The sequence below is a fragment of the Pelobates fuscus genome, chromosome 1 (genome assembly GCF_036172605.1).
Source record: "Pelobates fuscus isolate aPelFus1 chromosome 1, aPelFus1.pri, whole genome shotgun sequence".
NCBI lineage: Eukaryota > Metazoa > Chordata > Amphibia > Anura > Pelobatidae > Pelobates > Pelobates fuscus.
Genome location: NC_086317.1, coordinates 88,328,787 through 88,400,875, shown reverse-complemented (window position 1 = coordinate 88,400,875; position 72,089 = coordinate 88,328,787). Strand labels below are relative to the sequence as shown.

Below are 72,089 nucleotides of genomic sequence, written 5' to 3'. Positions count from 1 at the left end.
ACCCAGAAGACAGCTGGTAGACAGCCACTAGAGGTGGAGTTAACCCTGCAAGTAATTATTTCAGTTAATCAATAACTGCAATAATTACAATTGGAGTGTTAAACTTACAGGGACAGTGCACCTTGATCACTTCAATGAGCTGAAGTGGTCTGGGTGCCTATATAGTGTCCCTTTAAGGAAAAGTCATAATACTGATACTTATAAGACTATGATGTCAAAAAGGTCTCTGTAGTAAAACTAGTGTATATACCTAAAAAAGGCTCGGTCACCTTCTGTGGTCCCTCGTGGACGCTGCCATTTTCAATCTTCAGGTATTTCATCAAGCAGGGGCCCAATTCAGTGCTGTACTCAAACACTGTTTTTGGATGGAGTAGGTCCCCTTATTAAAGGAATTAAAAATATAGAAATAAAGAATAAACTTTCCTGCGATAAGTTCTGTCTGCAGCTTGAATCTCCTCCGATCAAGATAATCTCGCTTAGTGCAGGAGGAAAAACATTCTGGAGGACAGGCTGAGAGGTGGACTTGGGCAGCATGGAAGGGGGATTGTGCCGCCATTGGTCCTCTGTAACAAGCATGCTATGAGTACTGACACCATAACCACTACAACACATATAATTTAAAATAATCTTATGTCAGACACTCTTGTTTTCTGAACTACAAAAAATCAACAACCATCTCTACAGCGTATCAAGAATCAGCAAGTGCAGGGCAGTCCAACCTTTTGCTGATCAAGTTTTATTGGACTACATTTCCAAGCATTTTCTGTTGCTGAGTGGTAAAGAATTCAACAAATGTACTCCAGCAACAGCTGGGGGGGGGGGGTCAAGGTTCTTAATAAGGTACAGCCAAAGATGGGTACACACTGACCAAAACAAACATAACTCGAAACAAATGCATCGGCCTCAGCACAAGAGATGAATAACAGGGCACAATGCTTTGTGCTTTTTACTTGCAAAGGTGATGCTGCTATAAAAACAGTTGATACATCTTCCTGTACATTATAGTTATGTGAATATCTGCTCTGCTACCTGTATCTTCTCCAGCGATTGATGGACGGAATTTTTTTTGGAGTAAAATAGAAAAATGTGTTGCAAATCAAGTGTCATGGTAATCTCCATTATCACAACTTTAGTAACTTAAGGCCTGTAGACCTGCAGCCAGGGACAAGAGTTCTGGGCTGTTATATTCATTTTGTCCAAGATTCGCATGCAGCATATGTACATATGGCGCACAACGTGAGATGAGTTCTTTCTCCTCACCAGCTTCTGCGAGAGCTTAAAAAGAGTACCTGGAATTACATTACAAGCTACTGACTGCACATGTACTTGGCCATGGTTAAAGCTGTATCCAGATAGTAGGAGAGTGGAGGCATGTGAATAATGTATGCACGCCTCACACATAACATGAATGGAAAACATCTTCCTCTACCAACAGCACACCTCATCTTACATCTTTGTATTCCTAACATGCCCTTACTGCATTTTGCATAGTGTAAGTGCTTTTTTAACGCACTCATGCTATGCAGCTTGGAGACATTTCTCTGATGTCCCCTGATGTAGGACTTCAGGGAACCAAACGCATGCCTTCAGGATACCAACAGCAACAATTCAAATGGTCAAAGAAGGACACTTTCTTTACCTCAGGGCAAGGGGCTGTTCTGGGACATTTTAGGTGACTTATTAATAATCTATGAAACTAAAATGTCATTTACAATAAACAATGCATCATTCAAACACATTCACTCAAGACACATTGCCGTGAGAATTATTGTTCTGTTATACACTCAGACACACCAACAATACGGAGCTACAAGAAAAGCGAGACATTGAGATAGAAAAGAGCAACAGAGTGATTTGAGAAAATTAGGGATCCTAGATAGGAACACTTGGGAATTATGCAATCACTACAGAAAAATTCTAAGCACCATAACATATGCAAGGATCACAGGTTGTTATGGTGCTTATCTAGTGACCCTCTAAATATATGTGTGGAAGGTCTCAATTCAGGGGGGACAGTCTTAGGAAATTGTTCATAATATTGAGAACAGCAGCCTCACTGAGCTTGAACCTGGAGCTCCCAGGTTAGTAGGCAGACATAGCTCACCAGGATTGGCTCACGAAACAGAGCTGAAATAGCTACCATGGAAAAATTATTCAGTTTAGCTATTTTTCCCCAACATGGCTATTTTGGTCTTCATTTTTAAATGTAGTATAATAGCATATTATGAACCAGAATCCACTGTTTAGTGAAGGAACCCTACAGACATACAATGTAAGGGAGAATGTGGAATCAGCTATGCAGAACTCTAAGGATGGGTTTGCCAAACTGTGTGGAAACTGCAGCCTTGGAAGAGATAGTGCTGACGTTGCATCAATTTGAGCATGCCAAGTCACAAGGGGGCTGGGAAGCTGAGCTCAAAAGAGTGATGTCTAATCCTTTTCAAGGCTACAAAAACAAAAATGGAGAGAAATGTCCTTAACCAAAATAAAAAGATCATCTTTAACAGGCATCGTACTGACATCCTTCGCCTTGATATAAAATATGGCATTACCTCAATTTATGATGTAACAATGATGACATGCGTTTAATAAAAGAAATAATGGACTAAAAAAAAAACAACTAAACTAAAAAAAAAAAAAAAAAAAAAGATGAGAATAATGTAATTTGTTGGCTTTGTTATTTAGATCAAAGAAGTGCAAGTTGATGATGAATGCAGCTGGCGTTAATAACTTTGACATAAAACATACCCAAGTAGTGTTCCACATTTTGCAACATAAATGTTTTTGCAGTTTTGTGTATTTAAAAAAAATTATAATTTAAATTAGAGAGATGGAATGTAAACCTGGGGACGGTAACATCATCTCTCTGAAGATAAATAGTAATAAATGAGCATTTAGTGAAAGATGGAATAGAGAGATGCTCTTTGATAAATGCTGGCTTAGATGGAAAAATAAGGAAAAGTAGCTGTGTCTGCTCTGTGTGTATTTCCTGGATTTGTAGTCATTGTGTGGTTTTATTTAAAGCTGCAATCTTATGCAATGTACTAAAAACACATTTCAGCAAAATTAGAAATCAGATTTCAGAATTCTCTTAGAGATTCATGTTTCAGTGCAAATGATTGAAGGTTCAACAACAGCTACAAAAGATAATTGATCTGCTGACAGATAACAGAAGAAAATTATTTATTATGTATTTATACCATTTAGTCAAAGGGAAATCGTGATTTTGTGGGACGGTATTAAATGCCACTTTTGTATATTGATTGTCAGTAGGAAGGGTAAAAGGAGTAAAACATCTCAGATCGCATTACATGGCTTTGTACTGTAGGTGTAATACTAAGTCCTGCCATAGGATCATATGATTTAAGCATCCTAAATTTGCTACAAAACCTAAATATGATGATATTTCTGATAATGTAATCATCATCCATTTAAAGTAACACTACAGTGTCCCTCTGCACCCCCAACCTTGGATGTCTAGTGTCATTTCACAGAGTTAAACTCTGTGAACCAGCAGGAATAATCTCTAGTGGCTGTCTGGTAGACAGCCACTAGAGGCGGTCCTAAGCCTACAATATAAAAATTGCAGTTTTTTTTTAAATCGCAGTATTTTCAGTTGCAGGATCAAAGGGACAGAGACAGTACACTCATCCCACTTCAATTATATTAAGTGGTCTGATTGCCTATAGTGTCCTTTTAAGTATGATTTGATTTGTTAAATCAGTTTCCCCTACAAGAAAGGCCTAATGTGCGCTTGCTGCACATGCTCATTAGGCTACCCTTCGGCGCTAAGGTCAGAGGAGGAGACGGAGCCAGCGCAATGTTTAGATTGCAGGGTTAAGACAACCTCTAGTGGCTGTCTTCCAAACAACCGCTAGCGGCACTTCGTGATGTCTCATGGAGTTTAACTCCATGAAACGACATTGGAAATCCTTATTCTTTGCATGTGGCCATGCAGAATCTTCAAAATCCCCATATGAAAGCATTAATTATGTATTAAGTCCTCCGCTGGTGTAACATCGCTGGAGGAGGAGACCAAGCCAACGCCAAGGTCCCTTGGCGCTGGAATAAAAGAAAGCGAAAAAAGCATGATCAAAGTATGGGCTGGAGGTTCCTTGCTATGAGCTTAAAGCGCCCCTGTAAGGAACTGTATGGGGTATGTCAATAGCTGCGTATAAGGTGCGGGTGTTTTAAAAGCGTAAGCTTGGTCTGTGTCTTTTTGTTTTCCATGTATCATTTTTATTGAAGTTTTGATTTATTTTTTTTACATGGTAAATACAAGGTACTATAGTATTTTATGTTACATGCCACAAATCACCAAACATAAGTACAAAACATAAATACAAAGCATAAGTACCAAACAGTGCCTCCACCTCCATTTTGGCTAGCAGTTGTAAATAGCTTTAATAACATTGGTATATCAACCTGTTCCTGGCAGATAATTAATATAACTCACAAATGGTTGTGGATCCCAATCTTAGCATCCTTGTATGCTCTAGTACTGCCATTTTGCTGCAAGGGCAATTCTGACAGCCAATATGACATGTAAAGCAAACACCTTGTGTTCCAAATTGTGGATGTTGGGAATTATATGTAGTAGAAAGCATTCTGGGCAGGGGGTGGGTGGGTATTTTAGTTTGTATTGTGGAGGAAAGAAAATCCTCAATTAACCCCCAAAATGGCTGCACAACGGGGCACTCCCAGAAGATATGGAATAGTGTACCTCTATGCTCATTACACTTCCAACAAATATCGGAGACCGTCAGATACATACAAGCTAGCTTAGTGGGGGTCAGGTACCACCTCATTAGGACCTTGCAGTATGCTTCCAAATGTGATGGGCCACTCGAGGAGGCATTGGAATGTTGAATAGCTGTATGCCATCTAAGAGGGCAAAAGTCCTCCCCAAATCCACTTCCCAGGTTGACATGTAAGGAAGCTTTTGTGTTTCTCTTGAATTCATCTGACAGTTAGGAAAGGTGTTAGCATTAGGAAAGGTGTTTGAGCTCACGGTGTAAGCCCATACACGTACCGCCTAGGCGGACCCATACACTGTCCGGGCGGCGGTGCGAAGACCGGGACCCAGAATGCCTGATGATAAGTGGGAGTCTTCAGCGTGAGAGTGGATAGGTCAGGGTCTGGTGCAGGGTAACCACACGCCCCCTGGTGTTGAGCACCAGCATTTGTCCAGCCACATACCAGAACCCTGATGCAGCTTATGCGGATCCCATGAACTAGGAAATAAGTAGACCTCCCAGGAGCTGAATAGGGAGGCTCTGCAGCAAGAATGTATCCAGTACAGAAACAAGGGAAGACTAGGAAAGGCACCAAACATGAAAAACAAGACAGAACTATTAGAACCCAGAACCAGAGAAGGATAGGAAGCTAAACCCAGAACATGTACACAATACATAAGGGAACCAATGACATAACATGGGCAGGACTGGACAGGACTGTACATGGACTGGGAACACAAACTAAAACAAGATATGATAGGCAAAACAAGAGGAGAAATAACTAAGTACTATATATGGAAATCATGGGGATTTAGTCACATTATATGATCATACATTGCAGAAGCCTGCCAACAACGCCAATGTACCCCATTTCTGGCAGGTCCTACTCTGCCTAATGCAAGCTAAACCAACCAAAGAAAACACACATAGTACTTACCTGCAAGAAAGTCAAGAGCAGCTGCCTGCAGGGACCACAAACAAAAGGAATGATGGAAAACAAACGGGTGTGGCAACATAAAACAAACATTTAAATGAATCCAAGAGACTGGTTATTCCCAGGACGGAACACAGGAATCCCTCTGTGATAGATTAAACCCTGTTTCCCGGACCTTCGGGGACTAACTGGTGAGGATCTCCTCCTCCTACATTCATATCCTACTATTCTCAAGGGGAACCCACATCTTCTATTCCTGGAGGGTCAGCTGAGCCTGGTGGCCTGGACTCTTTCTGGGGTTCTTAGCAGATCGGCGGACTATCGCAGGCTGCTGGGAACCTCCTAGAAGTCTCTTGGGCCCCAGGGACATTACAATGCAGAGGTCTTGATCTGGGCGTTCTTGGTCTGATTGGTGTTTGGAACAGAACCTCGATCCATTTTGTAGTGGTTTGGACGGTTCAACAGCCGTGTCCCGGTCTGGGGACCCGAAGGATCTTCTTGTGTACCAACCACCCAGTGTAATCCACCTCCAGCTTATAGGATGTGGAGGCCGTTCTCCATTTTCTACGGGACTGGGCATCTAACGATGGACTTTTATGCTTGGTCTGGTGGTTTTCCGTCAGTTAACGGATGTTCAGGCATTCGACGGGATGGCTCTCCCTTAGCCCAATGTTCTAGTTCTCTCGTTGCACTTTCGGATTCTTCATTCATTTTCTATTCCTTTCTCAGCTTTAAAAATGCAAAATATGAAGCTTCCTGTCATGTTGTAAAATTGAAGATTATACTAGCTTTAGTGTTCTAATAATCTTAATTTTAGTAATGACAGGAGGCGAGTATTTTCCCTCCCTGCTTCGCTAGCCCACCCTTTCTGTTCGTTTTCTTTATATGTGTCACTGGTCTAATGTAGGTTTGGCTCTTAATGTTTTGTGTTTACATTGAAGATTGTATTTCCATTGGAATTAAGAAAAGAAAAGAAAAAAAAAACACTAAATCTACCAGCATGTGTATCGTAATTGAGAGAGTTATTAGAATTAGTGCCAAGGTTAAAACTTAACTTTCAATATTCTTTAGTAAGATTGAAAATAAGATAAATTCAAATGAAGCAAGGTGTTCAGTCCTTCTTGTATCTAATACTAGGTAATGTGGCAGCAAGGTAACAGTGAATATTCCCAAAATTAACAGTGAACGAACAAATATACTATTATTTACACACTGTTAAACTAGAGTCAGAGTTAAGGCTATTGCGTGTAGCAAAAAGAAGAAAGGGAGAAAGGAGGTGCTGTCAGACTAACTCCTATTACAGTGAGAGTCTAATGTGCCTTTGTGGGCACCCCTTAAAAAAGCCTGCTCTGACACTAAGCTTCTGCTACATTTTGAAAAATCAGAATAACGAAAAATTGTAAAAAAGACTGAACGTCCAGTCAAAGAATGCCTATTCTCGGAGTAAAAGTTCCGCCGTTGTAAGGTTTGTGAGTACTAACAACTAAGGTATGCAGAGTACCTATGTGTCTAAATCTGTCACACATTCTCTTTTCAGTATGATTCGTCAGTGAAGACATTTAGTTGTTCGTGTGAAATTCTCTGGAAGTTTGCTACTTCGGATTTTGATTAGTCTCTGAAGATATTTTGGTTGTTTAATACACGGGGAAGTCTGCTCGTTTGGATGCTGGATTTAGGGGTTATTGTTATTGCTTTTTATATGTTTGTTTTTGCATGATGTCGCTTTCTGAAAGAGGAAATTATTAAGTCACTATGCCTCATGTACATCCTACTCTCTTGCTATTGATTCTTTTTTGCTATGTGTTTTCTTTGCTGCTGTGGAGCTAGTAAAGAGAGATTTAGCAAAATACTCATCTCCTGTCATAACTAAAATTAAGATTATTAGTACACTAAAGCTAGTATAATCTTCAATTGCCAATTTTCAGCCAATCCAATGCTTTCCTATAGGCAAAGCACTGGATTGGCTGAAATCGGCAAGGAGGTGAGATATGGGCAGGATCAAATGCTGTTTTGGACAATCCGTACCTCCTCATAGAGATGCATTAAATCAATGCATCTCTGTGAGGAAAATTCAGCATCTCCATGCAGGGCGTGGAGACACTGAATGGTAGTGCGGCCTACTCTGCAGCACTGCCCCAGGAAGCACCTGCAGTGGCCATCTCAGGAGTGGCCACTTGGAGGTGTTCCTAGGGAGCAATGTAAACAATGCATTTTCTATGAAAAGGCAGTGTTTACATGAAAATGCCTGAAGGCACTGATTATACTCACCAGCACAACTACATTAAGCTGTAGTTTTCCTCGTGACTATAGTGTCCTTTTAAATTTATATACGACTTTACCTGACCTTAGACTTTAGTTGACATAAGATATAGTTTTATGTTGGATGTTCTAGAACGCAGTAGTTATTTTGGTTTGTTGTAGCAATATGTTAAAAAGCTTTAAAAGTTTGTGATTCAAGAAACCTACAGGGGGAGCTATACAAAGCAACAGTTTTTGAAAGATTTTTCTCTCAAATGACAAAAAAAAACAAAACAGAATTAACACGATACAAACTGTATTATTTAGTGATCAGTATTGTTACGGCTATGGCATTGTTACTGTGACTATTATTAGACCATAGGAGCAGACTGAGGGAGGAAAAGCACCATGTATTTACTCTAATACACCCCTGCATCCACAAGCATACATTACCACTCCACACAAATATACCTCTAGATTCACATACACAGTGACACTCCATGCAAACACATCCCTGCATTCATGGTAATTTGTATGCTTTATTGTTGAAGAACTTGTATGAATATTGTGTTACTAAACCCAAATTAATAAATACATAAAGAGTTATTCAGTAAACTACAAATTAGAGGGCATTGAAATCCAAATTATAAATTGAAAGATAGAATATCCAAGCAACGATAGCGATTGAAGAATGTTTCACAATTACTTATGCATGCCTCAAAAAAAATTATTATTATTAATGCTACGCTTTTAGTCTTCCAGTGCTCCTCCATCGTTTGGGCTATGGATCCACCCCTGTGAGATCGATACATGTAAAATTTCAAAATAACTTTTTTAGTGGTTGGTAGTATGCCTTGATTACAGTATGTCCCATTTTCATATATTAGGCATTATTCTGGGGAGTTGTAGAGTCAAATTTGGGACACGTTATTTCCCCGCCTCCCCCACCCCAATATATTTAATTATTAATTGGAAGGAAAAAAACAGTTATAGAGCAAAAACATCTCATAACAACAAAACTTAAAAACAAAGCATCTTAAACTGGTCATAATAACAACTTCAATCTTAATAAACAAAGGGCTTCAAAGGTATATCACAAAAAGTAGCAGATTAATGCAAATCAGTGCCATAACGGGAGGGAGGGGGAATAAGCAATATAGGATAGAGGGAGAGATGGATAAAAATAATCAGTCTTTTTCCCCTTTTCAAGAAGAAAAAGGACCAATAGGTGCAATACATAAGACATACCAGCCAGGTCCCATATAGATCGGTGAGTGCCCTTCTACCCATCCCAAGGTGCAGTGTTGTTGCTGGGTGGAGTCCTGAAAAACCTTGGGTCTAATTTTGACACCATTTCATTGTTAGCCTTTAGTACCATGTAACACAGAGAGAAAGAAAGTGCCACTTTAATACACCATATCTGGAGTTAATTTTATTACATGACAGGAGGCTTCCTATTTTGCATAACTTTCTTTACTTATGCCTCCAGCAGCACAAGTCAATCAAAAACTTTTAACCAATCCTAGGCCAACATAGCCTGTATATGTCATTGGTGGGCGTGTCTATTCCTCTTTCTTTGCTGCTTCCAGAAGGCACAGGTCAGAGTACTACTTCAGAAATTATTTATTCCATATTGACTTTAATACTGTTAGAAATTCATTTATTTATTCTATTTATTTAATGCTGTCAGGAATATAGTTATTATTTATTTTTTCTGTACTGTTCCCTCTTGCCCTACCTCTCCTCACCCTGCATTGTCTTCCTTTCTACCTGTCATCTTCCTGTGGCGTTTTTACCGCTTGTTTTCGGGTTAAGGAGGACACATAAGGGACATTTCGGGAGGTGGGTGTGGGGTTGGAGGGACAAACCGCTTTATCAGGGCGGCTTTAGTAGCCTGACGGCGGACCGCGATCATATCGCGGACCGCACTAGCGTTTTGGCGCGAACGGCGGCCATCTTGGATCTCGCTCTTGCGAGACCCACGACGGCCATTAGCACTTCCAACGGTCGTTATTCAAACAACCGATCCTCATAGATAGTGGTACTTGTTTTTCTCTCTGCCTATACTGTGTATATATATATATATATATATATTTGGTGTCAGTACACTCAATTTCTTCCTGCTGCATATATATTTTAAAGGCACAGTTCATACACTCCTCTTAAGGGCACAGTGCATACAGGCTCATCCCCTGCTGCACATTTTAAAGGCACAGTTCATGCTGGCTCATCCCCTGCTGAACTTCTTAAAGGCACAGTTCATGCAGGCTCGTCCCCTGCTGCACATCTTAAGGCACTATACAAGCAGGCTCATCCCCTGCTGTACATCTTAAAGGCACAGTACTGTCAGGCTCATCCCCTGCTGTACATCTTAAAGGCACAGTACAGTCAGGCTCATCCCCTACTGTACTTATCAAAGTCACAATACAAGTAGGCTCATCCCCTGCTTTTCCATCTAGAGTCACTAGTGCAAGCAGGCTCATCCCCTGCTATACACAGAAGAGTCACTATACTAGCAGACTCATCCTCTGCTATAATATAAGTGCCAGTGCCAGCAGGCTCATACCCTGCTATAAAATCAAGTGACACAGTGCCAGCAGGTTCTCCCCTGCTAAATACATGAGTGTTGTACGTATGCAAGTGACTCAGTGCTAGCAGGCTCATCCCCTGCTATAAATGAATTGTCTTAGTACAAACAGACTTACCCCTGCTATTAAATCTAAGTGACTCAATACTAGCAGGATCACCCCCTGCTATACCATCATATATGTGACTCTGTACATGACACCCACAATAGTAAGTGAAAGCTGTATCTTACGGCCACACCATAAAACGGCAACGGAAGGGCACCGTATCGGACACCCAAAGACAAAGAGGCAAAACTCCATTGAAGAAGAGCCGCCAGGCAGCGAGGAGAGGACCTTCCCCTCCATACTCTCCATCCTCAGAGGACGACGATTGCAGTCCCCCTCCATCGCTTGACATCATGGACGAATGAAAGGCGGGGGCTTCACGCTCAGAAGACGAGGACTGGCTAGATGTCCAAGGAGACGACAAGGAATACGATCAAGACACATACCTTGATCAAGAACTCCCTCACCACTCACGGGATAAACATGAAGAGGGCACCTTTATAGACCCCCAGGGGACGGCCATGTTCGACCCCCGCACGATCCGACATCCAAGATCGACAGAATGGGGGTTACCGGATCACCTGGCTCAGTTTATCCATTTCTGGCTGAGAAAGCCAATGGACAAAGAAGTCAGGGCAAGGCTTCGGGCAGAATGCCCAAGACCCACTCTACCAGATAAAATGGCAGTAACCCCGGAATTTGATACTACCGTATCCCTGTTCATGTCCCGTGCGGGCCGAGACCCGCGGAAAGGGATAGAGAAAGGCCTTAGGGAATCCCAAGACAAGCTCCTAGACATCCTGGGCCCTCTAGCAAAAATGCTATACCTGGCCGACCTAGCCCTTTCCCAGAGCACCACACTGGACGCCCACACTATACGCGAATGGGCACAACGGGCCATCTGTATGCTGGGCAACACCAATGCAGCAATGTGCGCAGAACGCCGCAGAACTGCATTACTGAAGATGGACCCGAAATTGATGGAGCTGGGTAAGAAAGAGATGGGACCGTTAGCGAACGGTCAGCTATTTGGTGACTCATTCATAACTGAGCTCAAAAAACATGTGAGCATCTTCACCACTCTGAATAAGGCTCAGACCTCCATCAAGCAAGTATTTCGTAACACCACACCACGCAGGGAAGTTTTTGCCAGGGCTGGTCGCCAAAGGGGCCGAGCCACCAGCCGATTCTGGCCTACAGCACCCCAGACACCAGTCATCTCAAGCTTTCTGCCCAACCTCGAGAACCAACTTCCAGCGAGGATCCTTCCGTTCAAGAGGCACCCGCACCCGCGGACGCGGACGGTTCAATGCAGGTGAGCATTCCCAACACACCTTTTCTATATTCACACATGACTGCAGGCAGACTGTCTCCTTTTCCACAGGAATGGGAAAAGATATCTTCGGACAACTGGATCCTCAATACAGTAGCCGGTTACGAGATCAAATTCTCCGACCCCCCGGTACACGACCGACGCCCACCACCAATAAGAGCGTCGGCAATACACACCGAAATCATAGATACGGAGATCCAAACCCTGTTCGACAAGGGGGCGGTGGAAGCCGCCTCAGACGATACGGGTTTCTTCAGCAACATCTTCGTAGTCCAAAAGAAAACAGGAGACTACAGACCGGTCATCAACCTACGGCAACTGAACGTTTTTGTCCCCTACAGACATTTCAAAATGGAAGGAATCCACCTTCTAAGAGACCTATTGTCGCAACACGACTGGTTCACCCGACTAGACCTAAATGACGCCTACCTATCGGTATCAATAGCTCGCGTCAGCCGTCCCTTCCTCCGCTTCACATGGAAACATCTCTCCTACCAATTCACCTGTCTCCCATTCGGCCTCAGCTCAGCACCATGGTGCTTTACGAAACTCATGAAGCCGGTAATGGCTTACCTAAGAGAGAAGGGCATCCGCTGCCTAATATACCTGGACGATATTTTGATATTCTGCGAATCAGCACCCAGGCTTCAATCTTAAACGAGATCCATAGTGCTCTTGCTAGAATATTTGGGTTTCATCATAAACAGAGAAAAATCTTCACTCCAACCGGCCAAGGTGGTTCAATTCCTGGGATTAAAAATAGATTCGAGAACATGTACCCTCCGGTTACCGACTTCAAAGATTGCGACAATACGGAAAGAGATACGCCGGGTACTTCGAAGAGACTCAATACCGCTTCGCCTCCTGGCCAGAATGATAGGCCTTTTGTCATCCTCCATACAAGCGATCTTCCCAGGACCGCTACACTACCGGGCCATGCAACGGGCGAAGGCCCATCACCTGAGACAAGGACAGACATACGACCACTGGATCCCAGTGTCAACAGAAATACGGACAGAACTCCGATGGTAGCTCCTCCACATGGAGGCCTGGAACGGCAGAGCCATATTCGGTCTGAACCCAGACTTCGTCCTGGAGTCGGACGCCAGCCTATGGGGCTGGGGAGCCCACTGCGCACAGGCGTCCACCGGAGGACCATGGTCGGGGGAAGAGAAACTCCTACACATCAACTGCCTGGAGTTGATAGCAGGCTCCTTCGCGATCCAGAGTTTGGCCAAGAACATGTCCAACTGCTGCATACTCTTGCGCATGGACAACTTTTCGGCAGTCCGGTACATAAACCACCTGGGCGGAGCCAGATCACAGGCCTTGACAGAAGCAACGAGGGACATCTATCGATTCTGCCTACCCCGCAACATCACGATCAAGGCAGAATACCTACCGGGAGTCAACAACCTCACAGCGGACTGGTTCTCTCGACATTGGAGAGACAGCAGCGATTGGCGCCCGGACACCACTATCTTTCACAGGATAAGGCAGGTAAGAGGTCCGCTATACATAGACCTCTTCGCATCACGGACGAACACTCAGCTACCGAGGTATTACAGTTGGCTTCCGGACCCTCAAAGCGAAACAGTTGATGCATTCCTCCAACAATGGCCACAAACGGGAGCTTATGCGTTCCCACCGTTTTCAATGTTGGCGAGAGTCCTCCACCACCTACGCAGAGCGAGGACTTCTCTGATCTTGATCACACCATTGTGGAAGAGCCAAGCATGGTTCCCGGACCTTCTAGCTCTGTCTCAAGACCATCCGCTACTCCTACCAGTGTTCCCATTCCTCCTAGTGAACCCGGACGGGGAACCTCATCCGTTGATTACACAAGACCGACTGGAACTGGTGGCCTGGAATCTTTCCGGGGATCCTGGAATGTCTCAGGCCTATCGCAGACGACTAGAAACCTATTATGGGACTCCTGGGCACCTGGCACTAGGCGCAGCTACCTATCCGCATGGAACACGTGGAATCACTGGTGCATGGAAAGGGACCTCGATCCCTTTACAGCACCTATTCCCTGCATTCTAAATCTCCTGTCAAACCTTTTCTCGGAAGGACGAGCATACCGCTCAATTAATATCACCAGATCCGCCATTTCGGCGGCCCACACCCCAATAGACGGTACACCAGTGGGTCAAAATACCCTAATATGCCGTCTACTTCGGGGCATCAGACTAGCCAGACTTCCGGCCCCGAAATATAACACTCTTTGGGATGTAGATGTGGTTATCCGATTCCTGAGGAACTGGCCGGACAACGAGACCCTGTCTCTGAGACAACTATCAGCCAAATTGACTCTCCTTCTATGTTTAGTTTCTTTTCGTAGAGTCGCGGACGTTAGGGCTTTTGACATAAACGGTTTCACTGTAACACCAGAAGGGGTTACCTTCACGGTGCCTCGCAGGACTAAGACGGACTCCACATCCGTATCTTACCCCCTTTTTTCCGACGGTTCCGCGGCTATGCGTTGTGAACACCTTACTTCAGTACGTAGAGGTTACCGAACCGCTCCGTTTTTACCGATCGGGTCAACTACTGGTATCTTACACTAAGCCATACAAACCCGTGACTACCACTACGTTGGCCAGATGGGTTCGATGGCTCTTATCCCTGACAGGGGTAGAACCGAATTTCGGGGGCCACTCGGTACGTGGGGCGGCGGCTTCGCGTGCATATTCGGCGGGAGCTTCACTCACGGACATCTTGCGCTCGGCAGACTGGACTAGAGAAAACACTTTCAGAGTTTTCTACTTTCGACAGACATCTCACGCATCTTTTTCGTTGTTACCGCAGCGTTAAAAATGCAAAATAGGAAGCCTCCTGTCATGTAATAAAATTGTAGATTATGTTAACGTAGTGTACGTATAATCTTAATTTTAATAATGACAGGAGGCGAGTATTTTCACCCCCATAGATCTTGGGATTGTTCCCCCCCCCTAAAATACTCGCCGATTCAAGCATTTAGCCGACAGTTATGACGACCTTACAGACGGATATCTTCATACTGCATGAAATCTCTCATACACAGTATCAGTATAGAAATAACTGTAGCTAACAACTGAATAGAATTGTCAATGTAATAACCACATACCTTAGATATATTAAGTAACTGAATCAGGTCTATAGGTTTGCATGCGGACAATAGTCCTTTTCCACATCCTTTCACCTATTTCCGTTTCTTTCAGCATACGATGATTCGGGAACCGGGCAGCAACACCTCTCAAGCTTCAACCTAAGCTACGTTCGTTCAAAGTTACAGAGTTCCAGTTTAAAGACACACCACAAACTGACGTTACAGGATTTCACACATCAAAGAAAGAGGAATAGACACGCCCACCAATGACTTATAAACAGGCTATGTTGGCCTAGGATTGGTTAAAAGTTTTTGATTGATTGACTTGTGCTGCTGGAGGCATAAGTAAAGAAAGTTATGCAAAATACTCGCCTCCTGTCATTATTAAAATTAAGATTATACGTACACTACGTTAACATAATCTACAATTACACAGCACAGTGTGAAGATATTGCTGTGGGTGAAAAGTTAATAAACTATGTCTCGAGGTTAATACAGCGGGTGCAGAGTGGACAAGTATAGGTTTGTATAATAGTTTAAATTAATTAAAATACTTGGTGTCACGTGGGTTTATGGTTAGACATAGGACACAGTGTAAGGTAGGGTTTTGGAAGGGCTCATAAAATGTACCTTTGGCTGAAGCCCCTGGCCTAGTAATGGTGCAGCCAAGCAGAAAATTGACATATTAGCTCACTGTATAGCTACATAGGAATTCTATGTAAAGTATTACAGGAGCTTAGCATGTACACCATGTGCATTCTTTGGGATTACTTTTACAATTAACGTTTCTGAGTGACCTAAAAATTAATTTACTCTACTTAATCTCTTCTCCCTATCCTGGGAATATTATCTGGATTCATATTTTTCAAATGGTTCTGTATAACCTAGTTATGTACCAAGTACATTTTCTGGGTTTATTTCTGCAATACTTTTTCCCATTCAAAAATACCTGACAATTATTGAAGGATTCAGCCATATTCAATGTTACGCTGGAAGTTCCAAATCACCTTATGACATTGTGAAGACGTATTAATTTGCCTAATGCCATCTTGTGGACTTAGAATTTTACTCAAGTAATTAAGGCTGTATCTGTTTTGATAAACAAGACTGCTGTTTCATGATTGGAAAAACTTAAACAAAGAAAATATATATTTATTTTTGTAATTGGAAATTATAATTTTCTTTATTTTTATTTTTTATGTATGTTATTTTTAAACAAATGTAGCCCTTTTCTTTTATTTTGCCTGCAAATTTTTAACATTTCTCGTATACTAGTAACACCCTAGAATTTTAACACTGCAAGCACTATTCACCACCATTTTCTAGATTTTGTGGGGTAGCTTATTGCTGTAAAGCAGAACACCTGAACTTACAAAACACTGCAGACATTGTAACAAAACATGAGGGCAATAAAGGTGCACAAAATTGCAATATTTTACATTGCAGGTTTAAAGGGACAGGGTAACTGCACCAAGACCACTTTATTGAGATGAAGTGGTCTGGTTGCCTCTAGTGACCCTTTAATGTTGACTGAAAATTCCGGATCCATTGACAATTACTCTATGTTCATGTATGTTCTTGTCTTTAAGTCCCAACACCATCCAGTAGAAGTGCAGAACCTTACAGCTTAAAGGGACTCTCCAGTGCCAGGAAAACCCCTTCAGCGACTTACCTGAACCCAGCGCCAATGTCCCTCGGTGCTGAGTCAGGTTCTGCCTACGCTCCTCCCCTGCCGAAGTCAGCCGGCGGGGAAGACCTAATGCACATGCGCGGCAATGGCCGCTCGCATTAGACCTCCCCATAGGAAAGCATTAATAAATGCTTTCCTATGGGAATTCCGGCGATGCTGGAGGTCCTCATGCATAGTGTGAGGACGTCCAGCGTCATTTAAAAAACTTTCCATGTTCTAAGAAGCCGGAAGTCCCTCTAGTGGCTGTGTGATAGACAGCCCCTAAAGGAGGACTTACCCCTGCGAGGTAATTATTGCAGTTTATAAAAACTGCAATAATTACACTTGCAGGGTTAAGGGTGATGGGAGTTGGCACCCAGACCACTTCAATGGGCAGAAGTGGTCTGGGTGTCTGGAGTGTCCCTTTAATCTGGTACACTGTGTAAATTTCTACAAGCATAATGGTGGTACGTGGGCTTGGAAAAAGCAAACAGGAAACCCATGAGTGATGCTCTTCATAACGCCAGTATCTAAGTCTGAAATATCATTGTGACAGTCGGGCCTTACACCAGTATACGCTCATCAAGATATTTAAGTTAGTACAGGCAGGAGAAATAGAATCAGTCAATAGATTTTGTACACATGGGTGAATCTACATGGCAAGGCCCAAAGGTAAGAGGGAAATGTGTCTCTAAAGCATGCACAAGTCCTACAGTAACAATTCTCTGTGATAGAAGTTCTCAAATCTATCTCATGCAGGTGGAGGAGCAAAGTTATTAGGTATGTGAAGGTAAGCAAAAGCCCTCTTGTGGATTAAATTGGAAATGCAGATGTGATCCAATGAGAACAGAAAAAAAATCAAGTACTATCAGCCCGAGAACTAAAGTTGCAGTTAGATTTCTATGTGCGTTGTGGCAGAATCATTGCACAGAGTCTGCTCTGGAACTACTGGTCACACATTGCAGCTTTACTTGATATTCACAGTCCTCAGTTCATTATGTTTTGACGTTTTGATGTGATAAAACAAAGCTAAAATTGGAGCTACACAACGGGGAGATTTATTATTATTTTTATTTATTTATAAAATGCCAACACAAGTACCAAGTAAAAAGACACATTACATTATAACTGAGGAAATAAAAATTTGACAGACAAATACAGGAGGATTTGAGGGCCCCATTCCCATGGGAACTTACAATCTAGATTTCTTTAGTGTTTTGTTCCAAAAAAAATTGTAAATATGTAGAAGTGGATAAGTCGCCAATAGAATGTGAATGCTGGTTCTATTGGTTTCCATGGTGACTGCTCCACCTTTAAAGGAACACTGTAGCTTTATGAATATAAACATGTATTCCTAACGCTATAGTTTTTAGCTAGCTATAATAATGTGAGGGCTTAACCCCTTAAGGACCAAACTTCTGGAATAAAAGGGAATCATGACATGTCATGTGTCCTTAAGGGTTAAAGAGTGAGATTTACTTAGCTTTCAGCCCTTGCGACACTGGTATGGTAAATCTCTATTCTAACTCTGACTCAATGACCCCCCCAAAAACCTTAATTTTCAGTTAAGCTGTCACTTTTAAGCATACAAATACACGTCTAATAGACTTCAGATTTATGTTTAACCCCATGTTAACTTACATATTATACTAAAAAAGTTCGCTCTTCAGCTAATTTTTTTTTTACTTGAAGGGAGACCCCAGACACACATAAAGTGCAATGTGTAGGTTTAATTAATAAGAACACTGTAAGTACTAAAACAACTTTAGCTTAATTAATTGGTTTTAGTGTTTTGATCATGCCCCTGCAGTCTTGCTGCTCAATTCTCTGTCATTTAGGAATTGAATCACTTTGCTAATGCAGCCCTAGCCACACCTTCCTGTCTGTAACTTCCTGTAAAGAAAGAACTAATGTTTAAACTTCCTTAATCGCACAGTCTGTTGAATGTAGAATTGCATATCTCCTAAACTGTTAATAGGCTGATAGAGCATGCCGGAGCCTCATGTCTGATTAAAGTTCAACTAATAGAGCAGGAGATTTAAACTTCTAAAGTAAACACATTGTGCTGTCAAACCTAATTGAGATGAAACCACAGCCAGGGGAACAGAAACAAACACGATTTAAAGGGTTAATGCAACCACCATACTCACTACAGCCTGTGTAGTCATTATGATAGTAGGAGTATTCTGGCACTGTTCCTCAGTAATGGGGCAAACCATATTACAACAGTCTGCCTAGGTAACAGGGTCTAGCCAGGCACCCAGTATCCTCTCCTGCTGGTTTACGACATCTGGAATCTGCAGAGATGCAGAAGCTGGGTGCCAATCCTACCTACCAATAATTGGCTGAGAGCGTCAGCAGATCGTTCTCAGCCAAAATATGACATTCTGGGCATAGAAATATGTACACAATTCATATTAGCGAGCCCGGGAGCCGGGACTCATGTTTCTGGCTGAGTAATGATACCCCAATGACTGCTGGATGTGGCGTTATACCTCATGAAGAAACGGGTTAAGCTCAGTATGTGCAGAGTTTTGGTTTTTATTTTTGATTCACCTTATTTTTATATTTTTGAAATGCATCAGTTGTTTGTTTGTTTGTTTGTTCAAGCCTTGATAAAGGCCGGTTGTTGGCCAAAACGTTGATATTTTATATGCGATTGTGAATAACAAAATTTCACTTTACAAAACCATTGAGTGCTTTCATCATTTTTGGATACATTATTTGTGCTGGGGGTGCACCCTGTTATTTCAATAGGCTGTGTGGAAGACGGAAGAGTGCCAGAAAACTACAATTTGTGTGTGTGTGTGTATATATATATATATATATATATATAGAGAGAGAGAGAGAGAGAGAGAGAGAGAGAGAGAGAGACTACTTTTTCTTATCGTCCACGTAATCTTTGGAAATCTGTGGCAATGTGCAGAGCTTAAAAAAGTTCCATTTCAGTTGTTAAGCTAATTTATCCACAATACATCTGTCAAAAGAACCCAACAGGTGGGCAAGTTGCAAACATCATGGACAGAGGAAAACAAAATGGCAGCATCCCGATACTGAGATCTGGCACAAGGAATTAATTATAGTAAATATAAATAAAGTAAATCAAAAGTCTGCCAATTCATGCCCTGAAACTACAACCAACTATAACACTCACAACCAGAAGTAACACTCATTAAAGAAAAACACCGAACACTATAATCACTACTGAACTATTGTAGTGGTTATAGTGTCAGGAGTGCCCTGAATGCATCCCAGTGTAATTTGTCAAACTGCAATAGAACTGTTTGACAACCCATCTGGGTCAACCCCAGTCCCTGTTTCAGAATTCTGCTTGTCAGATAACATTGTTAGCGTTTGAGTACTGTCATGTACTGGCTGTGCCTAGGATGGATAGAGCCTCAATCTCATAAAGACAGGATGTGGCAGGAGCACCTAGGTGACCTTTATATGTTGTCAAACCATTCTAAAATGGTTTGGCAAATTACACTTGGATCTAGGCACCATACCCACTACAGCAAGCTTCACTGGTTATAATGCTCGGATTGTTCCTTTAAAACCACTTTAATTGAAGGTCTCATTGTATTGACATGCAACATTGTGTAGTTAATTCTCCAAACAGAGAATTAAGAAATATCAGTAAGGGAATTGCAAATTGCAGACAAAGCTGTTGCATTTCAAAGGGTCTCCAAATCAGATCATTTCCCCTAGACTGTTCTGATTTCAGATTTGCAATTCCTTTGCCAGTTCTCCACACTTCCCAGTTTCAAGGCATAAACCCCAAGTGAGTTGGAAACATTTTCTGCGTTGCCCTCAAATTTGATATTCCCTTGTAAATGAATGATTCTTGATTTAGTGAATAAGAACCCTGTAAAATAAACACACACAAGATCTGGCAACTGTCACTAAATACACAAGCACACACACAGTGCTGAACACAGCTAAAACTATCCACTGCTACAAAGTATTTTGCATCATCATTACACATTAGCGAGCCTTGCATTTTTCCAGGGATACAACTTATATCTCCATGCATGAGATACACTGGCCTGTCTATACACTGTCCCTGCTCCAGCATGTAGTGTGAGTTTGCTGCAGTGGAATGTACTTTCCTTGAGCTGTAACTGTGCTGTGTGGATAATGCTGTTGCACAGGAATAGAGGGCCATAGTGCTGACGTTGAAAGCCCAGCCCTGTGTGAGGTTATGCAGGCAGTGAAGGAGGGGTGATAGAGGAAGGAAGAATGGGAGGGGACCATGGGGAGGAGGCAATCAGGGGCTTGTGGGAGGGAAAGAGAAGGACTTGGAGATGCCTGATTGCTGGAGAGAGACAGTCAATCGTTTCTAGAAAGTCCCTAAGCCAACCGGCTTGCCCTAGTGTAAGAAGCACATCTGCACATTCCCATCCAGAAACGGGGCTCTGTGCTCTGCATCCAGCACAGGGGAGCCCAGACACCTTCAATGGAGGAGCAGCCTGGACAGCAGCAGCAGCATCATCATCTCCACTCTCCGCCGTCTCACAACCATTACTACTGTTATAGCCACAGTAAGCACCCACCAGCCCCAAACCTGCAGCATGGAGCAGAAGCCAGCGCCAAATACCAGCCCAAGCCGCTGAAACATGACCACAAACACGCCCTACAGCACCAGGAAACGCACCCGAAGAAAACAGGTCCGGCTTATGGGGGGGAAGGGATCGACTAGGGGGCCACACAACGCCTGGTGGGGGTCTAGGGTTGGGGGTAGAAAGACATGTCAAGTAAAGGAAGGTTTGTGGCTTGGGTGGAGATCTGTTGTTGTTGGGGGACCTGTACTGGATAGTGGGGTTCACTGATTCCTGTAGAATGTTAGAGTAACAGTGTTTCGTTCTAGTGTTCGATTGTGGGTTGAAGGTGACAATGTTTGACAAGAGACCCGCTATTTTGGTACATGAATAGCTTCGGGGGGCTAGATCTGCGATGTCCATCCAAGTGCTGATGATAGACAGAGCAGGGTACAGGGACACATTTGGGCGGGGGGGGGGGGGGGGGGGACACCCTCCAGCTAGGTGATAGGGCTGGCATTAAAATCTAGTATGTGCCACCCACTATGGTTTCATAAAAAGGAGTCAGGCAGGCTCCATATGTTGCCAGGCTGTCTGAGGCCCTCAAATTGCAGTGATGTGCCTTCTATAGGGCGGGCGTCGGAATGGCAGGGTGTTGTGACCCTCTCTCTGGTGTATTTGGGGTTTCAGGTGTTTGCCAGTTGGGTTTATTCCAATGATTACTAACCATTTGGCACTCTAGCCAATTTTCAGCCCAAGCATCATGGGAAAGGTAACCCAAATAAAGCTGGGATGCCAAAAGATTAGGCACCGTTGTTTTTATTTTGACAGATAACCCCCACCCAGCAGGCCAGCGTTTATAGTGCGTTTATTATAGCTGTCACTATTGGGGTTCATCAACTGGGCACCAATCTCTTGCTTTACATAAGCACATTGCATGTTTAGAGAACCAAACATACATGTGTCTATTAAACGTGCTTTAAACAAGTTGGGCTCAATAAGCAGGAATGGGCCCTTGATATTGTTTTTATGTACATTATAAAGAGGCAGGGTCCCTGATATTGACTGATTTATTATACACTGTAAGGAGAAAGGGGCCCTGATATTTACTGATTTAGAATGCACTATAAGTAGGCAGGGGTCCTGCTATTGACTGGCTAATTATGCACTATAAGGAGGTAGGGGCCCTGATGTGGTCTGATTTTATTATGCACTGTAAGAAGGCAAGGGCCCAGATAGTGACTGATTATGCACTATTAGGAGGCAGGGGGCCTGATACTGACTGCTTTAGAATGCACTATAAGGAGGTAGGGGCCTGATAATGGCTGGCTTGTTATGCACTATAAGGAGACAGGGCCCCTGATATTAATAGGTTGTCTGTGCACCATAAGGAGGAGGCGGCAGCAGCGGCCCGTGTAATCCTTGGTTTCTTCGCCCCTGTCCACGATGCGGGTCTCGTTTTCCCCCGCTAGGCCGCAGTGCTGTGACCTTGTAGTAGCCGGCCGGCTGGCTATCTGTGGCTCCCGGGCCTGGCATTCGTGCTGCCCCGGATAGGTGGGCGGGCGGGGCCGGGCCTTTGCCGGGGGAGGAGCCCCGTCAACCACGGTTCATTCTACCTCGTCCGCTATCCTCCCCTCCCTTCCTCCGTGGCCCTCGGATATCTCAGCCTCGCCACGTACATACATTAATATCATCCACCTCGGTGGGGCCTACTTCTCGGGCCTGGAGCCGGGGACTCCGGTAGGACCGCTCTCGGGTCAAAGGCGAGGCCCCACCAGCTTGCGTAATGCCAACACGGCAGTTTGGAGCAGAGGCAGAGGGATCGCTGGTGTCACGTTCCAACCGGAATCCCTGTATACAATAAATGTCTCACTGTGTTCCTCTATCAGGACACTTGACGTTCTAAATGGAGACTACAGAATAAGCTGTCTCAGATGAATATTCTGGAAGATGTGAGCAGTTCATCTCAATTCTATTCGCATGGCAGGGATGGAATTACATTTTTTTCTCTCTATTTCAAAGACATTTAACTAATGAATGGGTTGGCAAGTACTTGTAGAACTTATGAGAGAGACGAATTTAAAAAGCGGAAAGCGAAGCACTGTAACTACTACAATTGTAGTGGTTTTGGTGTCAGGAGTTCCCTAGTGCTAATCCTAAATAAATAGTCAAACGATCACACTCACACGGTTACTAGGTGCCTGCTGTGTGCTCCTTCTGTACAAGGATCAGTTTGTTTAACCCCTTAAGGACACATGACGTGTGTCATGTCATGATTCCCTTTTATTACAGAAGTTTGGTCCTTAAGGGGTTAAATATCTTACAGATCCTCATTGAAGGAACAACACTAAGCACCAGAACACAACAGCGCGTCCTGGTGCTTTTCCCCCTCCCCCCCATTGTAAGTAGCTAAACTGTTCTAGAATGCCTTCACTTACCTAGGTTCTGCTGGGCACTGTTGCCCGCTTCCACTACTATCCACTGAAAGACAAACTGCCAGGCTTGGCTCGGATAGCAGCTTCTATGTCTGCAACAAAGCTCCTACATAGTCAAACCATTCTACATTACACAGTACTCAGTAGTGGTTGTGGTGTTTGAAATGTTCCTTTTAAAATGTACAGACGCAGTAGCGACAATTGAGAAAATTCTTCTGATCCGTTTGTTTTTTGTCGGCCTAAAATTTACAATGAATATTCAATCCCTGACAATTTACACACTAGTGAATAACCCTGCAAATTGACATTTTGGCAAAAATAACCGCTTCAACATTGACGTCCAACATAGACCCACTCTCAGCCAATTAATTGTCATCCAGGTTGGGCAAAATTGACACTAATAATGCAGAAGTGTTAATTCTGCATTATCGTTGTAGCAAGATTAAAGGTGGTGCCTCAGAGTTGATTTATAAAAAAATGTTTCTTACAAGGACACAATAGGCACCCAGACCACTTCAGCTCATTAAAGTGGTCTGGGTGTAGTAATTATTGCAGTTTTATTGAAGGGTTAACTCCACCACTAGTGGTTGTCTATCAGACGGCCACTAGAGGGACTTCAAGGTTGTTAGGCGCCTTTTGGTCACCTAATTTAACCTGGGCATCCTCGTGCATAGCGTGAGGATGCTCAGCGTCACCAGAAGCCCCATAGAAAAGCATTATACAATTATTTTTCTATTGGGGTAAGTCCTAATGCGAGCATTGATTTCGCCGCACATGCACATTAGGTCTCCCCCGCTGGCAGCAGGAGCAGAGGCAGAGTATGAACCAGTGCAGAGGGACATCAACCCCAATTCCCCTCCCTCCCCCCCTTTTATTTTTATTTTTTTATTGTTTAAACCCCTTCACTACGGGGAGGTGGGCACTATATGGAGCTACAGTGCCAGGAAAACAACTGTTTTCTGGCACTTTAAATTACTGAGGCAGTGCCAGGGGCCTCTAGGCTTAGAGTGCCCATTTAACCCCTTAAGGACACATGACATGTGTGACATATCATGATTGCCTTTTATTCCAGAAGTCTGGCCCTTAAGGGGTTTAAATGTCTGTAGTAAATTAGAATTATTTATTAGCCTTATCAATACAGATACAAAATGTCTTCCACCAAATCACCCGTGGAATAAAAGGTTAAACTTAACTTTGGATACTTGCTTCCCTTCAGTTACCTCCCAAAATGGTAACTATATAAAAAGTATAATATGGTACATATGGAATAGGGATCCAGCTTGTATCACTAAAACATAAATAAAAAATACAACATAGCGTAATACTGTTGTGGTCTTATTAATTGCCCAATGGTTCAAGGTTACACTCACAGATGTGTTGTGTATATAGTAAGCCTTCAGGTTGCCACCCCTATAGGTAGGGGGGTAAGTCCTGTTCGTTGTAGTAACGCCAATCTGGAGACCAAGAAGTTCACACTCTCCCAATGGTTGAAAGTAGAAAACAATGGATTTATTGGCATATAGTAAAATTACATTAAAATATGGTTCTATGCGTTTCGTTCCCCTTAGGAAACTTCCTCAGGAACCAAAATGTAAAAAACATACAGTTTATACACTCCAAATACTAACAAGTATATCCATAAGCCTATTGCTTCCCTTCCCTTGTATTTTTTATTTATGTTTTAGTGATACAAGCTGGATCCCTATTCCATATGTACCATATTATCAATACAGATACTGGAGTAAAAAAAATATTCTTGCAAATAAATAATTTATATTTGTGGGACAATCAAACTTCATGCATGTGTAACTTTCCATGTTTTTGAGACAATACAATAGATTATTGTGTTTTCTCTTTTTCTGTGGTAGAATGAAAGGCCATTATGTACTGGACATCAACACAGTAATCTTGGTCAGTACATAATTGTGGAGTGAGCTCTGTAAAAAGTAACACAAGAACAAAAATAATGGAGAAGGAGAAAAAGTGAAAGAAACTGTTCAGCAACAATATCTTTTTCTTCGTTGTATTTTCATACACAGGTTGGGTCTGCGGTGTACAGTATAATTTGATTGTATTAAAGCATTCCGTTGTGTCAAGCTACGCCTCCAGAGTACAGCAATACACGTGCAGCCTAATAACTATACTCACTTACTTTAAAGTCTTGACACAATCTCAGTGGCATCTCGTCAGATACCGAGGTGGCATAAACCGCACAAAACTATCCTCCAGGACGGTAATGAACTCAAAATGTAACCACCTTATCCTGTCAAACACTCAGAGTGCTGACATGCATGGTAGATGAAGAATGGTCAGGCCGGTGTTTACAAACGCTTGCCATTTATGTCCCTTAATGGCCATTACCTGGTGCCGTCACTAGTGGGACTGCAGGTCACACTGACCCCCGCATGAGCTGCAGCATTATGGTAACAGGAATGACGTGGAATCTAGTTATAGCACACATTGTATCTAGCAAGATTTAGTATAACTCCTATTTTGCATAGTCTTCCTGGTTAACCTCTGCAGCCATCATTCTGACAAGGCTGTGCCCAGTGATATTCTTAGAAAACATACCAAGATGGCGGGGGGGAGGGGGGCGGGAGGGCGCACTTGACCCCTGTTGCCATTTGGTGTGGATGCCAATGGATGTACTGCATGTCTAGTGTTAAAATAAAAGGGAGGTTTTCCTGGCTTGCGTTTCTCTTTATTATTGGATCTCACTCTTCCTGTTAAAGTGAATCTGTAGTGTTAGGAATACAAGGCTCTGGTGTCCCACCGGGCCCCTAGCACATAAAGCATTTAAAAACGCAGACATCTCTCATTGCTGGGACACATTCCGCCTCCACAAACCTCATCCAATGGGAGGGATCTGATATGCATGTGCAGCGAGTGCTATACGCAATAGTCCTTCCCTATAGTAAAGCATTGCCTCTATATTCAGGCTCAAATATTCAAGCTGTGACTATACCTCAGTTGGAGAATTTCTCCAAATCAGCCATGTTTGCTTACATCTCTTAGTTCAGAGTTTAGAGAATAAATCCATTTTTAATGTGTTTTAATCAATGGCAACTGCTCTAGCTGCTCGGTCTCCTTTACAACTTGTTCCCTTTAAATGTTGCTGAGTGCACCTCTTTCCACTCACTTACATCTTCCAGTTCTCCAGATTTTGTGTTGGCAGGACAAGTTTTCTATGTTTCTGATCACCCTGAAAATAACTCTATACATTGTTAACAATTTACTGAAATAAATAGATCTGTGTCAGGGCCATAATAGTCCATGGAATGCTGTGTAGACTATGACCTGCTAACATTTTACCTAATTCATGTAACAGTGCTGAAATGAGCTTGTAAAATGATGTTGAGATGACTCTTTGAATTGAAATGTTGCTAGCTCAAAGTGTTGCATTCTTTCACAAAGCAATTCTGAAAATAGCAGTACCTCTGCTGTCCTTTTTGTGATTGAATCAACAAAATCCCTTTGGTATGTTGTTTGTGCACAGCTTCGTTCATCTAAAGTTTCTTTGGAAAGTTGTATCTAAGTGTAGCTAAAAGTGATTTCCTACAGCAAACGCTTATAGACTAGACCTTATTCTAGAAATTATTTATATTTACTGGAATTTGCTGTTGTCTATCCCCCATATGACTTTGAACATGGAAGCCCAGACCAATCTTATTTTATAATGAGGTACATTTTAACTTGACAGCAGCATGATGAGCAGTTTGACTCATCTATTGTACCATTTTTCTATTTTAAAATGACCCTACCCCACTCATGGCGAAGTCATGCCACCCCACCCTCTGCTTATTTCAGGCTGACTGACAATGATCTGCTATTTGGTTAACATACCTGAAGTGCCTAGGTTAGGCATAATTGATCTAGTCAAATTATCTCCATAAAATCCGATATTCTGTATAGTTACACAATTTCTACTGAAATCTGGCATTGACTTAACATTCTGTCACATATCGCACTACTATCACTCTCAGGCAGACTGTACGTGCTGAGATCCCAGCATCTACAGTGTTGTTACTGATAGGAGTCTGCTGTGAGCAGCCACACTCCCATAACTCTGTTAGCCAGCCCAGTACATTACTGTTGATTATTCACTGTCTCACCTCCCTGCCTTCATCTGATCTCCGCATGTGGGCACTCTTAGAAAGGGGTGACATGAGGTCACAATGATTATTTTCTTTGGCTGGTGGCTAGAGTTTTCACATGTAGAAGACAGCGTGTGGTGACTGGGAGAGGTGAGCAAGTCATCGATAATATTGGTAAATTACAAGGGTGATACTGATTATCTGTAAAATGCTAAATATCGGCTCTAATAATTGGTGGAACCGATAAGAGGTTTACCAGAGTATCACGACGCATGATATTTTTTTATTAGTCTATCATAATACTTAAAAGACAAGCTTTAGAGAGTTTTTTTTTTTTTTCCTCTTCTTCCTCAGGTTTGAAGTAATAATAATCAGTATCACTGAATGCTATTCTACTGGGTGTCACTCTAACAGATGTATAAGGAAAGGTTTACTCACAGGCTGATAACGATTATTGAGCAGTGATTAAAGACATACTATAGTGCCAGGAAAACAAACCTGTATTCCTGGCACTATAGCGCCCTCAGTCTCCCCCTAACCCAACCTCCCCACCACCACCACCACCACCACGGTGAATAAAGGGTTAAACTTTTTTATTTACATACCTGATCTCAGTGCTGGGTCGCGCCTCTTCCGTCATCACTTAACGAGGGTTTGATAATTTGCATTAGGTCCTCCACATAGGAAAGCATTCAATCAATGCTTTCCAATGGGTAATAGCTGATGCTGCATTTCTTAAAGGACCACTAGAGGCACCCAGACAACTTCAGCTCAATAAAGTGGTCTGGGTGCCAGATCCCTCTAGGTTTAACCCTGCAGCTGAAAAGATAGTTTCAGAGAAACTGCCATGTTTCACTGAGGGTTAATCCAGCCTCTAGTGGCTGTCTCACTGACCACGATTCTCTCTGTGAAAATCACAGTGAGACGACGCTGGACGTCCATAGGAAAGCATTGAGTAATGCTTTCCTATGGGCGGTTTGAATGCATGTGCGGCTCTTGCCGCACATGTGCATTCGGATCTGACGTCGGCGGGGGGTAGAGAGTTCCCCAGCACAGAGGGAGCCTGGCGCTGGAGAAAGGTAAGTGGCAGAAGGGGGTCTGTGAGGGTTGGGGGGGGGGGGGGGGGGAATGACCCTATGGTGCCTGGAAAACTAGTTTGTTTTCCTGGTACTATAGTGCTCCTTTAATGCAGTGCGTGAGAACATCCAGCATCAGTTAGCACCAAAAGACCGTTACTAGATGCTGTCTTAGTGCTGCAATGTAAACATTGCCGTTTCTCTAAAACAATGAGCTGAAGTGGTCTGGATGTGTATAGTGTCCCTTTAATTGACATTCATGGTAATTAGCTAAACACTTAATTTTATCTGGATTGATTTTGCCAAAATTTCAGGCAACAATAACTGAGTTGAAGAAAAAAAAATTGTTTGGAGTGTACATTTATTTCCATAAAATTCTGAGCTTTGGGGGTAACCACTAAAAATCATTGTAATGGTTACTGGACAAACATCCTACACAGCTAGAACAGCTTGTGCACTTTTATTCTGGTTAGCGCAACGCACAGTCTAATTTTCATGCAGAATAAAAATATATTTTTTTTTCTACTTCATTGTTTTCATTCTTGCTGGTAGCTAGCAAGCGTGGATTAGCAGTAATGTTAATTTATCAATCCTTTTGTATGAGGAAAACCTCATTGTAGGGGTAAAAAATGATATGTTAATTCATTGTTCAATGAAAACTTTTTTTTTTTTTTTTTTTTAAAGAAGTTTGGTTTTTAATGAGAATATTTTTCCCTTGTAGTTTATATTTTAGTATTTTCTAAAGTACAATTGGTGAAAGATTTCTAAGCACAATAAGTAGGTTTTTAACTGATTTATAATACAAGGAATCCTTAAGGGAACACTATAGTTTCAGGCATACAAATATATATTCCTGACACTATATTCCTGGTATGGATGTTTAGGTCCGCCTCCGTGGGTGATATCCTTAAAATTGATGATCACAGCCAATCCAATGTTTTCCTATCAGAAAGAATTGGGAGGCTATTGCGTATGCGCAGCACAACACCACTCCGCGCTAGTCAGCATCTCCTCATAGAGATGCATCTGTACAGCGACAATCAGCGTCTCCATGCATGGTGTGGAGATGCTGAAAGCCAATGCTATAAATACTGAGCAGCAATGACACAAGAAGGGCCTCTAGTAGTCGTCTGAGAGTTACTAGGCAGCAATGTAAACACTGTTTGTTAGTTTTCTGCAAAGGCAGTGTTTATATTAGCCCACAGGGACCGGTTATAGACACCAGAACCACTACAATAAGCTGTAGAGGTTATGGTGACTATAGTGTCCCTTCAAGTGTTGTCACCCATTTTCTGTAAAATCATTTTCAAGATGATCTATAAGAAAGTGGCTCTTGCGGTACCCACGCCAGGCCCCCTGTAACCACCAATATTATGCACACATTTTACCATCCAATATTTGAATGCAGTAATTGGCTCTAGGCTTTCCCACCTCCGTCCCAGCGTTCATTGCCAGCCAAAGTTGGATAGCCATGTTACAGATAATTTGATAATTATTTCAGTAGTACTGGGGCAAGGCCTACAATCCTGGGAAAGGCGCAGTTTTTGTCAAACCACTCCAAAATGCAAAATTGACAAAAACCAACAAAACTAAAGGCATTAAGAATACTGTTGGCACCACAATCAACAAAATGTATTGGTGGTTATAGTGCTTCTTTCAGTAAAACATATTATGGGGATATTCTCTAAATTATATAATTATACATTATTTGCTGTAAAAATAAGCGGAGTATTGTTTCCAATTTACCCATCTTATTTTTGCATGAGTTGTTTCATTTGAAGATTCTCCACATCCCTGGTTTAATAAATAACCCCTTATATCTCTTGTCTGTTCGTTTTTGATAAGTGATTCACCAAATCCTCTTGCTTCCTTAGTGTGACATCATCAGCATGTGCCTAGCCAATCAGCTGAAAAGTTTAGTAGGGAGGCTGTTTTGTTTCTGTTACAGTGTGAGCACTTTAGAATCCCTGCTCGCTCCTGCTTAGCGTCTCTTGAGTACAGGTTTTCGTGAATGAAAAAAAGTTCCTACTTGTCACCTGAGACATGCAAAAAATCTGTTAGAAGAATAGAGAATCTATTGTGTTTTCGTTTGTTTGCTTTCTCCCTCCATGCCGTACTGTGCGTGTATGTATATATTTTATCCAGCTAAACAGACACTTCTTCATTGATCACGCTTTTGCTGTTTTTTTTCCCCTGTGTAACATATGTCTGTTTCAATACTGTATGATAAGCCACCTGCAAATAATTTCTATGGCTCCCATTCTGCCACTGATTGTCATGCACTTTTTCCTATAAATATTATTATATTTTATTGCTATAATATTAGGTCCGCCACCATATAACTCCAAAAGCTATATTGCCTAGCACATGTAATATGTAGGCCAGACAAAGGTTATGGTGTTTTTTGGTTTTTTTTTTTTATTGCTGTTCCCCTTTTTATTTTAGGTCACCTATGTTCTTTATTACTATTGCCTTAATTTAGCCATTAAGGACTTGTGGCATATTTTACAGACCGTATGCCTATATAGAATGTCCTGCATGTTTACTATTGGTTTGTCTGTAGGGGCCTGTTGTCATTACGGAACACTTAGTAAAATAAAATAATTTGATGTGTACCTCTGTTTATTTCATGTTACTGGGCCTACCTTGGTTTTCAGAATTAGGATAGAAAGAACCATAACCACTACAGTTTACTGTATTTTTTTGTTGCAAGACTTTATCCCTACTCTAACTCATTTTGAAATTCTTTTTTTTTTTTTTTTTTTTAATTTCTGCTGTCCAGGTAAACTGGTTGGCACTAATGTATTTTTCTTTTTTGTAAGCTTTCTCTTTTGCACAGGGAAAAATATATTTATATTTTTAGAGTATCAGATGATGCTATAGCCCTGCATATTATTTTGACTTTGCAAATTTGGCTGTCTCATGCCTTCCATTTAATGCAAATTGTTAGTGCCAATATGAGTGCATTAATGAACCCAGTTGCCAATGTGGGTTGCATTGAGATAATCGATAATCCAGCACTCTGAAAAGCCATATCCCAAACTGTAATGAATTGATGGTCTCGTTTTCCCTTTTGGTGAGTGTGCATTCTAGTAGACTAGTGACATCTGAGAATTCAGAAATGGAAAGTAATTTGAGAGTCATTTCCAGTGGAAGCTCTGCTTCAGCAGTAACAATTCCCAGCAGAAAAAAATAGAAATTGTAAAAAAAAAAATACAGTTTGTCTGTTCCATTTTAGTTTAGTCCAGATCCACTCATTCGGATAATCTGTTTTGAACTAGGATTTATCCCACTGTGTGCTTAACCCTGGGTTAATAAGTGACGTCACCGCCTACTCTTTCTTCACATTATTTGTGCTGTGACACTACTTCTATTAAAAAGGAATTAAACTTTTTTTTTTTCTTTTTTCTCAAACCACATTTTTTTTTTCTCTCCCTATCTAGATGTTCTCTGAGTTAACAGCATGCCAAGGCAAATTGTACACACACACACTTTGCCATACTCTCACATACAGTAAGCCACTCTGTCACACATATCTAATAAAGCACACTTCTAGTCATACCACATTAGTCAAACTCGCATATCAAACTAACTGAACGCACAGCCTCACGAGCACACGTAGCAAGCCACACATTCTGATATATAGTTAAATGCATAACTTAAAAATCACTTTCCTACACATACATTCATACAGATAAACACAAAACACACGGGCATGTATACATACATAATCTGTGGTCAGCCTTTCCAGAGGAATTATTCTCCCTTCGCTGCTCACCACTGTCGGTAGTAAAGAAGTAGAGGAGATGGTCCCCGGAGTTAGTGTTGTAGCAGACTGTCTTTGTGTGAGGTGTTAGCACTCCTGCTTTTCTGAATGCTGTATTCAGGCAGCGAGCCAAGATAACGTGACGTCATCGCCCGTTTTTCCCAGCTGGTAGTGTGAGTGAGAGTTGTGGAGAGCCGGTATTAAACCGAAAACAAAAGAAAAGCAAATCGTTGTAAATAAAAATGATGCATTTTAGAAAAATCTCGATCCAAAACAAACCTTGGTAGAAGTGGAGTATTTTCACGAAGGATTGACCGGTGGAACGTTCCATAAATAAGGGCCTTTTGCTGGGAGTCTTGAGACTGAACATAATACTCATGATTCTCTTTAGCCCACATTACAGCTGTAGAGCACAGGATTCATTATAGAATTGCGTTAAACTCTGCAAATTTCCATAACGCAACTCTTGTGACGCATGGATTGCGATGCATTTGTGAATTGGCAAAACGTGATGTGGTAGCTCTGCATGTTGTCAAGTTTTGTCAACTTCGGGCTTGAACGTAAAAAAAGTAGTCTTTCTTTTGTCTTATGATAGCTCGTGATTGCTGTGGAATGTCATACGCATTCCAATGAAACCTGATTGAACTTGCCAACACAGTCATATGAATATTCCATAAAGACGAGGGGGAGGCAGGCAGGCTCAAGCAGAACGTGCCTGCCACTTCCATTAGCTCAGGGGCGCTAACGGAAGTAGGACGGAATTCGGGAAGTTCCCTAGTTAATTTATAAAAGTGCTGATTTCTCATAGAAATCAGTATTTTGATAAACTAGGGTACTCCTCACCCATAAAGCACTTCAGCAAGCTGTGACATGGTCCTTTAACCCCTTAAGGACACATGACATGTCTGACACGTCATTATTCCCTTTTATTCCTGAAGTTTGGTCCTTAAGGGGTTAAGCACTTCAGTGACATGGTCCTTTAAGAACTAGTTGCCATTTTTTGTGACGCCATATCCTGTGTATATAGGCTTCGCTATTGTCTAAAGCCCCATTGAGAAGCTGCTGATTCTGCATTGTCACTGTTCTATAGTATTGCTGGAAAGAGCAGTACCTCCCCTTCACCGGATTACAGCTCATGCTTACTGCTGCATTTAAAGAATGCTTTATTTTTTTTTATCACATGGTGGATTTATAAAGTTTTAAAATCCGGTAACTGCATGTTATGTCTGTCTGAAGAGATTCTTTGCTTAGTTATGTCAATATTTAATGGGGTTTCTACTAAGTGGTTAAAAATGAGAATGGGGAGAGCTTTTTTTCATCAGCTTTTTATGCTCTTTAGCTGGGGGATTTAATTTCATCACCAGGTTAAAGGAAAAAAAAATACTACCAAATTACAATGTTTTCCACTGTTTACGTACTTTTTTTTTTTATTCTGTCCCATTTGCTGATTAACATGAGGATACTCAAGAGTAGTGCCCCTCTGCTTCACCGGGTTACCCAAATAAAGAGGGTAATAATTGCTGAATATGGTTCTCATAGCCAGCACTCCACTACCTGTGTCAGTAATTGTTCTAGCTAGGTTTTGTGTATTCTGGCCTGTTATACTGTTTATCTGCAAAAAAAGTCACATTTTGCATTTTTACCTAATGGCTTACATTAAAAACCAATGCCATCACTGTTACATAATGATGGTTCATTATGTAAATCAAATTATTCTGTTTTCTAGAACTGCTAACATGTAATACCAAATTAACATTTAAAACTGGGCACACATAAATAAATACATCGCACGTAAAACACACAATTCATACATAAAGACTACTCTCACACAAATACATATGTGTACACGGTTATATGCTGAACTGTTAATTGAAATGACCGTTGCAAAATTAAGGCAATTATATTTGATTTTGGGGAAATTATCCAAGGCAGCTATAGTCCCTATATGGCTATTGACCCACAATTTTGCAATTTGAACTCTCCTCCCCTCTACTGCTGATCAGTGTTTGGAGGTAGTGGATATCGGAAGCAAACAGCTCTGTACATGAATTTGTCAAAAATCCGCAGGGTTTGTGTTTGGCTATTTTTTTATTTATATTTTTTTTTTACTCTCCTTTTTTTTTTTTCTGTGTTAGAAATAATAACCACAATCTCACATTACTTGATTATTTGCTGTAGGGGAAAATTTCTTGTCTTTTACGTAATGATGAAGCATGTGTGGAGCCGATATTCTGCCTGTTTTCAACCTTTTGGTCACCGATTTATATGTAGGCATCACATGGGACCATATCTAGGCTAGGTACATGCAAAAAAGAGGGTATATAAGCAACAAGAACCTCTACCCCTACCACATTTGCTGCCAGAACAAAAGCAAAACTTGAGGTCATTTGTGCGGTTTAACAGGGTTGCTCAGACTAGCACTGAATATACAACTTAAGACATATGGTCATTTGACTTCGTTAAGGTTGCTACTTTTTTTGTATTTTTTTTAATCTTAGGTTTTCTTCTGGTAAAGAATCAGACGTTTAAAATGGAAATGCATTGTGTCCTCAATGTGCTGTCCACGATCTACGTTGTGTATGAGACGAGCTTGCATTGCTTCCTTCACCACTAAATATTCTTTGACCTTAACGTTGGTTGCCAGGTGCTCTCCCCATCTGCAGTTGTTTACATTTCTTGATCATTGCTAAGACCTTAAATTGTGCTGACCATTTCTTTCTTCATGGAGGTCTTGGATTCCTCCCTGAGTGTGTGTTCTCTTACAGCTGTCCAGTGCGTGCTGTGCTGAGTGACTGAAATGTCTGCTAATTCCACTTTTTTCAGTATCTGCCATTTCCTAACTGAATAAAAAGATCTTGTTCTAAAATAAAGGGTCTGGGCATTCAGAACACAGTCAGTCACATTTTTGCCTGGAGAAGATTTTAAGATGGTGGGGTACTAGATCCAGTCCAATTTATAACAGACAATAATGGAACTCTTGCAGAGATAGTCTTGCAGCATGCTTCAGCAGACACACAGTGTGATGGGTCTTGCGGAACTATTTCCAGAAGGCACACAGTGTTGAGGGATACACAGAGGTTATGTGAGGGGAACCTTTATAGAAGGCACAGAGTTCTGTGATACATTAACAGACCCATATAGTTCCGGTGCCGAACTGATCTCTGCTAGTTTGTGTAGCCTAGTGGTTAAGAGCTTTGACGTTGATGCAGTCAACCAAGGTTCAAAAGAAACATTGTTCGAGATATTGCTTGCAGTGAATAGGTTATTTTCTATGGATCAACACATACGATAGTAAACCTATTATTCACTCTTACATGTTCACTCCACAGAAACACAAGTAATGTATTTTTTTCAAGTTTCAATAAGGACATTTACTATATAAATTAAGATAATACGGATTTGATAACTACTCTACACAGAAATTTAATGAGCAGAAAAAAATCACAATGCGGTTATTGAAATCACAAAAAAAAAACAGTCTCCATATGTAAATTACATGATTTTGCTATTACATGACGTAAAGTCATGATTTTATTAAAGACACGAAGGCGAGTATTGCTTATCCCTTTCTTTACTGTCCACCAATAGCCGAAAATAATACAAAACATAATGAAAAAATAATGCATATATAGTAACATAGGCCACTCCCAGACCAAGTCCCAGTATAATAGTAGGCACCTCCCTAAAAACTTTGTTCTTTTTTGAAGATGTGACACACACTATAACCGAAAGTACTCAAAACAGAAAACCAGTAGATGTAATCATCAGCAAACGAAACGTAAAAGTCCATAACCATTAACACAGGACCAATAACCGGAAACAAATACGGAACAGCTCCAACCAGGAAGACGTTCCTCAAAGGCAGATGAAAGAACATCAAAGAGGTCCGGATAGGATAGAACTTTGTAAGAGTTTGACAAAAAATATAAAACAGCAAACGAGTTGTTAGATTATCATGGAAACACAGGATGGAAAATAGGGCATGTCCTAAACATATTTAACATGCGAACATACTAGTATGACTGACATATATGGTGCTGTTTGACCTGCCTTATTGGTTTCTGTTTCTGTTTTTGTCTTATTACTGCCTTTGCTTATCTCTCATCTATGTTATAAGTTTAAAAATTTTATAAATAAAAAACTGGGAAGGACTGGTTAAAAGCTGATAGCCGCATTCCAGGATATGTTGGTGAAGTGAAGGTTTACTAGGAGGGATAGTTTAAGGTCATTCCAAATACGATGTGAACCATGCATATATAATGTAACAATATCCTGTATCGGCTCGTTTTGATATGCAATTATTGTAATGTTCTTCCTTGACATAAATAAAGAATTTATAAAAAAACAAAGAGGTCCGGATCAGGCTGTGAAAACTTAAACAGGAGCCCAAGGGTTAAATCGATACTATATACCAACATCAAGGCCAGATAACTTATAGGCATTAATCTACATCCTAAAACAATTAACCGATCCCCAACAAATCCCCAAAAAGGCTAAACCGGTATAACCCAAACCAAACCCCCAGAAACGCAATGCCCCACTTAACATACGATCAAATCCAATCATATACAATGAGTAACAGGGGAGGGAGAAAAATCACATAGAAATACAAGCTGACAAAATTTACACATCGGGTGGGACAATACTCTCCTCTTTAGTAAAATCATGACTTTTCGTCATGTAATCACAAAATCGTGTCATTTTTTTGCAAGCCACGGAGGCTCATATTGCAAGTTTAAAGCTGTCCAACCACCTCAGAAAACACATGAGTAACAGGTAAAAATTAAAATTCACGTGGTCTGGTATGATACTCATATTCGCGTAAGCGGGCCACCAGACATGAAGTCAGTGCCGAAGGGAACGCTGAATACGACACCTACCTAATAGAAGTCTTGGTACGCCTGCAAATATTAAGTCACACCCTCCGAGGTGTAGAACCTAACATCAAAATCCAAAGCACGGACATCCGACACCCTCTTGCAAGAGATGAGGCAAAAAAAAGACAAACGAATTTAGACAACTGACGCAATGAGAGATCTGAGTTAGAAGGCCAGGCATTGGTAAAAGACAGAACTGAGCTATTCCAAGTAGAAGAATAACGAGGCTGAGGTGGACGAGAGAGACAGGAACCGCGTAGAAAGTGACACACCAAAGGATGTTGGCCTGCGGGACAACCATCAAAACCGCGATGGGTTGAAGATATTGCTGACCTGTATAGATTGATCGTCCGGTAAGCCCTGCCGACTGAAAAAAGAGAAGTCAGGAATTGTAGAATCGTTGTCACAGGGACTGAAACGGGATTCACGTCCCTAGCCAGGCACCAGCCAGCCCAAAATTGCCAAGCTGAAACACATCCGCCAACCATCGTTGAGTAGTCTCCGAAACTACCTGGACCTCCCCGGTTCCCCTGAAATCCGCCACGCCTTGAGAAGGATCCGTCCACCAGCAGAGGTTGACAATATCCGGACGGATCACAAAGCAGACCCGGCAATAGTCTGGGAAAATCCACCGACATCTCCAGGAGTTGAGGGAACCACGACTGCATCCCCCAGAAGGGAGCCACAAGGCCAGTTCAGCCTGATGGCAGCAGGCCTGAAGAAGTGTGCAAGGATTCATGGAAAACAGTGGAAATGGGTACAGGGGGTTCTTGTGCCAGTCCTGCAGGAAAGCGACCACGGCCTCCGCCGTCATGTCCAGTCTCCAGCTGAAAAACCGTGGGAGTTGGGTGTCGAGCCGTGATGCGAATAGGTCGATAGCAAATGGACTGCAAAGAGACAACACATTTGAGAACACCTCCGCGCTTAATTTCCAGTCGCTGGTGTCAGAGATACTGTGAACTCCAATCCGCCTAGACGTTGTGCAGACCCGGTAAATATTCCGCCAGGACCAACAAGTTCCGATCCAGACAAAACTCCCCAAATTCCTTTGCCAACCTGGCTAAGACCGCTGATTGGGTGCTGCCCATGTGGGTGACGTACCTCAGCGCTGAGATGTTGTCCATGCGGAGGCGAATGCACGCATGTGCCTGATCCGTTGCAAAACTCTGGATCGCAAAGGAGCCCGCAAGGAGTTCCAAAGACCTCCCGTTGTCACACCCTTGCAGTGGGCCCCCCGTCCGTGGAGGCGCGCGTCAGAGTTTATGGTGATTTCTGGTTGCGAACCGAAGATTGCCCTGCCGTTCCATGCGGACAGGTTTAGGATCCACCATTGCAGTTAGTCCTTTGTTTTGCCATCCAGAGTCACCAGGTCCGCGTAAGACGCGCCCTACCGTAGGTGAGCTATCTTCAGTCGCTAAAGGGCCCTGTAATGGAGGGGGGCCGGAAACACCGCCTGGATAGACGCGGTTAGCAGGCCAATGAGCCGTGCCAAATGATGCAAGGTGATCTGCAGGTGGAGAAGTGCCCTTGACGGAAGACTTAACGATTCCGGAGTCAGGCAGGATTTCTCCCAGTTAATGATGAACCCCAGTCGGAAGAGAAGGTCTATGGTCCATTGTACATGCTGCGTAAGGATGGAGCGCTGAACAATAGGAGTCACAAAGGGAAGTGATGGGACACAGGTCCAGTCAGAAGGGAAAAGAACAAAAGACCCCCAAGCAGGGACAAAACACAGAGAAATGTGAAAAAAGGACCGGTGGTGTCACAAAAAAACCCCCCAAAAGTACAGGGGAGAGACCCTTTAGCTGGTCTGGGACCCGGAGTCTATCATAAACCATAGTAAACAACAATCACAAAAATAAAAACAATTTAGCAAACAACTCTTACTCATTCAAAAACCCACAGAGCAGAGAAAATAGGTACTTATCTGACTGGAGCAGGAAAGAAAGAGGAAAGTCTTAGGGAGGTTCTTACTATTATATTGGGACTTGTTCTGGGAGTGGCCTATGTTGCTATATTATTTTTCATTATGTTTTGTATTATTTGCTGCTATTGCTGGACAGTAAAGAAAGGTATAAGCAATATGAGCCTCCGTATGTTGCAATAAAATTTAACTTGCAATCCTAACATTATAAGCTCTGTGCATTACCTCTGTTACCCTGTAAGTAATGTTTTTTTTTTTTTTAAAAGAGATTTTAAGACTTTTGAAGTATTTTAAACTGGGTGTCCAGTTCACACACCCTGATCGAGATGAAACTGAGCACATAAGAAATCACCTCTTAAGGGCATACTGAGCATTCGGGGGGGTGGGGGATATATTACCTAAGTAGAGCTTACCCACTTGGTGTCATACCCTATTTTATCTTTAGATATATCCAAATTATGTGTACTGTGGTTGTTAACTGACCTCCATGATCAATCAACTTAAGCAGAGGGATTGGCTATTAAACATTCTCTAACCAGTAATTGGTGAACCGTGTTTTAAAGGAAAAAAAAAAAACACTACTGAGGTTTATAAAATAAGTGGTATTATGTTGGTTATAAAAACATTTGTTAAACTCTAAATGTGTTAAACATTTCCTTGGGGAAAAGGGTAATATATAAAATAGCATAGTGTATTTTTCTCCAGGAAAAAAAGTGTAATACTCAGAATCTTGCATTTTACATTTCTCTTGAATTCACTAAAATGTTTCAAAGAAACACTATAGTCCCCTAAATTACTTTAGATAAATAAAGCAGTTTTAGTGTATAGATCATTCCCCTGCAATTTCACTGCTCAATTCGCTGTCATTTAGGAGTTAAATCACTTTGTTTCTGTTTATGCAGCCCTAGCCACACCTCCCCTGGCTATGATTGACAGAGCCTGCATGAGAAAAAAAAACTGGTTTCACTTTCAAACAGATGTAATTTACCTTAAATAATTGTATCTCAATCTCTAAATTGAACTTTAATCACATACAGGAGGCTCTTGCAGGGTCTAGCAAGCTATTAACATAGCAGGGGATAAGAAAATCTTAATTAAACAGAACTAAATAGGGCTCTCTTTACAGGAAGTGTTTATGGAAGGCTGTGCAAGTCACATGCAGGGAGGTGTGACTAGGGTTCATAAACAAAGGGATTTAACTCCTAAATGGCAGAGGATTGAGCAGTGAGGCTGCAGGGGTATATTCTATACACCAAAACTGCTTCATTAAGCAAAAGTTGTTCAGGTGACTATAGTGTCCCTTTAAGAAATGCTCGTAAAGACGATGTTGGAATTGCATATACTTTGTCTTATGGTAAACTCTCTGCTTGAATATATATTTATGAGTAATATCTGGCATTTTACTAAACTGCTGCTGTTATTTATTTTTATTTTTTTCTTTCTTACATAGTCCATCAACTGCCTTTCATTTTTGTACCTAATTGAATGACCTGGCCAATGACATGGTCTTGGTGGTCTCATTACGGCATAGTAGATGGTAATGGTGATGGCAACATATTATTAACAACTGCAAACACTGTTTCCGCATATTATTTGGGGAGACCTCCATTCATGGTTATTGGGAATTTCAGGGATACTCAGAAATCCCTATTTGGTGGACGGCTGTGACTCCTGTATATATATTTTGTTACTTTAAATATACAATAAATCACTTTACATTGAAATTGTCTAAAATTGGGTTTTCTTCTTTTTTTAGACCATGGAGAGCTAAATGGTTTAGCTGGAGACAGACACACCCCTCCAAAGACACTGGGTTCTGACAAAGTTGCAAACCAGACTTCCTCCCGGGTTTCCAACGGCAGCCAGCAAGTTGTTGACGCGAGCACCAACCCCAAGCAGCCAGCCAAGGCCCACAATTTTGGCAAAGCGAGCAGCAAAACAAAACCATTGCTCCATAAAAACAGTATGGACAAAAGGAATGAAAAGTCTTACGAAAACAAAATTAAAGAGAGCAAGTGCACAGACAAGGGGGAGATTGGGCCTGTTCAGAATGGTTTGCTTTCCAATAGCCCTGGATATATAACTAACGGTTATGTGAGCAAAAGTGCTGAAAACGATGGCAGTGGGTCAGAGAATGGATATGCAACGCCCAAGAAAAGGAAAGCTAGGTGTACCAATGCCAAAGTGGTGGAGGTGTCCTTCTCTGTGGTAGATAAAATGATGGACATTGATGGCAAGTTGGAATCTGATTTAATAGCGGATCAAAGGGCTGGAACAAGACTGGATAATGCTAAATCCACTTGGAAATGTGAGTCTGGATTTGGTAGTGCAGGTCGTGGTAAACCAATCTCTGGAGATATACAGAGGAAAAACTCTGATGCCAAACCTGTCACAGGAAAAAAATTTGATGACCGGCCCAAAGGGAAAACTTCCCCGGCCGCCACCTCCTCTAAAGAGGACTCCTGGACTTTGTTTAAACCTCCTCCTGTGTTCCCAGTAGACAATAGCAGTGCTAAAATAGTTCCCAAAATAAGTTATGCAAGCAAAGTTAAAGAAAACCTCAACAAAGCAGCCCAGAACAACTCTCCTGCTTCACAATCTTCCCTTGCCTTCACTCCTCAGGCTGGTGAGGTCCCAACATTGAACTGTGTGTCCCAGGTCCCTATGTCTGCCATGAAGTCTATATCTACAGTAAATTTTGCCAATGGACCCTTGTTATTAGGAGCTGATGGGGGTTTTATGGCCACCGCTGCTAGTACTGTTTCACACACACTGCCTGGGGGAGCTGATACTTTACCCTCAGAATCTGCTTGTGCCCCTTCTGAACAAAGGAAGCCCGGTCTTTTTACTTATCCTTTAAATATGCAACATGCACTGCCGGACACAATACAGGGGGAACAGTCTGGCCAGTCAAATCAACATAGTCTGGGAGAAATATTTCAGAATCAGTGGGGCTTATCTTTTATAAATGAACCTAGTGCTGGGCCAGAGGCCGTAACTGATAAGCCTGCATTTGGACAAGTGGTCTGGGAACACCCTATCCCATTGGTTTCACAGGGTGCTGATGTATCTGCCTCAGGAAATGAGCGCCCGGTTTTCCCCAAGGCCTATGAGTTAGAGAAACGGACTAGCCCTCAGGTTCCAGATGGTGTTACCCTGAAAGCATCTCTTGTGGGTCAAGGGGGTGATGGGGCTGGGTTATCCTCCGATCCTAAGGAGTTAGGGGAGCTGCAAAAGACAGACACTGCTAGCCATGGTCATTTAGTGTTTCAGTCCAAGGTCTTTGATATGGAAGTTCCTGCACAGACCTCCCTGAAAAACACTTTACAGACCTCCGCCAAAGAAAAGGGGTACCACGGAGATCATGAACGCAAAGATAGCTGGGGTTCTTTTGACCTGAGGGCTGCTATACTCTATCACACTAAAGGTAAATCATTTGGTTGTCTTTTTAATGCTTTATGGGTGGGGCTTTACTGATAGAGAACAAACATGTTAAAAGAATCTCATAATCTTTGTTTTTTTAGTAGTATGAAAACTGTGCTATTTGTGAAACCCACTTTTTGGTATTGAGAAAATTCTTATTTTGTCTTTTTATGTTTTCTCTACTAATATGTGCACACTCCATTTACTTTTTGTATATGTATAAAGCTTTGTTAATTTCAGGCCTCAAGATTACCCCCCATGCCCCTGCAAAATAATATTTTCATAAAGAGAAAATAACTGAAATTCCCTCCCAGATAAAAGATGTACTGAGACAAAGTAGGGACTACTTTTGTCTCCGTATATAGTTTCCTACGCCTGACAATTCTAGACACCAGGCGGAGCTATTGCCGTCTAGAAGTGTCAATCTCCCAGCCGTCACCAGTGACAAGTGCAGAGATTATTAGCTGTGTCTGTGGAGAATCTCAAGGGCTTCTTCATAGCATAGACCTCAGTGCTGTAATCTTGTACAGCAGCGATGTTTGCTCCTGGCGCTGAAGCTGGGCACTGGCCAGAAAAAAATGATGGTGTCTGCGAGGGACAGGTTCAGGTAAATCTCACTAATCCCTGCCCCCCATTACCTTACATGCCCAGCATCACCTTTATGGCATATTTGTTTTCTAACTTTCCATGGGTCACTTACCATCCTATAATTGTTTTTGTTTAGTTTTTTTAAACAATGTGTCCATTTTACTTGCAAAATGTAAATATAGCAAAATATTCACCATGGACAACATCCATTTGACAAACTTGTGTGTTTGGTGCATATTAAAAATCAATTTTTACAAATCTCATAGATATAACTTGCAATCGTGTTCCAGGGTGTATTTTGCAATATTTCTGCAATATTCCAGTCACTATCTGATCTCAATTTAAATGTTGTCAGCCTTGCACATGTGTGGAGTGTATAGGAACACTATAGTCTCCCAGACCACTTAATCCAAATGATGAAGTCTGGGTGCATTGGACTTTCAGTTTTAACCCTGCTTAGTGATACACTGCAGTTGTTTTAGAGCCTGCAATAATAACATTGCAGAGGCGTGTTTGGGCATGCGTGACTAGTACCAATTGAAGGATATAGCACTAATGTCAGCTTGGATGCTGATATCACCAAAGAAGGACCTGGAGGCTGCAACCGAGGATTCCCAGCACTGGAAAAGAGTAATTTTTATTAACCTTTTATTTTTTTTCCCCTTTTTTCTTTTTTATCAACAAAGGGCGATGAACATTAGGAAACCTATAGTCCCAAAGTAACAATTGTTATTTTAACCCCTTAAGGACGGCGGCCGTGCTATGCCGTCCTTTGGGACTCGGCTCTAAACACTGGCGGGGTGGCATAACACGCCCACGCTGTCCTATGTACTTACCCATTCCCCGGCGGTTGCAATGAGGGGGACTTACCTGCCATCCCAGGGAGTCCCCCTGCTGCTGTTCCGGACGTCCTGGGCCATGTGATCGCGAGGTCCTTGCGAGGACTTCACTATCACATGGATGAAATGGCCGTCCACAGCAGTGCCTGGAATGATCGGTAGTCCCACTGCTGCCTGAAAAAAGTAAAACTAAATTTTTTTAAAACCGTTTTTTTGTAATTCAATAATATAAACTTAGATCATATATATATATATATCTATATCTATCTATATCTCAGGATTACCACCAAGGCATTACAAGACCGGGAGCAGTGAGAGCGGGACACGAGGAGTTTATATATATATATATATATATATATATATATATATATATATATACACATACACTAAGTGTATTTTAATATATATACTCAAAATACACGTAGAATGATATTGATTATTTATATATATATATGTATATATAAAATTGGGTGCACTCGTAGGTCTTGTTTCCAGTGTTTTTTAATTTTTTGTGCAAATTACATTTGCAAAATCAAATGATTTCGACCCCTATAGAGTCTTTTTCAAGATCAAGACCTATAGGGTCGGAATTATTTGATTTTGCACAAAGAAAAGAAACACTGGAAATAAGACCTACGAGTGCAGCAATTACCTTTTTGGATTTATATGGAAACACTGAGATTGCACCTAAACAAGAATTTTTTCTATTATATGGATAAGGGTAAGTGCCAAGGTTACTTTCTTTATAATTATATACAATATAAAATAAATATGTAAATACGTTAAAAAACAAATACCGTATTTTTCGCTCCATAAGACGCACCTCACCATAAGACGCACCTAGTTTTTAGAGGAAGAAACCCAGAAAAAAAATATTCTGAACAAACTGTCCCATAGTGTTTCTTACTATGGGACAGTTTGTACAGAATATTTTTTTTCTCCCCTGTCCCATAGTGTCCCCCCCTCCCATAGTCTTCTCCTCTCTCCCATAGTCTTCATCCACCCCCTCCCCATAGACTTCATCTCCCCCCCCTCCCCATAGACTTCATCTCCCCCCCCTCCCCATAGACTTCATCTCCCCCCTCCCCATAGACTTCATCTCCCCCCCTCCCCATAGACTTCATCTCCCCCCCTCCCCATAGACTTCATCTCCCCCCCTCCCCATAGACTTCATCTTCCCCCCTCCCCATAGACTTCATCCACCCCCTCCCCATAGACTTCATCCACCCCCTCCCCATAGACTTCATCCACCCCCTCCCCATAGACTTCATCCACCCCCTCCCCATAGACTTCATCCACCCCCCCTCCCCATAGACTTCATCCACCCCCCCTCCCCATAGACTTCATCCACCCCCCCTCCCTATAGACTTCATCCACCCCCTCCCCATAGACTTCATCCCCCCCATAGACTTCATCCCCCCCCTCCCCATAGACTTCATCCCCCCCCTCCCCATATTCTTCTCTCCCATACTGTCCCCCTCCCCTTGTCCCATAATTACTTACCTGTCTTGCAGCGTTGGCCGGCAGCACAGGGCGCACCGCGGTAGTGGAACTTGAATTTCATGTTCCGGTTTCCGGCGGGACTGAAAGGAAGTGCGCACTCAGCTTGTGCACACTTCCTTTCAGTCCCGCCGGAAACCGGAACATGAAATTCAAGTTCCACTACCGCGGTGCGCCCTGTGCTGCCGGCCAACGCTGCAAGACAGGTAAGTAAAGCTTCATATTCGCTCCATAAGACGCACAGACATTTCCCCTCACTTTTGAGGGGGAAAAAAGTGCGTCTTATGGAGCGAAAAATACGGTAATTAAAAATATATATGTGAAATTTCGTTGTAACTGTATTTTAATAGTAATATATATATATTGATATCAAAATACATGTAGAACGAAATAATATATATATATAGTATATATATTTTCTACATATATATTTAGGTAATATTTTGACATAATTAGGTCATTTTATTAATTACAATTTGCAGAACCTGCCTGACAACCCAGGCCGAAGTCCAGGAAATTTAATTTGCTAGCACTGTATTTAACCCTGTAACTTTCCAAGACACCATAAAACCTGTACATGAGGGGCAGTGTTTTACTCGGGAGACTTCGCTGAACACAAATATTATTGTATCATAACAGTAAAATGTATTACAACGTCAGTGAAAGTGAAGTTTTTTGCATTTTTCACACAAAAATGGCACTTACACTGACGATATAATTGTTGTGATTTTTTTTTTTTTTAAACACTAATATTTGTGTTCAGCAAAGTCTCCCGAGTATAACAGTACCCCTCATGTACAGTTTTTTTTATGTTTTTTTCATAAGTTAGAGTCAAATATAAGGTATATCAGTTTTTTCACATTAAAATTTGCCAGATTGATTACGTGACCTTTGAGACCGTATGGTAGCCCAGGAATGAAAATTACCCCCATGATGGCATACCATTTGCAATAGTAGACAACCCAATGTATTGCAAATTGGGTATGTCCAGTCTTTTTTAGAAGCCACTTGGTCACAAACACTGGCCAAAATTGGCTTTCAAATTAGTTTTTTGCATTTTTCACACGCAAATATTAACGCTAACTTTGGCCAGTGTGTTTGACCAAATGGCTACTAAAAAAGACTGGACAATACCTTGGGTTGTCTACTTTTGCAAATGGAATGCCATCATAATTCTCATTCCTGGGCTACCATACGGTCTCATAGGCAACGAAACCAATCTGTCGAATTTCAATGTGAAAAAACTGAAAAATTTAACATGCTATATTTGACCCTGTAACATCCCAAAACACCATAAAACCTGTACATTGGGGGTACTGTCTTACACGTGAGACATCACTGAATACAATTTTATTGTAGTAAAAGCAAACCGTATTATGACGTTCACAGTTAAAATGTCTAGAACTAAAAAAAATCTTATTTTCTCCATGAAACATATTAAATTATGTTTCATAGCTAAATATTTGATGTTAAATGAAAGCCCTATTTCCCCTGAGTAATATTATATATAATAAGGGTGGGTGCACTTAATATGAAAGAGGTGAATTACGGTTGAACAGACAAATAGCGCAAATTCCAGGTTTTGTTTTGATCACAACTTGTACATTTGGCTCAGTCCTGAAGGGGTTAAGAGCTAGGTTCCCCTTAAGTCACATGTCACAACTGAAAGTACATTCTTGCACCCACCATTATCAGAATTGTTGGAAAGCAAAGGGAGGATTACTTTTTGAGAAAAATAAATACTTGGCACTAATAATAATAAAACATTTTGTCCCTTTTTAAAGATTGCTGGAAACTTTTTTGTTTTTTAATGGGGGACCCAAGGGTTATATAGTGTCAGGAAAACAAGTTTATTTTCCTGACATTATAGTGATCCTTTAATTTTTATTTTTCCTATGTATATGATATGCTGATTTCTTCCAGTTTGGACCCACAAGCATGTCAATTTTGGGTCATGGTCCAGTGTTTCAGAACTAGTGTTTTAATATAACCATGCAGTATATTAACATACTATATTTTCACCACTTGTTAGAAGGAAAAATTAAAAGACAAATGTTACGTGGTTTATAGACTTGGAGATACATAATGATTTATAGCTAACTGATCACGTGTTTATTTATTTATTTTTGGCCCACCCTTTCATAGCTAGATTATGATTTTACTTTTAAATCAAAATTTTCATTTAGTTGAAAAAACAAGGAAGAGAAAAGGTCAACAAGGTATCATGAGACTTGCAGGTCTCTGCTGTATTATAGAGCATTCGGTCTCGCAGGACCAATCAGTGGCTTCAAACATCCAATAAAGTTACATTTAATGCAGATGGAAAGCAGGTGTGACCAGCAAGTCCCATCATGGTTTTCTATTGTGAATTAACGTGTTCATACATTTTAGCAACAGGAAAGAAAAAGGTACTAAGGTAATCAGAAATATATGGAGGCATTAAGATCTCCCTAGAGCCCTCTCCATAGGAGGCCATATTGGTCACAGTGCATATTACCATCCTTGTAAAAGATTGATTTTACATGGAAAAAGTTGAATTTTAGGATTTTGTATAAAGCAGGACTTGACAAATTTGCATGGATTCTAGGAGCCAGCAAAAAAAGTTTGGAGCCAGGTTTTTCAATGTCAAAAATACAATTCTTAAAGGGACACTATAGTCACCAGAACCACTACAGCTTAATGTAGTTGTTCTCGTGTCTATAACCTGTCCCTGCACACTTTTTTTCCAATGTAAACCCTGCCTTTTCAGAGAAAAGGCAGTATTTACATTGCTGCCTAGTAACACTACTAGTGACAGTCACTCAGATGGCATCTAGAGTGCATCATGAGTCAGTGCTGCACAGTACGCAGCATCTACGTTTAGCGTCTCCACGCTCTGTATGGAGGCGCTGAATGTTCCCCATAGAGATGCATTGATTCATTGCATCTCTATGAGGAGATGCTGATTGGCGCGGCATAGCGTTTTGCAACACATGCGCAATAGCCTTCCAATGTGTTCCTATTGGAAAGCATTGGATTGCCTGAGATCATCAAGATTTATGATTGCAGTCATGGAGGCAGGGCCAGCTGCGGCAAAACCAGCACAGCGTGGGGGGAGGTGGGCGGGGAGAAGATGAATAAAAACCCCTTTCCCATGTGATTGGAGGGGGACCAGTCCTAAACACACGCACTCACTGACGCATGCACGCGCACACAGACACTCACTGAGACACAAGGTCGTTGCAATAATCACACACCTTAATGTGATCACCCAGCCTCCCTCCCTACCTTTGGGAGAGCTGGAGTGGTTTGACAATCCTCCAGGAGCCTCACGCCCATGCCCACGCTCTCCCTCTGCTGGCTGGCCTACCAACCGCACGCCCATGCTCATTATGAGCCGCCCGCCCTCCCGCCTACACTCATAGGCAGCCGACCATCTTAGGGGCTGAATAGCCCAACAAATCCCAGGTGCCAGAACGAAAATCCTTGTCGCCATGGAGACCTGGCACCTTGGATTTCTTGAGCCCTGGTATAAAGTACAGTGATGCTTTAGGATTACAGCATATAACATTGTTTTTTATGGAAATATTATGTGTACGGACAGCTGGAGTAATGCTATGTAAAATCAGTGGATAAGTGTTTGCCAGACAAATGAAGTTAAATGTTTGGGGTAGAAAAGAGTTGGACTAAATTAAGTTGTTATGGTGCCAGAGGACCCTGGGCGCCCTCTTTTCTTAAGGGGTTGAACTGTTCCCAAACGGTTTAACTCAAAAGGTTGTCTCCAGCACTGGATCTTCAGGTCACCAAGGCTTTGTACGTTCTCATCTGATTTTCACATTTTCACACTTAAACGGTTTGGTGGTTCCCCTGAGATTCATTACTGGGTTTCAGGGCATATATTGTTTAAAAACCTTGATAATGGACATTTAGTTTTGACTAGCTATAAGAGTGCAAAGCTTTATAATAATGTTCTGCCTACTGTATTTAAATGTCTGTAGATGTATAGTCAAGCTAATTTAATAGGAGAAAGCTACTTTTTTTTCTCTTTTTAAGGATGCAGTTTGTTCTATATTATTTGAAGCCGCTGACCTGTTACGTTGCCTGTGCTCATAATTATACACTGATCAGACTTTTTGTCTTATTAAAATTAGCACCACTTGTATCCAGAGTACTCCATTAAAGCGTTGCCTAAAGTATCATAACAACTACATCTGTATAAAAAATCTAACATTGGTATAAAATGGGCCACCCCACCAACATTAAAATATTAACTGTGGGCAGCCAATCCCACGAACTGCATGTGGTCCTAATAGGATTATGTAAAAGTTACTGGTAGTGTCCTCAAATCATTTAATAAGTTAATTGTAGATTCCAGTAAATGGAAGAGAATGCATTTTAATCAGTGAGTTTGAGCATGAACCCTGGCTGAGAGCCTAATGCTATTCATACTTTGTATCCATTGTGCCACATTTTCTTGATACATGTTTTATTTCTATTTATGCTATGGAATGTTTTTGCAAAGTACAAATAAAGCATATATTTGATCCTTGAAGCGGATTTCGGTGCCTTTTTAAATGGAGGATAATCACGGATGTGGTCATGTGGCTTAGAATAACCATAGAAACATAGAATGTGACGGCAGATAAGAACTATTCGGCCCATCTAGTCTGCCCAATTTTCTAAATACTTTCATTAGTCCATAAAGTTGTTTTGGTGCTTACAGCATCCCTTTAATGCTCATTATTACCTCTAGTCTTACTATTGTCCCGTACTCCCTCTTTCCTTGGTGGTGACCCAATAACTCATAAATGAAAGGGAACAAATTCGTATTTCAATCTGCTACATTTGCCAGATGGATACAAGCATTCAACCCTCATACTGTTTATAACTGCATTCTATACCTCACTACATGACCGTTTTAAATTGATGGAATAATAAAGTTCTTTCCTATTTTGTATTTTGATATGCATTCATGCTAGCTTTGGTCATGACCTTAATTTACCTTGAAAATGCTAAGCAATCTATATTTAAGTTTGAGAAATGTGATCTGCTGTTGAGTGTCTCTGATTAATTGCACTATTTTGACGAATAATGAACATACATTCATTTGCAAAGGTCTGCCCTTCTGCTATGTAAATTTGGAATGACTTTAGATGTGGCGGGTTCAAGAAGCATTTGTTACACTACTTAGCTGAAGAAATGGTAATTATAACAATTGGGGGAAGACAAACAAAATTATCTGTCTGTCCATATCTGGGACTCTCCATTAAACCAGCAAGGTTTTATCAAAGAGATAGCTACTTGGAAGCAGCTTGTCTCTTTTTTTTTGTGGGGCTTTTCATACATGAAAATATCTAAAATACTAAAAGATTTAAAAATAAATAAATATCTCAAATACTGTGTCTACGTGGCTCAAAAAAGGGCAATTTTTAGCTAGCACCCTCTGCAGTTTCCTCCCAACAGGTTTAGTGCTCAGTATGTTAAAAACATTCCCAGATTGCTAACTTGGAATCCATTGGCTACTTCTCCTGAAGTACATTCATGTGCCAGAACTGTAACTAAGCTATAATTCTTAAATTACATGTTTATATCTTCTTTCTTTTTTTTTTACAGAAATGGAATCTATTTTGAATTTACAAAAACAAGGTAAGCCATGTTATATTTCTGTATGTGTTTTCCTTATCTTTCTTGTGGTATTTAATCACAGCCTTGCCATGATTCCATTTTGTCTCTGCTCCGACTTATAAATAATGAAGTATGGAGCCATATTTGGCTCAACAAGGAATGCGATGTATAGTGCATAGTATGTGCAACTTTTGGGCCACTCCAATACTGGCAGTAGAACGGGAACTTTAGCATGTTGCTCAGCCTGGTTGAGAGATCTGAATATTAATTTGTTGACCTTGCTGCTTATCTTCTGCTGAGGTCAGCAAACAGTCGAACATCATATTCTAATAAAAAGGAAGGGGATCATGCCCTGTAAGGTAATTTAGGGCTTATTTATATTGTTGATCAGTTTTTCTGACAAGGCACCGGTTGTTAAAATTGGCATTGGTAATGTTTCCGATTCTGCAAAATCTTACCAATTTCAACTGGTAATATCCAGCTGAGAACATTTCTAATGTCTCCTATAGAGCAGAATAGGAGACATTATGGATTATGTAGCAACTCGTTTCCATGCTAAATTGTACTATCTACCACATCTCGCCAAAATTAGAACCTGCCTTCGTTAAAAGGAAACAAAAAGTCACAGTAACTGCAGCAAACTCTCAGTATATCGTTCCATTCGCCAATAGGCGGATGCTAGATGCACTAGGCTGCAAAACATGAGTCGAAGCTGGGAAACTAATCAGTCGTTTTTGGCTTCAAATATCTACCGCGTATTCGTAATAACAACCTACGGATGATTTTTGATAACAAATTGGAAAAACGCCCTGGGTTTCTGCAGCGTGAGCATTTAGCTTTTGAACTTTGAGCTCCTGAAATACAACTATATTTGTCCTAATTAGAATTTAGTTATTTCAGACTATGTCAAAATGTCCTTGTTATTGTGAAGTCAATTCACTGTTATGTGAAAAAACATTTAATGAGTTTATTTTAGTAAGCAGGAACTGTGAAGTATTGACTAAGGAATTACAAATTTTAGTTCTAGCTAAGGAGGAGCTCAGCGATTTTTAGTGTAAAATAAGAAAATGTCTTGTGTAATCTCCTCAATTCCCAGTTTACGGAATAACCCAGTTCATTTGTTTGTCTTTAAAGTGACACATAAAATCCAAGTAAGATTTTTAGGTATTTGTACAGTTTCTATTCCTACAGTCTGTGCATGGAAAACCTAACCGAAAATGATCACAGAGGTTGTAGCTTATCAAATCAATATTGTATGTAATAACTTAGAACATGTTTTCATGCAGAATGTGGACCTTGTAATAATTCTGAAAGGGACACTAAGCTCAGAACCAGTGTAGCTTAATGTAGTGGTTCTGATTCAAAGCAACCTTTGCTACAGTTGCAGCAATGCACACATTCTGTTTTTTTGTTTTTTTTAGAAAATGCAATGTTTTACATTGCTTCCTAAGGTCTCCACTAGTGGCTGAGGAATCCACACTGCCATTTAGACAGCCACAAGATGGGCTCCCTGATGTGGACCTTCAAGAACCAATGTTCGGGGTCTTCACGCTCTGCGTGAAGATGCTGAATTATCCCCATAGAGATGCATTGAGCCAATGCATTTCGATGAGTGAATGCTGATTGGTGCAATGATTGCTGTGCATGCCCACTAGCCCCCCAATCCCTCATTATGTGGAAGTATTGCATTTGCTGAGGTAATCTGTAATGATGATCTCAGCCAGGGGAGAAGAGGCCGCGACAGTGAGTCCATCAGGGGAAGAAAGGTAGATTAAATCTGTTTGTTACTTCTGGAGGGCCCAATAATCTTGCTAGCTGGTATAACACATGTTCGTATTCCTAACATTAAAGTGTTCCTTCCCAACGGCAATCACTTACCTGGGAGTCCAAATCACTAGTGACACCAACGCCTTATACAAAACCAACTATCCCCCACTCTTCCAGAAAGCAACTCAAAACCTGGAGCGCTGGAAACAGATGAACATATCTTGGCTAGGAAGGATAGCTTCCGTTAAAATGAACCTCCTACCCAAATTCCTCTATGCCTTCCAAGCACTACCCATCCCCTGCAATAAAACGGACCTCAAAAGCCTTCAAACTGCCATAGACCGATTCATTTGGAACGGGAAAAAACCCCGCATCCGCAGAGCCACATTATATGTTCCCAAACTCTCCGGAGGTCTAGGCCTCCCCAACGTTACCCACTATCTACATGCAGCCCACCTGACACAAATCCAACACTGGCATCTCCCCCCCGCACACAAACGATGGGTGGACCTGGAACACCTCATCTTTGGCCGAGACCACCCCTCCCAATACATGTGGCTCCAAAGGCAATACAGGCCACTGCCACCCCCCACATCCCCAGCAATCACCCACTCCCTAGACCTCTGGGACCGGCTCAGCGACAAATTTGACCTGTCTACAGGCCTCTCACCCCTCACCCCAATCCTCCGCAACAAAATGTTCCAACCTGGCCTCACTCCTCAACACTATGCCCATTTTGAAGACCGAGACATAGTTAGGTTGGGACACCTCTACCCCAATGGCAAGCTCCTGCAATACACGGAGCTCCCCAACCCCGAAACCCTAACCACATTTGATCACTTCCGCTACCTACAACTCCGAAGCTTCGCAGCGACCGACACGGTTCGCATAGCAGCCACCTCGTCCCTGACTAAGTTTGAAAGAGACACCCTACAGTCACCATCCAGGAAGAGCCAAATCTCATCTATCTACATAAACCTAACCACACACCACACGCAGATAGCCCTCCCATATATTACGGCGTGGGAAAAAGATCTCGGACCCCCCGAGGACCCCACGGACTGGGCCGACATCTGGGCATCTATTAAATCCATCTCAATCTGCGTCACCCATCAAGAACAGGCATACAAAATGCTCTTCAGATGGTACCTCACCCCCTGCCGCCTGAAGGCCATGAAACAAAACCACACCAACCTCTGCTGGAAAATGTGCGGAGAAACAGGCACATTCCTCCACTGCTGGTGGACATGCCCTAAACTTACACCCCTATGGAAAACTATGACGACCCTCCTATCTGGCCTACTCAACAAACCAGTACCCCTTGACCCATGGGCCCTTTTACTCTCTAAGCCCCTGGACAGCTTCACCCGTAGTGAAAATAAGCTCATAGCAAGAATAGCCCTAGCCACACGCCGAGCAATCGCCGAAAACTGGTCCACAACACGTATACCCACTCACTCTCAAATACACACGAAAATCACAGACAGCATAGACATGGACAGACTTACAGCACAGATACACGACACCCCTAATTCATTCCACAAAGTCTGGGACCCGTGGCTCGACGGACACAATGCCCTCCCATGGTGACACACCAGACCTGACGACCTACACCACCGACGCTAACCACAACTAGGATGAAGCGCACAGCTTCAACCCACCCCCAATCCAACCCCACCACCCTGGGTTCGGAGGGAAAACCCAGAAGGGCAGCAGCACTCTATTCACTCCTCCACAGTTCCTCTCCCCCCCCTTAACTACCCCCCTACTTAACACTACCCTCCCTGTACCACCCACCCTAACCTCCTGGCCCTGCAGACACAACCACAACCTCTGCCCGACTCGAAGGCCATACTCCCCCAGACAGTTATCCCCATCCCCCCAACAATAGGAGGATCACCACTGAAAGCTTCTGGCTAATGACCCTACAACCTCAACTATCTCTAATAACCGGAATATCCCGGAACAGGTAACTCGAAAGACGCCTCATAACCACCCATAGAACCCTGTAACTCCACCTAACCGCAGGCAACACGACCCGAACGGTCGCACACGTAGCCTTCCTAACTCAAGATCCTCAAAAGAAAAGGTTATGAGAGATACCAAACCACAATGCCAGAAAAATGTCCTACTGAAATATTTTGTATCCTATTGTAACCCCCTAACTAACCAACCTCTTTTTTCTGTAAAAACGTTCACTCACTTTTGTTCATGAAAACTGAAAAATGAAAAATAAAGAATCTTTAAAAAAAAAAAAAGTGTTCCTTAAAGGTTAACATCAATATGTTAGACACTTTTTGATTTTCCTTGAGTGGCTTTAAGTACCGGTATGTGTTTTACTAAAACTTTTTATTTGTTTTCCTCTTCAGATCCCAATAGGATAATCACTTATAATGAAGCCATGGACCGTCCCGATCACTGAGAATACTAACAGAGGACTACTGGCTTTCCTTTTCCTATGTCACTTCATATGTGCATGAGAGACATTACCTGGATAATCATGCCTTTGCAATTCTTCAGTGTAACAGTGGAAAAAAAAACGTAAAATAGAATCATTGGATATAATTATATAAATATATATATACATACAAATATATATATATATTTTTTTTTTGTTTAGATAACTATGTATAGAAAAGTCTATCTCTATATAAATATATATATAGTTATTTAAACAAATTTTGAAAAAAAAATCACAATATTAAGACACTTTTGATCAAATCAGGAAGAAAATAACCTACTTTCCACAGGGGATAAGAAGACCATTATTTAATCACTGGTACTTTTTTATTTTATTTTTTTGTTTAGGTTTGATTTTCCTTTTTCCCTTTTTTTTTTTTTTTTCTATTGTTTTGCGTTGGATGAGCTGCATAGGGGATGAAAGTGAATTGACCAATAGCATGATATGGATACTTCTGCTGACATACCTGGCTTGGGAAAGGTTTGCACTGGAGTACAGGAAGAAGTAAAAATGCTTGCCTAATTATTTGCCAACATGAGAGGATACAAAGGATTCCATGTGGAAAGTGTACTCCGTCTTATCCCTCACCTTGTATGTATCAATGTCAGTTCTTATGTGTCCTTGCAAAAAAAAAAAAGAAAAGAAAAAAAAGCCAGAAAACTGTGGACACATTTCTAGAATCACATTAACACAGTTTGTATTTTTGTAGTGTGGTGTTTTTTGTTTTTTTTTCTCCTTAACCTGTCCTGTTTTCCAGCTTGGATATAGAATGGAACAGAAAATGCTCCCAAGGACAAATGCAGTGGCAGGGGAAGGTGGGGGGCGGGGGGTGAAAATATGAAATGCAAGCTATTTTAAATGGGAGGGGGGGGGTGAATCTGTTTGTTTTGGAACATTGGATTTTATGGTTTCCTCTCCCACGTCTGAAATATTTGGACAAAATGGTTTTCTTATGTTTTATAGTTACAAGAGTTTCCCCAACCCCCTTCGTTCCCCATCCAGTGACAAGGCAAAAATAAATAAATAAATAAATAAAATGCTTTAAAAAAAAAAAAAAAAAAAAGAAAAGCAACAAAAAAAAAAGATATAGAAAAACGCAAAAGAAAGTAATCTATTTAGGCATTTAATATATTTAAAAGTTATCTTTTTTTTGAGGAAAAAAATAAGACTTACAGGTTTGTTCCTTTAGTTAGATGCTTTAAGAAAGGGGAACAAATTAAATGGATCTGCACAGGACTTTGACTGCTTTATCATGCCGTTTGTTGCTAATACTGAACGTCAATTTGTTTTAAAAAAAAATTTCTTTAATTTTTTTTTTCTATTTTCTGCTTAAACCCTTCCTGTGCTGGATGAGATATCAACTAACTACAGATCAACGTCCTGTTCTAAACCTACTTGATTATCACAGAGGTCTCTACAAGACGTTTTTTTAATGTACTCTACTGTTTGTCAATATGAGTTTTAAACCTTATTTTTTTTTTTTTTTTTTTTAAATCATTTGGCAGTGCCCCCCGTATGGGGGATAATACTGGAAGCAGAAGTTTAGCAATAAAAGGTATTGACCTTTTCTATTAGTCAACCCTGCAATGCATTGATTATTAGGTGAGTTGCAACATTATAGTAACAGGGTTGGAGATTCTATTGTATGTCTACTATCTGTACCCTTCATGATCTCCAGCTTGCTTTATTCAGTGAAAAATGCCCATGTATCTACAACGGAGTTCCTTTTTGCCCTAAGCATTCATGCAGAGTATCCTTTAATTGTACAATGTGAGACTTCTACCCCTGCACGAGTGCCTGGTCAAGTGCGACTGAAAAAAAAAAAAAAAGTTTATTGAATGGTGCTATATATATATATATATATAAATGGAACATATATCATTGATGTCATGTTGAGTTCCCCTCCAGCAAATGAAGGGGTTAATCTATTGGTTGCAGGAAGTACCCGTTATTGCCTACCTGCCCTAGAGATGTTAAATTCAATTAACCTATTTTGCTGCTATTAAGTCCAGCAATGCATTGCAGTGAGTTGCGGAACCCTGTAGCAGTGAGTGATTGTTATGCCTTTTCATGTGTAAAAGGCTGCAAGGCTTTTAATATGTATAGAAAAGGTTCTAAACACCTTTATTGGTTCTGAACGAACCCTTTGGGGAAAAAAAATGCATATCATCAATATGGCTCGCGATAACTAATTTAACACAGGGAAGATGCATCACATTGTGTAATTTTCAAAATATCAACACGTGTTTGACAGTACTGTATCTGGTTTCCTTTCTTTCTCTCCTTGATTCTTTTTTTTTTTTTTTTTTCTTATTTTCCTTATGCAACAGGCTATGAAAATCAAATGTGAGTTAACATACACGGTATTTTGGCTCAATTTCGACATCCAGCTGCTGTGAACTGTGGCTTCCATTATGGTATTTTAGCAACATGGGCCATGTAGTCCTCAGCAGCTGGGTACCAAAGAGGAGCCGTTATTGGTATAGTGTAAGTACAGATCAATGTGTCTAGTATTTTTTTAATTGCTGGAAAATTGATAACCCTTTGAACCAGTGGACCCCGTGCTCAGTGTGCCTAGAGGGGTATCTGCTACACTCAATGACGAGACCCACAGAAGTTTAAAACGATTGTCCAGGGTTGTTGTTCTCGGAATTCTCATATTCTTTGTTTTTGCTTCAGTACATTTGCATAGGGTCTCCATTCGAACCAGCTATTCACAATCCTTATGATTGATGTATCTTCTCATTCCATGCAATGTGCCCTTTTTTTAAATGCAATAGATACATGTAGTTTCTTTCTTTTTTCTTTCTTTCTAGTTTTTAGCTTGCCGATGCCCTAAACCAGGTGTAGGCAATCTTCAGCAGCTTCGTTATTGTGAACTACATCTCCCATAATGCTCTTAGAGCCGCAATGCTGGCAAAGCATCAGACGAAACGTGTAGTCCACATCTGGAGTGCCAAAAGTTGGCTGCCCTAAAGGCTAGATCACAAACACTTTGTGTGGATTGTGACCTGTATCAAAATTTCAGCCTGTTTGTAATAGGCTCTAGCCCGTTCCCTGAAAAGGCTGTACAGCACTATTGTACTACACTGAACTATAAACACTAGTTTTAAATTAACACTCCAGGCACCAAAATCACTACGGCATGCTATAGTGGTTATGGTAGCAGGAATATCTGGCAAGTAAAAAAAAAAAAAATGTAAGTAGTCAAAACGTTTAGTAACTGTTTGATGTCTTACCTTGGGTCTTCCGTTCCCCACCTCCTCTCAGCAGGAAGTGAGCGGCAGAACCCTCTACTAGGAGCTTCTGTTAGGTCTCATGTGCTATGTCCTGCAGTGCGGGGCCAACTCATGTCAGTTGATCACTATAAACCAATGAGCATTTCGCAGTGCCCAATGGCAGACCCAAGGGAATTTGCTAGAATTGCAATTTGCTAAAAATTGGTTTGACTTCTAACATTAAAGTGCACCAGGGCATTGCTAGTGGTTATTGTGCTTGGAGTGTTCCTTTAAGCACGTTTTGTGTTGAATATCTTAACCTAATAATATGAAGTGTTTAGAGCCACTTTCTCCCAATGGCAATCACTATTCTTATTGTGACTAGTAACTGCTATGGTCAATAGAGAATTGCGAATGGAGCTGCAGTGACGTTGCAAACATATTCCTATTTGTCTAAAAGTGGGCCTTATAGCAGCCACTTTCTCCAGCCGAATGATGTCATGTTGTTGTTCACACATGTCCATTAACGTCTTTGACTACTGGGTTTAGAGACTTACAAGCTTATTTGGTTTTCCACGTTTCATGATGCTTTATTTCTAATCTGTAATTTTTTTCATGATTTGTCTCCAGACACCTTTTTAATTTCTTTTCTCGTTGGTTATTTTTTTTTTTTTTTACTTTTTTTTTCGATTTTAATAAAAAAAAAAAAAAAAGTATTCCCATGCCATATAACATCTTTAAAGTTTATGATTTCTGGCTTCTGGAAATTATTTATTTCTTGTGCTGTCATTTAAAAAAAATAAAGCAACCTTATTTCAAAACAAAATTACTGAAAATTTAAGTATAAAGTGTAATGTTTTACTTGTTTAAGATAAATGTATGTCATGTACCCATTGCAGCCAATTCTACCTTTTTGGTAATCTAAAATTTATTTCAAGCGGTTGTGAAAAAATATGCATTTCGGGGTTATTTATAAAACTTGGAAATGATTAAGGAGAAACTGTTGGGTAAAATTGTATTTCTAATATTTAATTGAACCAGATTTTTGAAACTGCATAGCTAGAAGAAGCCGCCTGAAGCCACAGCAGTCATTAACCAATTGTTCTGGTGTATGTCTGATATTTATCCATACATTTCTGTACAGCAGACGTTTATGGAATAGTGTGTATAGACTAACTCACCGTTCCATTTATCACATACAGGGTTATACAATAAAGTGAGAATTCATAGTGAATTCAAAGGGATTTTCAAATTTCGGGCTGAGTTGATGTGATTTTATACACAGCCTGGTTGACACTTTTGTGAATGTGGTCGTATGCAACAATTGGTTGAGTAGGTACAGCGTACACACTCATGTGCCATAAAATCTGCAATAATACAAAGTTTCTTCGTTTGACAGTTTAACAAGACTTTCACATTTTAGAGATTAGTTCCACCCCACCTAAGTTAGACTAAAATTTGCAAATTCTGATTGATTAAATAATCTCCTGGATTTTTCTCAAAGTCTGTCTGGTGATACGTAGGTGGTGTACAATGCAAACATACACTTTTTTCCCCCCCTTTTCCCATTAACTAATTTTCCTAATACTGTCTTGGGCTATGCAAAACAATGCAGTGGAGGAGGCGGAATAGGTGGGATAGTAATGTAGCACAATTATATTAAGTGAACATTAAGAAACATGCTTACTAATTCGTTTTAATACATTGTATAAATAATACATTTGAAATATTCAAAAACAATAATCAATTAAAGGGACACTGATGGCACTCAGACCAGCTCTGCCTTTGGAGTGGTCTTGGTGCCAACTCCCATCACCCTTAACCCTGCAAGTGTAATTATTGCAGTTTTTATAAACTGCAATAAATTACTTTGGAGGGTTAAGTCCTCCTCTAGTAGCTGTCTATCAGACAGCCACTAGATGGACTTCCAGCTTCTTAAACATGAAAAGTGTTTTGAACGACGCTGGACGTCCTCACGTTATGCATGAGAACCTTCAGCGTCACCGGAATCTACATAGAAAAGCATTGAACAATGCTTTCCTATGGGGAGGTCTAATGTGCGCGTGCAGCCATTGCCGCGCATGCGCTTTAGGTCTCTGCTGTTGGCGTGGGTGGAACCTGACCCAGCGCCAAGGGACATCAGCGCTGCATTCAGGTAAGTCCATGAAGGGGTTTTTACCCCTTCAGCAACATGGGATGATGGGGGCACTCCAGGATTCTTCAGTGTCAGGAAAAGGATTTGTTTTTCTGGCACTGGAGTGTCCCTTTAAGTTTGCTATAAAATCCTGGTCTTTGCAAATTCTGCAATGTTCTTAAACCAAACTAGGTGATCGCCAGGATCATTCTCATGTATTTTACAGAGCACTTCTCAGCCTGTCCCACATGTGGTGTATTAGGTACACAGCCAAGTGTTCTGGGAGTTGTAGTTCAATTGTTGTCTGTCTACATTAGAACGCGAACTGCTAAAGTTCAAATGCCAGAAGCTTCGCGACTTTACGTTCAGCAGTGTTTTTGGAGCCAAAAGGAAACCCAGTGAGACACACTTAAATAATATTGCATATAATCCCATGTAAAGTTGAACTATTTAATTTAAGTAGGGTATATTCTTGTAGTTGTAGAAATTGGACTTTAGTATGTGAGAGTATTATATACTTTTTATTTTTTGTGGCATCTTGCTTTTTTTCTACTGTTTTTTGTGTGATCACCTCTACTTAATGCACAACTGTCCCCAGATTTTATTATAAGAATCCTTGCAACGTGTAATGACAAGATATGCATACATTTTTTTTTAAAAAAAAATTAAGTATATGTAAAATAAGTTTAAAATCTGGCTCCTACTTTCAAAGAACACTTGATCCTTCTGCCATATTGATACACCTTTGGTTGGATTGAGATAGAATTTTCATGTTTCACTCTGTGCACAGAGCAGTGATGTCATCAGCCATCGCCCTGTGTGAACTGCCAGGTCAGAATTCTGACTACATTGGCAATTCTCATATTTACTGAAGCAAAATATGGTCATAATTCTGTCAGCCTGACTGATTCTGTAACATTGGTTCAGGTGCGGAAATCTCAGATTTTCTGAGCTTATCTGAACCAGTCTACACTGGAATAAGAAATTATCATTCACTTATATTTGCAAGTGAATGATAATTTGAAGAACTAGTTACCCACTGATAGCTCTAGCAACAAGTAGGCAAATGGTTAAAAACCCTTGGAAGCGCAAGGCTTAATTATGTGGTGGCTGGCCAGCGCTTGCTAGCTGGCCTCAACATGAAAATAGTAAAAAAACAAACAACCTGTAAATAAAAATCATGTGGGTGTCAAGATGCTCATATTGCTACAATGGCCATTGCAGCTCAGTTGTTGGAAAAGGCTCCATTCCATAGGGATGAGGCCTGAGAAATATGGGGGTGTACCCCCCATCCTTGTGCATCAGTGTGACTGATGTGCCTACCCATGCTGGTTGGTGGGGGGAATTAGGAGTCTCCAATCCCCTAGCCAATGCATAAAATAAATAATTTATTTACTAAAGCCTCCAAAACAGCCAAATAAAAATACACAATTTCCAACGCCACTAATTAAAATAACAAATGACCCAATCGCCAAAAAAAAAAAAACCCTGCCGGAACAAAAAATAATCCATCTTTATCCATGGAGGGCCGCAGTATGAGCAGTCCTATTTTGGAAAGCCCTTTTATAGGCGTCCTACACTATGACAGGTATTGCAAAGCGTGGGAAAATTTCCCATGCTTTGCAATATGACCAAGAGGGCTCTGATTGGTTGGCTAGTAAACCAGCTCTGAGTGTGCGCTGATTCTTATAATAACAAATATATTCTGTTGACATTTTAAATGTTTTAATTCACTCTCTATCACTTCCAAGGGTTTAGATTGGGATCAGGCAACTTTTTATTAGCACTGTAGGCCATTGGCATGCTGGTCCTATTTTTGATTTTTAATGAACTTGTGTGTTAGTTGCTGTATTATGTTATGCATGTGTGCTGCGGCTGCTTTTTAGGGTTGTATTTGCCCGCTGGGTTATGTTGTGTGTGAGTGTGAGCAATGTGTGGTATTTTACGTGTTGCATATGTATGTGGACTGTGTATCATGTATAAATGTTGACTGTATAGGGGGCTATGTCATATTGTGTTTGGGAGCTGCTTTGGGTATTACATGTATTTGAGTTTTCAGTGGTGGTGTGTTTCTGGTTGCTCTGTGTGTGTTTGCATGTAGAGAAGATTTCTAGAGCTGTGTGGGTGGCTTCCATGGGGGTCAAGGGTGGGATTTTAATGGTTGCTGCAGGCTGTTCTCTTCCAGTGCAGATTCCACTTCACAAGCGTTAGTATGAAATTATCACAAGCACTGGTGAGTGAGTTGAGAACTGCTCTTTACCTCCTAGTACTGAATATTTGGTTGGACCAGCTTCAGGGGATATCCTTAGATCATCCCAGCCTGTTTGGGTCTGGCTGCCTCACGTGCTATAGATTGCTGACCCCTGACCTACAAGTTTTAACATGCATAAGGTACTAAAGTGTACATTTTCTACAACCTTACTGTACATTAATCACTGAAAAATTAGTGATATGGAGTTGTTGTAGGGCACATCGTAAAGATACAAGAAAATCTCTGAAATAGTTTCCTGCTGAACTGTTTTGCCAAAGCTTAGAAAATCGCCATAACCTCAGTCAAGGTTTATATCGACGATTATGATTTGCAGTTACTTTGTACCACGTTATGCTAACGTATATACGCCTAGATGTCCCTTATTTAATGAAGTCAGTTTGAAGACCACTCTCCTAGAGATGGTATTGCACCATGAGCTGCATTTAACTTGTAATCTGTTGGGTTTCCATTTAGCATTTATGGTTTTAACATGTATTTATTATTTTAGTTCCATTTGATTTTCAGTTGACATACATAACTGAACCTGATTATTTTCAATCTTAAGAAAAATTATTTAGCAGTATCATCTCGCTAGAAATTTAAAATGTTTTTTTTTACAGTGATACTGCTTTTAAGGATTTCATAAAGGTAGAATGTTTATGAAACACTCCTGATCACTACATAGAAATTGGTCTACAGAAGATCTTGCGGATTCTCTATAGTCCTCAGTGACGTACTCTAACACATGCGCCATGTGCTCTTGAAGTTGAAGCACGAGCAGCTGAAGTAAGATGATGGTGTCACTGTGAGGGGAGGCAGCTTCAGGTATATCTTCGACTGCACCCCCTAGGCTGCTGCATGCAAAGTGTGAATAAAGAGCCCTGTGGATTTGCTTCAATAGGATTATGCACAGTATAAAAATCAAATGAAAGACTGCCTTTAAAGGGACACTATAGTCACAAAAACAACTTTAGCTAAATGAAGCAGTTTAGGTGTATAGATCATGCCCCTGCAGCCTCACTGCTAAAATCTTTGCAATTTAGGAGTTAAATCACTTTCTTTATGAAGCCTAGTCACACCTCCCTGCACGTGACTTGCAAGCCTTCCTAAACACTTCCTGTAAAGAGTCATCTAAAGTTTATCCTTTCTTTATTTCAAGTTCTTTTTCATTTTGATTTTCCTATCCCCTGCTATGTTAATAGCTTGTTAGACCCTGCAAGGCTCTGTATGTGAATAAAGTTTAATTTACAGAGAAAAAGATACAATTGTTTAAGGTAAATTCTTTTTGAGTGAAGGTAAAACCAGTTTGTTTTTTTTTCATGCAGGCTCTGTCAATCAGAGCCAGGGGAGGTGTGACAAGAGTTGCATAAACAGAAACAAAGTGATTTAACTCCTAAATGGCAGTGAATTGAGCAGTGAAACCTGAGAGGCATAAAGCTGCTTCATTAAGCTAAAGTTGTTTAGGTGACTATAGTGTTCCTTTAATTACAGTTACACAATGCATTGTGGGTGTTTTATGGAATCAGAAAGGTGAGGGTATATAACATTAATCATCATTTATGGGGTTAATTCACTAAAGTAAGGATTGTCAGGAGTTCAAAGTGAATTTCAAATTTAAGGCCGAAACCGCTAAACTGTAAAAAGAAATTCCAAGTTCGTTATGCTTCCACTTTGGTTACTTTATCCGTAAATATGTAGTTTACGTTGAGTTCATACCGTTCTGATTTAATGCATAACCCTGTCATTGTGATATGTACGTCAGTTAATGCAGCCAGTCAATGGTCATGTCAAGATATGGTACTATCAACAAGATATCTTACACAGGGGATTTGCAGACTCTATATATCATAATATGGTAAATATTCTCTGTTCCGTTTGAGGCAGTTTGTCTCGTATTCGACTACTGCATTACATTTACCTGTGTGTGGTTTCTATTGCATATAAATAGAACAAGTTCTGCCTCTGGAATCTGGCTGAGAATGTAGTATTGCTGTGCAGGTGAAGGTCAATGTAGCTTGTCTCTAGGTAAATATGAGCAGAGGTTGATTTTTTTTTTATTTTTTTAAAATGTTTGTTTAGCACATCATCAGTTATTTTAAGTCTCGTGTTTCTTTGTAGTGGATAAAGGGAAATACATAATTAGTTTATCTGCTGTGTCATCTGTGTATAGCACAGTGTTCAAAGGAACACTCAAGGAATGCCATGGAACCCTCCTCTGCATAAGTAGTTAAACCACTTTATAACGGTTTGACTTCTTGCTCTCAGCCAATGAGCTAAGCCCTGCACTGCCAGACTTAGCTCAGACAGGATGTGCCATACGGCCACCGAGTTATGGCACGGCCGGTGGGGAGATCAAAGCTCTCGCGCATTGGCCAGATGTTTCTCTTGTCAAAGGGCCAGGCAAGCCGTTGAGCTGGTGCTCAATATTGTATCACTGCGGCAATACTTTGATACAATCCCCCCATGCTGGCCGTATGGAGCTCTCTGCACCCCGAACATCTCCCACCGAACCACCAGGGATCAGGTTTCTCCCTCCATGACCCAAGGTAAACATATTTAGTTGTTGTTGTTTTTTTTGTAGGTGATAAAAAACATCACAATTATACTAAAATGTATATTTTTACAATTTACAGCAGTATTAATAGCTTTGTCTTGAGAATTCACCAGTTTTCTACTAAATGAAAGATTTGTATGTAGAGGAGTATATAAAAAGCCTTGGCCGATAAAGATGTCGATTTATCATATACCTCATGGGGTGGAAAAGAGAAATAAAGGTGAAGGACGAATATAGGATAAATGCTCCCAAGTGCACAATCGCTGTCTTCACAGTAATTTATGGCCTGAACCAAGGGGGTAGAGGAGGAAAGCGTTGCACCATATTAAAAACACTATGTATGGGGGGGCGTGGTCTGGACCTCACTGAGAGCAGTCGCATGGCTGCGGTGCTCCAGAGAATTAACGGCAATTAATGCAGAAAAACAGACCCACACGGCGACAAACCTACGATATTCAAGCCCCAACACCGAGTGACAACATGGGGAAACAAAATAAAAAAACTTAAAACTCACCCAGGGGACGGGTCCCAGAAAATCGGCGACATGTTCCTATCAAGGCCAAACTGAAAATGGCGGCAACCCTGGATCCACAAACCTCATCCTCGCAGGAAGAGGAGGTGATGGACGCGCCCGAGGCAGCTGATCCCCTCCTGAACTTACCACTCGGAGATCTCGGAGCCCCAGCCACCAAAGGGGATATACTGAACATTCTAAAAAATATACGCACTTTGTTCCGCACAGACATTGCGGTACTGCAAGAGGAGGTGGCCGCTGTCGCGGACAGGGTGAGGACCACCGAAGAGGACGTCACCTCCATGGCATAGTAATAGTATCTTGATGGTGTATCCCAAAGGTGTATGTACACGTAATAAAATCTTAGTGGTAAATCCCAAAGGTGTATATATAGGATAAGGGTAAATACCTTATTATGATAGGTCTGTATCAATTCCTATACATAATAAACAAGAAAGAGCATAGTATAATACTGCATTACAAAGTGGATCTAATATAGCAGTCTTAATGGTCCCACTCACATGGGTTGGAGCCTGTTAGTAAATAAACTGGCTCAGGTAAAAGCGCTTTGGGGAGAAATTTCCACTGTGGTCCACCGGGCTGGAGCTTGAACCTCCGAATATAGGGAGAATAGAACAGGCAAAACACCAATTTTAGAAAATGATCCAATGTATAATTTGTTAACAAGCATATAAAATCTTACATTCCAAATTGGGTGATGTCAGCATAAGGCACACCGCGTTTCGACGTCACAATACGTCTTCCTCAGGTGCAGTACTGTATACAAACTCCACATACATTTAAATAAGCTATTTTGCCCGGGAAAAAAAGTGCAAAGAATCCGCCCCCCTTGTCCCTCATCCAATCGCATAAGTCCCTTCAGTCTGTAGCTCCGGACTCTAGCGTTGTTGTCCTCACTTCCGCGTTCTTGCGTTCCACCGCCGTCACTTCCGGGTTCACTTGCGTTCCACTTATGATATTTATGCGTTCCACTTACGATATTCATGCGTTCCAGCAGTTTAACAAGTCCGTTTTTGCTTATAGTCATTCAGATTAATTGTCCAACATGTATAGGATGAAATTAGCTCGAGGCAAGGAAGGAAAAAAAGGGGGGGAAGAGGCATATAAAAAATCATCAGTTTGAACTACCCTAAACAAGAAAAATACTTAGAAAATCTATCTACAGAATTTATTATAAATACATAATAAAAACATTTGTTAAAAATACTAAAACATATTAAATATAATTATACATTTCAAAATCAATATTCAAGCCATTTGGAGAGAGGGTTTCCAACTCGAAGATCCATTTCATCTCAGTTTTATTTAGGATCCTTATATGGTCACCCCCTCTCCATGGCTTAAAAACCCTCTGTATTCCCATAAAGTGCAAGTTATTAGTGTCACCATTGTGCATTAGATTAATATGTGCCGATACAGAGTGATTCAAAACTCCCTTTTCTGTGTTCCTAAGATGTTCACAAATTCTGACTTTCAAAGGTCTGGTCGTGCGTCCTACATATTGTAGTCCGCACGTGCATGACAATAAATAGATCACATTCTTAGTAGTACATGTGATAAATTCTTTTACTGTGTATTCCTTCTTTGTTTTATTGGAGTAAAATGTATCTGTTTTTCTGTTTATAATTTTGCTACTACTGCATGCTTTACAATTTCCACAGTTGTAGAATCCTTTTAAGTCTCTACCCAGTACATCTTTATTTTTTAGGGAGTTTTGGGATATAAAACTACTGGTTAAAATATTTTTAAAATTACTGGCTCCTCTATAGACTATCCTTGGTTTCAGGGCCGGTGCAAGGATTTTTGGCTACACAGGCGAAGATGAATTTTGCCCCCCCCCCCCCCCACGAATAAGATGTATCTTTAGCGGTGTCTCATATCCAGCCTTTTGAAATCCCCATGTAGTGTATTGTACCCCCCTTTAGTGTGTCTTACACCCCCTTGTATGTCTCTTACAACCACCATGTGTATTTCCTCCCCCCCCAGCCCCTTTGTGTGTCTTTCTTTCCCACAGCCCTTTTCTGTGGGTCTCTCCCCTCAGCCTGTTTTTTGTGTGTCCCTCTTCCCCTCAGGCTCCTTTGTGTAACTTTTCCCTCCCAAGCCATAATATAGACATAGATATATAGCTACACACACATACAGGCACATAGTCACAGAAATATGCAGGCACACAATCAAACAAACACAGCCATACAATCAACACATACAGGTACACAGACATACAGTCATACAGACACACACACAGAGACATGCAGACACTGGCATATAGATAAATAAAGACACAGTTATACAAACACAGACATACAGAGACATGAAGATGCAGGCATACAGAGACATACAGAACAAGGCATACAGGCATGCAGAGACATACTTACACAGGCATGCAGGGACATATATACACAGACAGTCACACAAAGATATACAGAACAAGGCATACAGAGACATATGGATACGGTCATACAGAGACATACTTGCAAGTTTCTTTTATATGTGATTTTAACTCTCAAAGTTATAGGTTTCATAATATTCTTAAAAAACACTGGCATATCCTGAGACAAAATGAAGACTTACTCACTTTTGTGGGAGAGAAACCAAGGATAGTCTATAGAGGAGCCAGTAATTTTAAAAATATTTTAACCAGCAGTTTTATATCCCAAAACTCCCTAAAAAATAAAGACGTACTGGGTAGAGACTTAAAAGGATTCTACAACTGTGGAAATTGTAAAGCATGCAGTAGTAGCAAAATTATAAACAGAAAAACAGATAAATTTTACTCCAATAAAACAAAGAAGGAATACACAGTAAAAGAATTTATCACATGTACTACTAAGAATGTGATCTATTTATTGTCATGCACTAGACCTCACTAGACCTCTGAAAGTCAGAATTTGTGAACATCTTAGGAACACAGAAAAGGGAGTTTTGAATCACTCTGTATCGGCACATATTAATCTAATGCACAATGGTGATACTAATAACTTGCACTTTATGGGAATACAGAGGGTTTTTAAGCCATGGAGAGGGGGTGACCATATAAGGATCCTAAATAAAACTGAGATGAAATGGATCTTCGAGTTGGAAACCCTCTCTCCAAATGGCTTGAATATTGATTTTGAAATGTATAATTATATTTAATATGTTTTAGTATTTTTAACAAATGTTTTTATTATGTATTTATAATAAATTCTGTAGATAGATTTTCTAAGCATTTTTCTTGTTTAGGGTAGTTCAAACTGATGATTTTTTATATGCCTCTTCCCCCCCCCTTTTTTTCCTTCCTTGCCTCGAGCTAATTTCATCCTATATATGTTGGACAATTAATCTGAATGACTATAAGCAAAAACGGACTTGTTAAACTGCTGGAACGCATGAATATCGTAAGTGGAACGCATAAATATCGTAAGTGGAACGCAAGTGAACCCGGAAGTGACGGCGGTGGAACGCAAGAACGCGGAAGTGAGGACAACAACGCTAGAGTCCGGAGCTACAGACTGAAGGGACTTATGCGATTGGATGAGGGACAAGGGGGGCGGATTCTTTGCACTTTTTTTCCCGGGCAAAATAGCTTATTTAAATGTATGTGGAGTTTGTATACAGTACTGCACCTGAGGAAGACGTATTGTGACGTCGAAACGCGTTGTGCCTTATGCTGACATCACCCAATTTCGAATGTAAGATTTTATATGCTTGTTAATAAATTATACATTGGATAATTTTCTAAAATTGGTGTTTTGCCTGTTCTATTCTCCCTATATTCGGAGGTTCAAGCTCCAGCCCGGTGGACCACAGTGGAAATTTCTCCCCAAAGCGCTTTTACCTGAGCCAGTTTATATACTAACAGGCTCCAACCCATGTGAGTGGGACCATTAAGACTGCTATATTAGATCCACTTTGTAATGCAGTATTATACTATGCTCTTTCTTGTTTATTATGTATAGGAATTGATACAGACCTATCATAATAAGGTATTTACCCTTATCCTATATATACACCTTTGGGATATACCACTAAGATTTTATTACGTGTACATACACCTTTGGGATACACCATCAAGATACTATTGCGTGTATTTACCACGAGCGCTGCACACTTTTTTGTATTCTTGTGTTATGTTTATTGTGGGACTGTGGTGATTAAATCCCACTAGTGTGTTCTAGCAGCTGTTCTCTAGCGCCATTTACTATACCTTTTTGTTTGTTATTTCCATGGCATAGTGCCACTAAGCAACGGAGGAGAAGCTCCGACTCCTACAGGTCTCACACCGCACCTTGCAGGCCCGGATAGATGGCCTAGACGATGCAAGGCGTCGCACCAACTTAAAAATCAGAGGCATCGATGACTCTATCGACGACAAGGAACTACCACAATTCACCAGACGCTTACTAACAACGATCCTAAATCCCAAGCAGGCAAAGACAGTCCAAATAGAGAGCACCTATAGACTCCAAAAATCTCCAAGAGCTCCGGCAGGGGCCTCCCGCGATGTTCTCCTCTGCTTCCTGTCCAATAGAGACAAAATGGCAGTAATAACAGCGCTCAACAACAGGAGCCCCTACCAATTTGAGGGCATGCAGCTCACCTTCCTGCAAGAGCCACCCTGACATGGAGACGATCAGTCCGGCAAGTCACCGCAACTCTCAGAGCAGCTGGAGTTAAATACCGCTGGGGACGGGGCGGAGCCTGGCAGCGAAACGGGCCGGTCGCCATTGCCGCGAGCTCTGACAATCACGGGCTCAATCCACCGAATATCGGCAGACACTCTCACCATCCGCCAACGAAAATACCACCATAGCACAGAGGGGAACCCCCGGAACCGACTGATGCCATTCCGGTACACCCCGAAGCAGGCAAAGCCGAAATCCAGAGCCCGGGCCTACCTTCCATCAGCCCACCACGGCCTGGACTACTTATTTGACGGGGACTTCCTGGAGGACGCGTGGGACACATCCCTACACAACTCCGATCACGGAACCTCCGGAATGGGACGCAGGTCACAGAAACCCCAACCAGGTACAGCACAGCCTGATATAGGCACACTGCTGCAGAAACAAACACCCGCCAAAATGGCGGCCGTACAAGGCCCTGTTCCCCCTCTAGAGCCTACCTCAGTGGAGCATAGCCCTCAAAGGGTTACACTGTCAAAACTCACACCCCAGCAAGATATCACTGAACTGGCCACTAAACATGACCTACAACACATGCAAAAAATGCTGCAAGAAATACAAAGCCTACTGGCTGCAGATCTACCCACCCTTAAAACCAGCATGCAACAAATTACTGATAAAGTACTACACACTGAGGGAGAAGTAAAAGGGATCCAAAAAGAAATCACCTCACTGCAAGAAGCCCTTTCCGAGATGCAACACACTCAAAAGAACCTGGAGGTACAAATAGCAGCCCAGGAAGACAAACACAGAAGCAACAACATCAAAATACGTGGTATCCCTGCCTCAGTCTCCAAGGAGGATCTACCACACTATGTGCGACGTCTCATGCAGTCCATACTGCCCCCCGGGGTGGCAAGGAAACTCACCTTTGCCGGAATATAACGACTATCCACTTCAACACGGGCATCCACACCCCTTGCTGGAGACGTAATAATCCGCTGCATCCTTCCCCAAGACAGGGGTCACATAATGTCGGCACTCAAGGGCAAAACGCCACTCGACTTTGAAGAGTCCCAATTGACTTTTTACCAGGACCTAACCAAAGCCACTCTCCAGTGGAGAAAAACCCTCAACGACTTCACCAGCCAGCTGCGCTCAGCGGAAATACCATACCGGTGGGGAAACCCACGCCACCTCCTAGTTACACAACAAGGACAAACGTACAAAATCACTACAGGAGCTGAAGCTGCCGCGCTACTATCAA

The 72,089-nt window shown here is 41.3% G+C and overlaps 1 protein-coding gene across 1 annotated transcript; it reads left to right on the top strand.

The window, feature by feature from the left end:
• The first annotated feature begins 20,929 nt into the window (after nucleotides 1-20,929).
• Nucleotides 20,930-55,617, top strand: NUFIP2 (nuclear FMR1 interacting protein 2). Its single transcript, XM_063444233.1, has 4 exons — nucleotides 20,930-21,301; nucleotides 41,101-42,771; nucleotides 51,287-51,319; nucleotides 55,435-55,617. The coding sequence occupies exons 1-4, from the start codon at nucleotides 21,091-21,093 to the stop codon at nucleotides 55,485-55,487; spliced, it is 1,968 nt and encodes a 655-aa protein (XP_063300303.1). The 5' UTR covers nucleotides 20,930-21,090; the 3' UTR covers nucleotides 55,488-55,617.
• Nucleotides 55,618-72,089: the final 16,472 nt, after the last annotated feature.

Coding starts and splice junctions, on each gene's coding strand:
- NUFIP2 (XM_063444233.1), top strand. CDS start 21,091: ATGGAGGAGCAGCCTGGACAGCAGCAGCAGCATCATCATCTCCACTCT. Junction 21,302..41,100: donor AACGCACCCGAAGAAAACAG/GTCCGGCTTATG, acceptor TTCTTTTTTTAG/ACCATGGAGAGCTAAATGGT. Junction 42,772..51,286: donor TATACTCTATCACACTAAAG/GTAAATCATTTG, acceptor TTTTTTTTACAG/AAATGGAATCTATTTTGAAT.